A 71,177-nucleotide genomic window follows, 5' to 3' on the forward strand; every position below is an offset into this window, starting at 1 on the left:
GCTAGTAGCCTAATGGATAACTAGCTAGAGGAAGGCTAACTGTTATACACATTGCTTGCTAAAAGTAATGGCTAAACAAATAGTTAGCTAAAAGTAAATTGTTAGCTAAGTAGCTAACGGATAACTGGTTGAAATAATAAGCTAAAATGGATACATAAATAAATAATTAAAAGTAGCCTAACAGATAAACAAATAGCTAAATGTGGGCTCATTGAAAACACATTGCTAGCTAAAAGTAACGGATAAATAAAAGTAAAGGATAAAAAGTTAGCTTAAAGTCGGGGATAAATAGATAAATGGTTGAAATGTCCAGTTTAGTGTTATTAGAAGGCCTCAGAATGCAAACATGACCAAACTGATTTACTTGTTTAACAATATAATTGTATTAAAACGGGCTTAACGATAGCCCACTTTGACTTAATAGTGTTAAATAGGCCATTTTGGACCATGATCAGATGTCTGATGAACTGTTCTTCTTACTTAGGCTACATCTAATAATGTTGATTACGCCACATTAGACTGTTGCTCGGGAAACACGATCTTGACATCTATCATCCCTCCAAGGTGCACCAAAATCAAAACCACTGACATCTGAGACGTGACGTTTGAAACAAACATGTCAGATTTTAATTACATCTCCCCTACTGTGCCGACTAATGCAGTTTCTAAGGATTGTTCAAATGTATGCAGCAAGTTTCATGTCACTCAGACTAATGGTGTAGGAGTAGAGACCTTTCAGACTGTGAAAATGTAACCTTTAAATACAGAGTGGGAATAAAATGCATCATCCTTTCAAGTTTCATCTAAATAAGACACATTTTAGCAGCAGACACGGCCCCGTTAATCTTCCAGTCTGTTCACGCCTGATAATGCATGTCATTGTGATGGATGAATGAAAAAGAAAGTCCTTGTTGTTACACTTTTTATTTCGATTTCCATCACAGCTCCTTTCCTCTCCTCAGATCTTCACCGAAAAAAACAAGATCTCTCAAGTTGAATAACTCAACTTAGTGGGATGGTTTTTGTTTAACCTCCAGCCTGTTGCTCCTTCACTTCCTCCACTTGGTAGTCAAGTCAGAAGTCAGAGTGGTGACGGCTGCTGCAACATTTAAACCCATTATAGGAGCACATCCTGCAGCCGGGGGAAGCTTCAGAGGCCTCGGTGTTGGCTGCACGACCCCTCTCTGATCACAGCCTCTGCACAGTAGAGGGGATTTGATATATTACCTCACGATCAGTCACACAAAATCACACTGATGCCAAGAAGATCACAGAAATGCACCTGATGATATGTTGCTTTCACTTGTGTGTGCACATTATATGAACTACCAGCAGCTGTCCTTCACTTTGTTGATGTTGATTAGTTTAAAAAACATCTATTGTGATATATTTCTGTACAGGTGAGTGAGCTACAGTGCAGTCTACAGTATGAGTGTGAGGGTTGGGGATGTGGGGGGGTTGTTATATAAGAAGCCTACATGGGGAAATCAGTGTTCTTGCTGTTCAAACAGACCCCCTCAGCCTACAGGGAGTTACTGCGCAAAGGCACAGCTCATCAAGTCAATATCTCACACACATGTCCCTTTAATAGGCGCATTTTCCTCAAATGCTTCCCTTGGAGGTCCCGGGAGAGCTCCACTGCAGTCCTTTTCTCTCTATGAGGCTATTTACAAGCACGTCTCCATCATGGGAACCCTGAAACTGTCTGAATGGCTCAGAAATGGATAATTAACTTGATGTCGTTTGTCTGTTTTCATGGTCTTCAGCGTTCATGAGATGAAATATTCAGTGGCTTCAGCTGTGCTCTCAAAGCTCGTGTCCATGCTGGGGGTCTGGATCCCCGCTGCTCCCCTGGGATCCTTCAGTAAGGGGATGTATGTGTCGCTGTGACAGGAGCGCATGGCGCTGTCCCACACCCCTGCGCCGCAGACGTGTTTGTGTGCGCCGGGCGCAGCCTCCTGTACGCCGTCGGCGGAGCGCAGCGCCATCAGCTCGATCTCGTGCTTGGCCGCAGTCTCCAGCACCTGTTGCTTGTTGTAGAACAGCACGAAATTGTTGATGATGGGGTGAATGGGCAGCGCGATGGCGATCACCCCGCACAGGAAGCTGATGGCTGCGTTACAGCGACCTAAAGTGGTCTTGGGGTAGACGTCTCCATAGCCCACCGTGGTCATGGTGATCACAGCCCACCAGAACGACTGTGGGATGCTGGTGAACAGCGTGTCCGGGTGGTTCTGCTCCATGGTGTAGCCCAATGCGGAGAAAAGGAAGACCCCAACGCCCATGTACATGAGGAGCAGCCCGAGCTCCTTGAAGCTGCTCTTCAGGGCAGATGTGAGGGTCTGGAGTCCGGAGGAATGTCGTGCCAGCTTGAAAATGCGCGCAATGCGCATTATGCGTAAAGCCTGCACAGCCTGCTGCACGTTAGCCAGCTCCATCACTCCCGCGCCGAAGGAGGTCAGAATGAGCACCACGAAGAAGGGCATGATCGCCATGAAGTCGACGATGTTCATGAAAGCCAGGACGAATTTGATTTTGTTCGGGGAGGAGACGAGACGCAGCAGGTACTCGATCGTGAACCAGCCGATGCACACCGTCTCGATGACCTCCAGAGTCGGGTGCTCCGAGAGGTTACCCTCCGAGTCCTCCACCTGCAGGTCGGGGATGGTCCCCACGCACATCACCACGGAGGAGACGAGGATGAAGATGAAAGAAACTATAGCGATGATGTGCGCAGGCAGCGAGGACTCCGGCTTCTCCATCAGCCTCCAGAGGCACATCTGGAAGCGCTGCCAGCCTCCTGCAGACGGATCTCCCTCCCGGTCCACCAGGATAGTTCTCACTTTCTCTGCGATCTCCGCAAGTTCATCCTCCACCTCCTTCAGGTGGCATTTACAGCAGTCATCCAGGAAGTCAGAGCCGATTTTCCAGAACTCCATCTCCTTCATGAAACAAATTGGGCAGATGCCTCTCTTCATGTGAATCTCTCCATAATAATACAGCTCGATTATACATTTAAAGGCCTCAGGGTCCCTGTCAAAATAAAACTCTCCTGTGTCAGGGTCGTAGTCGTCACATAGTGAAGATATTTCTTCAGAGGATTTGAGTGAGCAGTCCACCAGCTCTGCCAGCCGGGTGTCCGGGAAGCGATTCAACACGTCCCCGTATAACACCTGTTTCACTCCGCCGATGTTGACAACGACCTCCGGCTCCTCGCTGGCCTCGGAGCCGTTGCAGTCTGCGTACCGCGTCCTCTGGATCCCCCACATCGTGCTGACAGCAGGACCGCCGCGAAATCACTCCGAGCCGTCGAGATTTTCTCCAAAGTGTGCGCCGGATCAAAGTAATCGCAAGTCACCAGAAGCTCTGGCGCTGTGCGTAAAACCTCCAAAATCTCCTGATCTGTGTTTTACTGCAAAGAAAACAAACAAACAAACAAAAAACAAACAAACAAATAGATAAATGTTTGCTCAGAGGCAGCTGCAGCTCCAAGTCTGCTCAACACAACCGTGTTTGGCAGTGAACAGTGCGCCTGTGCGCTCCGAGAAAGTTGGCATTGAAGTGCGCGTAATGTCAAGCGAAACACGATGAAACCACGAGGCTTCCGGTGGGAACGTTCAAAATAAAATGTCTTTGCTTGAGTAAGCGTTGTAAAAAGTAGAAGTAGTAGTAACAGGACAATACACTAAAGTCTTTGTGTCATAAACAGTGATGTGAAAAATATCCAAAAGTCAAACTTGAGTAAAAGTTAAGATTTCTTGTTAGAATATGACTTTGTTAGCAGTGAAAGTCTGAAAGTATCTGATATTAAACATACTCAAGTATCTAAAACAACTTCCTGGCAATAAATGTACGACTCAAAAGTACAAATAAAAGTAAATTATACATATATTTACATGTATGTACTGTGTATGTTATATACTATAGGTTGTAATTAATCACTGGGTAAAAGTAGTTGGCTAAAAAGTACAATATTTGCGGATTGCAAGGATAAAGTAGCATATAATGGAAATACTCATCTTAAGTACAAGTACCTCAAGATCGTACTTAAGTGCAGTACTTGAATACATGTACTTCATCACAAAACTACCATAAAATAAAAAAAATATTTATCACTCAAACCAAAAATGGGGCAAAATATTTTCATCATACTGACTAAAGAACAAGACATGTCACTCAGAACACAGAGAGAAATATGAAAAAAAAATAATAATAATAAATATCGCCGCTGATGCTTTTATTTTTTAGGCCAGCCGCCGCGTCTTCCGGTCCTGCTCCTCCTGTCTGCGGCCGTCTTGACGCAGCGCAGTGCAGCCAGGCGCAGCGCAGCGCATCATAAATCTCAGCGGCATGTAATGAATTGTGAAGTAGCAAACAGGGAAATCAGCTGAGACAGACTCAGCTCGATTTCTGTTGCGGCCCCGAAGAAGCAACAATTAGTGGACAGGTCATCGACTGACCGGAAACATCGCACATGCGCCCTAAATCAGCCTTTTTAACAACAACAGCCTATAAAATGTTTTCCTTCAGCACCTCAGACGCATCATCATCATCCATTTTGAATGTATTAAAGGCTCAATAACACAGATGGAGAGACTCGAGCTGAGTAATAATCAATTATATATAATTATATTACGAATAATGGCTTAATGTGAGAGAGAGTAGAGTCAACAAGCATGAAGCTGTTATAATAACTTGTAAAATGAGGCTCTTTAGTGATGTCAGTGCGCGTGCCATCAGTAGTAATGTGTTGTTTCTGTTGTTTGTTTGTTTTTTGGGACGACCGAGCAACTTTCATCTACAGATCTGCAGATATGTTCTGCAGTGGTCACCTCTGAATTATTGATTGGCAGACAGAAGTGACCACACAGCTTCTCCAACAGCAACTTTACCTTGTTATTTGTCTCCACCTAGTGGCCAAACCTCCACGCGACAATAACCTGCAGGCTTTTTATGTTTCAGCTTGTGAACACTGGTGCAAACCACTGAGGATAGGAATCCATTAATGTGTGATTAAGAGATCATTTACAGCAACAATAAAGTTCAGTGTTTGTGTTTGTAAACAACAGCCGGAGTAATAACCTGCAATGCAGTGGAGTCAAGTTTGTTTAAAAGTTTATAGTGTCTTTACTTTGTTCATATGTGGCAGACCCTGCCACCTTTCTAGCTTCAAACAGTGTTCTGGGACCTTATTTTCCTCTGAGAACAGCTCGTTTGTTCAGTTATAGAAGAAATAAATACTTCTGAGTTTGTATTATTACCTCATTTATATTGAAAATAAAAAAGATTTTGAATTTCTTTCTCGAAAACTACAGTTTCCCCTTTAACACCAGAACCGTGTGATAAAAAGTGTTGGGGACAAAACCAGCCATTTGAAAGATTGTTTTTTTTTAATGCTTTATTGAACGACATCATTCTTTCTTATTAATGGTATAAGAAAGAACACAATGAGGCAGAAACACAACAAAGAAGATAAAAATAAAACAAACAAAACCATATAATTAAACTATTATTTTAAACATTGTCGGGGTCACGTCCCCGTCATCACTGCTTAAGTTACTTTGCAGAGTTATGACTAAAAGTATGTAGTTAACTAGCTCCTCTTCAAGTGGATACAACATTACGATAGTAGTTACACATGATTGCATCAGTTATAATGATCAAAGAGCCAGTCTCCGGACACTTTACATATATTTGACTGACCAGACTTCCTGCTTCTTGTTTCTATTTCCTGCACCTGGTCTCTATTCTTAGGTTTCATTTTAGTCTATTTTTACTGAAGTTACAGTCTACTGTTTCACTTTTTTAAAGGTGCACTATGCAACTTTTTTAAAAACCAGCCTTTGAACAAACACACAGGAGTTTAAGGCGATTTTGATTGGAGGAGAAATCTGGTCTGGGACACCAGCTGGTGCCTTACAGATCAGGTCTTACACCTCCCGAACATGAGTCGCTAGATTTATGTTTACATTTGCGCTCGTAAACACTGGAAAGAAACAGGTGTGCGTGTTGAAATTGGTGGGGTGACATCATAAAGAGCCAATTGCATGCGTATTGGCCCTTTAATCTATATATTTATCAATCTATAGTCTAAAAATCTGTCTGCTTTTTATCTTTAATGGAGTGTTTTTTCAGGCTTCTTCCACATCAAAGTAATGCTAACGTAACAGTAGCTTTTAGTAGCCTACTTTGTGTTTCGGGTGTCTTCAGTCAGCCCGGTCTCCCCCCGCTGGACGTAACATGTTGCCTCTCTCTCTCCTCCTCCTCTCTTCCGTGTACCGGCGCCATAAAATACACGGCGCGCTCCGATTGGCTGAGGCGCGGCGTCGCTAGCAGCGGACCAATCAGCGCGGGCCACGGTGAGATTTTTCGATCTACTTTTGAGGGAGACGCAGCGGTTTGTGTGTGTTTGTAACGGGAGCCGAGCGGAGAGCAGCTAGAAACCATGAGACCGCTTGTACTAGGTGAGTGACAACAGCTTTCACACGTCTATTAACGTGAATTTGTGATAATGTGTGTGAATTTGTTCATATTCGGCGTGTTCGAGTGTGTTTTCGCGAGTGTGGTTAGCTTGAACAGCTAAGTTGAGGAGCACTGAACAGCCGCCAGGCCTCCCTAATCGTCAGTTAATGAATTAATAACCGTCACTTTCACTTGTTATTACACACATGTGCGCTAATTCTGCTTTTAAACTATATTTACGTACGCTAACACGGTCGCTCCAGTGCTCACATTAGCTGGTGTGACTGTGAGCACACACACTGAGAGTAAACCTTTTGTGTTTCTCTCCTCCTCCTCCTCCTCCTCCTCCTCCAGGAGTGCTGGGCTGCTCCCTGCTCCTGTCTGCCCAAGCTTTTTACTCACCCAGCGACGATGTTGTTGAGCTCAACCCATCCAACTTCAACAGGGAGGTGATCCAGAGCGACAGCCTGTGGCTCATTGAGTTTTACGCTCCCTGGTGAGTTCGTATAACTTTGGTGGCGATAACAAGTTGTGCTCAGATCGACCAGGATGAGCAGTAGCTTCAATACAAGCATCTGTTGTGACTCTGTTTGTGAGTCTTCATAGGAACATTAGGATCTGAAGAGGCTTGTATGCAAAGCTAGTTAGCTCCTCCTTGGGTTGGATTGCCCTTACAAAGTTCAAGTTTAAATGTAGAGGCACAACAAACACAAAAACAAGTCAAAGTCAGAATATTACATATAAATAAACAGGAAATGACCTGAGCTCTTGATTAAAGATCCAGTGTGAAGGATGTTCAAGGATCTATTGGCAAGAAATTGAATATTATATTCAGAATTATTATGTTTTAATTGGTGTATAATCACCTGAATATAAGATCTGTTTGTTTTTTATCTATAGAGAGAGGAGGTCTTCTTCTACAGAGTATGCCATGTTTCTACAGTATCCCAGAATCGGTGTTGTCAAGAGTACCCAGAAAGTCATACTTGAGTAAAAGTAAAGATATTGTGTTAAAATATTAGTTTGGAAAAATACAACTAGTACTTGAGTAAAAGTCTTAAAAGTATCTGATATTAAATATAAAAGTACATTTCTGGCAGTTTTTCTGACTAATGCAATCAGTGTTTTTCATCTGATTGCTGCTAAAATGAATTAATTGAAGTTATCAGATAAATGTAGTTAGTAAAAAGTACAATATTTGCCTCCATATTGTAGTGGAGCAGCAGGAAATGGAAATAAGTAAGTAAAGTACAAATATCTTAAAAACTGAACTAAGCACAGTGCTTGAGTAAATATACTTAGTTACATTCAATTACACTTGATCTAGAGAGGGCCGCTTATTCTTATAATGAATTATTCAGTTTGAGTGATTTTTCAAGAAAAAAGGTCAAAACTGTCTGATTCCAGCTTCTTGAATGTAAATATGTTCTGTTTTTTTACTCCTCTAAGATAGTAAGATGAATATCTTTGAGTTGTAGACATTAAAGACAGTTAAGGATGTCATCTTTGGCTTCAAGAATATTGATCGACAGAGTTTTATAAACCAAACAGCGAATTGATGAATTGAGGAAAAAGATCAACAGATTAATCGACAATTGAAATAATGGTTAGTTGCAGCCCGACCAAAGGCATTTCTGTTCTGAACAAGTAGCCGGTGATGAAAATGGAGCAGATAGTCTACGTAAATGATAAGTGTTAATTATTCACCAGATATGTCGACATTGGATTTTTTTCTGTAATTAATAGAAGTGTGACAGATACTTGTGATATATTTGTTAACACATTCAGCAGCCCTGTCCTCACTCACTCACTCCCTCTCTGCTGTTTATCACCACAGGTGTGGCCACTGTCAAAGCCTGACTCCTGATTGGAAGAAGGCTGCCACTGCCCTCAAGGTACACAAACCTCTCTGGCCATCTCCAGTTTATTGCCAGTTGTGCTGCAGACTGACTGACAGGCTGTGTTGTCTCAGCTGAAGACTTTCTCAGTGAAAAGTACAAAATATTTTTTGTGAATGCTGCTATTGGCAAGATGATTATGATGACATGCTTGCAGCTGATATTTGCAGACATGAGAAACAATTATGAGTATTAGTTAAAATGACCCCTAAAGGAATTAACCTTTATTAAGCTAATATAATTTCACAGAATATGTCCTGGCACACATGAAACTTGATATACACGTGAAATATTTTTATTTTTTAATAACACTAATTCAGCAGAATGCAAAACCAAGATAAGCAAGCGCACATGGTAAGATAATGGCTGATTTTCATACCACAGTATACGTTAAACGGTATACCGCTGCAACTCTAATCACGATTGCTGAGCTGTAGCTCACAGCTTCGTCCCACCTACAAGTGTTTAGAAGTTTCTAAGTCAGCAGTGAGAATAACTGCAGACAGAGGCGTGAGACGTGGGCAGATATTAATGAATAATATTAACTTTGTTCCAGACTAAAACAAGACTCGCTGTTTATTTCACAGAATGTGTTTTTCCGCACATATTTATCACCTCTAGTGTTTATCAAATCCTGCACACATAAGTAGCTGTTGCACTTGCTGACCTCTAGAGTCGACACACAGATGTTACGTGGAGAAAATGATTAATGGGCCGCCTATATTTTCCTGTTATTAAAGGCTGAGACTGCACACTCACAACATGTCTGTTGTTAAATCCCTCAGGGTATTGTCAAGATAGGTGCCGTAGATGCAGACCAGCACAAGTCACTGGGCGGTCAGTATGGCGTCAGAGGTTTCCCCACCATCAAGGTCTTTGGAGCCAATAAAAACAAGCCAGAGGAGTACCAAGGTACGTTTACTTTCTCAGTAAATCCCTAATTTGCTTTCAAGGCCTTTTTGTGAACTTCCTTTAAGTTATTTTGAGACAGACTTTGAGCTTCGATAATAAAGTATTGTTTTTGGCTGAACTAACTGACCCCTGCATGTTTTCACCCTCCAGGTGGACGCAGTAGCCAGGCCATCGTGGACGGAGCCATGAACGCTTTGCGCTCTCTGGTGAAAGACAGGCTCAGCGGCAAGTCTGGCGGCTCTGGTTACAGCAAACAGGTAGATCCAGCAGCTAACCAATGGAGGAGCTTTTAGTTGCAGTTATATTAAAATCAGAAAGATCGAACACTTCACTGAGCGTGGTTATGTAACACTGAATTGTCCTCCCGCAGCAGGGTGGTGGCGGCAGTAAGCAGGATGTCGTCGAGCTCACTGACGACAACTTTAACAAGATGGTGCTGGAGAGCGATGAGGTGTGGCTGGTGGAGTTCTTCGCCCCCTGGTGTGGACACTGCAAAAAGTGAGTTTGTTACCTGACCTGACCATGAAAGCCCTCGGCCTCACTACGATACGGGAGACGATATAGACAAGTCTAACTGGTTACTGAACAATAATACAATAACTGCTCCTAACTGTTGTTGCCTTTCGCTAGTTAGCTTGGTTAGCTGTGCAGCTACATGAAAAATCCCATAAAAGGAAATTTTGAATCATGAATTCTCTACTTTGGATTTACTCCTTTATCAAGTTTATCATCCTCAGTTTTTTTTCAACATCACTCTCTTCTGTTGTTAACAGCCTGGAGCCTGAGTGGGCAGCTGCAGCCTCAGCTGTCAAGGAGCAGACCAAGGGCAAAGTTCGCCTCGGAGCTGTGGATGCGACTGTGCACCAGGCTGTGTCCGGCCGCTACGGGGTGAGCAAGAATCGATAAGTTCATGACGTGCACTGGTGTACGATCCTAATACGAACTGCTGTACGAGTGGATACAAAACAAAAGAATGAACTAGGGCTGTTTAGTTTTTAGACTATTTTTTCTGACATTTTGAAATGTATACACAACAAATAGGAGGTTCTAACTCACATTTGATTTCTGTTTTTCTGGTTCGTGTCTCAGACGGTTTATACCCAAATCAGGTCCATGCGTCACAAGTAGCTGCTCTTTTAACTACGAGCTCCTCATCTTGTCTTGACTCATTTTGCTCCTTTTCAGATCGACCCAGTTTTGTTTCACACTCACTCTTCTCCATGTTTGTTGAAGTTGCCTTCATGCATATTTCCTGTCTGCATCTGCGCCATTCTGAACAAAGCAAAGCGTCGTCCATGTAGTGAATAGTGCTTAAATATTGACGGGTAATCGGGGGCAATGAATTCACAGAACTGAAGCAGTGTATGTGTTTTGTGTGTTTAGATCCGAGGATTTCCCACCATCAAGATTTTCCGCAAAGGCGAGGAGCCCGAAGATTACCAAGGAGGCCGCTCCCGTGGAGACATCATTGAGAAGGCCTTGGATCTGTTTTCTGACAACGCTGCTGCTCCTGAGCTGCAGGAGGTTAGGACACTTCTGTTGCTTAAAATTGGCATCCCTAACACTTGATATAAAAATGTTATTAACCACAGAAGTAAGATGCTGGAAAAGCTAGAAAATGCACCCTGCAAATGTTTGAAAAGTGCTTGAATTTGACAGAATCATCACATTTACTGATGTTGTAAATGTTTGTCTGTCAGATCCTCGGTGAAGACATCATGAAGAAGACCTGTGAGGACAGTCAGTTGTGTATCATTGCAGTCCTGCCACACATCCTGGACTCAGGTGAGACCAAGCACACACACCTCTCACTCTGGACATGTTAAATAATTAATGGTAATTATTTTTATGTTTTGAGAAGCTTAAAAATATTTGTGTGTGGACATGTATCACACCAAGAATAGATTAATTCTTGAATCAGCATCCGCTGTCATTGTGTCTCAACAGGTGCTTCAGGTAGAAACGACTACCTGGAGGTGATGATGAATCTGGCTGAGAAGTACAAGAAGAAGATGTGGGGGTAAGGATGAGAAACCGGTCTTGGATTATTCTTGGAATCACTAATTATGTCAGTGACTAACAGCCTGCTCTGCCTTTGTCAGCTGGCTGTGGACTGAAGCTGGAGCTCAGATGGAGCTGGAGGCCTCTTTGGGTATTGGTGGTTTTGGATACCCGGCCATGGCGGCCATCAACTCGCGCAAGATGAAGTTTTCCCTGCTCAGAGGCTCCTTCAGTGAGAAGGGCATCCATGAGTTCCTCAGGTGAGGGGTTAACTGTTTTTTTTGGTTTGGATTGATTTGGTTTTGATTTTAAGCTGCATGATGGTGCTAACGTGCTTCATCCTCTCTTCAGGGAGCTCTCTGTGGGCCGCGGCTCAACTGCCACATTTGGAGGAGGTGCCATGCCCAAGATACACACTGTCGAGGCCTGGGACGGCAAAGATGGACAGGTGAGAGGGAGCATCACAGTGGTCAGACAATAAGAGTTATTCTAACTTCAATATGGTACCTTTTTAAAAATGTATATTTTTGGTACCACAGGGAATAATTGACACAACATTGAGGGCATTCAATTTTAGATTGATACTAAAAACAAATAAATATAAGAAGGCTTGTGTACTGTGTGTTAAGAACAACAGCGTCTCCCTGACTATCAGATCATTGATTGTTGGTGCAATTTAATCAGCGGTCTCGATCCCAGTTTGAGGGTAAAATGGGGCTTAGTGCAGGCGGTGTCTACCCTGCTTAAACCAAAAAAAAAAAACCTCTACCTGTTCCTGTTTGTGGCACTGTATTGCTATCATGCACAGAGGAATATGTCAAGTAACAATATTATGTAATCTAGCAGTTGGATTGGCTCCCAATGATCCAGATAATGTAATAATAATAAGATAATAAAGGCAAACAGTCCAACAAGAACACCATTTTATGATCTACTGATAATAATTTGGCTTCTTTGCTGACACTCTTTATTTGACACTGTCGCCCGCAGCTTCCAGTGGAGGAGGACTACGACCTCAGTGATGTAGACCTGGATGACGACTTCGAGAAGGACGAGTTATGAGCCCAAATGGGGCAGGATCTGATCCAGACTGCCTCAGTTGGATCTGGTCAGGTCTGGTCCTGCGTGACCCGCCTCCCCTCTCCTGTGGACGAATGGGAGGCCCGGTCGCCCAGTTACTGAAATACTCCAGAAAAGACACATGAGAGACACCTGCAGTTTCTCACATCATCTTTGTCAGTCACGAGGGGAGGGGAGGGGAGGGGGGAGGTGTGCGTCGTGTCCCTGGAGTGAACTCTGCCTCACATACCTGCTGAACGTTAGAAGTTGCATATTTATACGACCTCCGCCAGCTGAGTGGCAGAGGGAGGAGGCTATGAATGTGTCTCAGTTGTTCATTCACGTCTTTTTCAAACATCGTTCCCCTCCTTCCTCTTCAGCTTCCCCTCAATCACCTATTTTAAGATGTGGACTTGTCAAAGTAACACTTCAATGTTCAACCTGATGTGACTTTATATTTTTTTTTTTTCTCTCTCTCTTCTTAAACCAGTGAGTGTGAATCTCGGTGGTTTTGCATCATGTCTGTCCAGGACAAGGGGGGATACTGTGGGACTTCTTGTGTAGATTTTTCTTACACGACTTTATTTCAATTGTGTGAAAACAAAATGACGTTTTTGTTACAAAAATAAAAAGGAATAAAAACAATCACGGCCTCCTTATTCACATGAACTGTTACAATATCAGAAAAAACAGTTATCACTGAGCGCATGCAATACCAAAGGCATATAGAGCTTGTTGACATCCTGAACAACAAAAAGCCACTATTCAACACAGGTAAAGGACAGTTCCAGTATTTTTAAACCTGGGCTATATGTTAACATGTTTGGGTGTGTAATTGAGTAATTCCTGACAGTGTCTGACATTATGATAGCCCTTTTCATTAAGTAATAAGATCCTTTTTGTGTCCAGAAAGACAAGTCTCACTCTGAAATCTCTGAACAGGTCAGTTGTTGCAAGATATAAGAGCAAGACTTCTTGAACAAGACTTGTTTCTGGTTAAAAAAAGAGATGTATCTTACTTTTTAACAAAAAGGTTAATCTCTGTAGGAGTCGATTCTGTAATGTTGTCAGACACTTGGTGGCGCCAAGCACACACTGCAATCCCAGCTCTGTCGGCAGCTTAGGAAAATGGATATTAATGACCTGATACTGCTGTCTGTTGTGTAGAGAAACAAAGAAAACCTATAGAAGATTATGGTTTTATGAAATTCTTCATAAAGATGGAGTCAAGAGAATTCGACACTCTGTTACAAGAGCTGTTGTCTGTTGAAGCTAAATTTTGTTATCGTGGCGTTGATTTAAAGGACATCAAAACCACCCTGTCAGCACCAAAGATTGTTTGGCAGTATGTCTCAGGTAAAAGGTCGTTTTTTATATGTACAGTTTAATATACGTTATGTCAGCCTTAAATAAGTTGTGTTAATAACCAAGACTGAGTTATTACAGTAGACCATTTAAAAAGTGTCTTCTAAATTCATCAATTAGCTTACATAAAAGAGACTGGCTGCTGTTAGAAACCAATATTACAAGCACTCCTGTGACATTATTTTATAGGAAAATGTCCCAGAAATCAAGCTAAATGATGGCCCTATAAATTAAGAGTTTGCATCCCGTGTTGAAAATGTAGTTTTGTTTCATGGATTTGGTCAGTTTTAGAAAAAAAAACTACGTGGTAAGGTTTGGTCATTGTCTGGATTGAAATAATAACTCAGCATTCACTTTTTGGTTTGAGAGGGACAGGAGCAGAGACGATGACCAACAATAAAAAAAATCATCTCTGAAGTTACAAGAGATGTAGATACCTGTCTCCGGGGGAAATACCAAGTTTTAAGCGAGTCCCTAGGATTACATAACAGCCATGTCACAGCTGATGAGGCGATCTGCTGGACCAATTCTAAAACTTTTTAAAAAATCTAGGGCCCAGGTTTAAAAATACCGCAATTCCCCTTTAAGTCCAATCAAATTATATGAAGTGATATAATTAGTTTCCTCTTAATGTAACATAACAGGAGTCATAATACTTGCAAGCACATAATCCAGTCAGTACAAATAGATGATATGGCACTTCACTTATGGAGAAAACAAGGTAAAACCATTTTAAGGCTGGAGAGCTTTGGAAAATACACAGAAGACCTCAACTGAAAGCACGTCATAGTCCACAGAACAGGAGCCACATTGATAAAAAGAGAAGTATCCATTAATGTAAACATGAAGACATGGAGTGAAATGAAAGGATTGTCTGTTGTTGTGATGACGGGATCAGGTGAGCAGCATAAAGCCAGACGGGTGTGTGTTTGTGATTGTATTTCAGAGTGCGTGTCCGTCATTGTCTCTGTCCTCAGAACTGACGAGAGGCTCCCTGATCCGACTGCAGCAGTCTGACAATAGACGGGTCGCTCTTGGCACCTTTAATGAACTCCTCCAAAGACAATCTCCCTGTGACGCACAGACCAAAAAAAGATTCACAGTCAGAGACAGCAGCAGCACTCGAACATGTGATGATGGGCTGAATCACGCAGCAACCATCTACAAAAATTTATCAGAGAAGCTGCTGATATTCCTTCTCATTACAATGAACCTGCACCAACATTTTTAATACTGAATAATGAAGTCAGTCACAGCTGTGAAGTCACAGTGATCAGCAGGTGGTGCTGTTGAGCTATTTTCATTTTCAGGAATACTGAAATGATTAACACTGATAAGAAGAAAGAATGGGCAACACTGAAATGATTGAACTGGATGCAAAAACAATTATATTCATGTGTCAATATTAATGATGCCAACACTGAACACTTTTTATAAGTTTGTGGAAATAACACAACCTCCTTTAATTCAGAGACTCCTTAAAAATCCTTTGCATTAATTAACAGCAGCTTGTGCCCTAACAATAACTCAATAAATATTCATGAAATTATATTAAAAAAAATTTACAAAATAGAATTATAATTTTAAAATTAAACTTAAAGAAAATATTTAAAATGTAATTATTACTTAATATTTCTATTAGGTGGGTTTTTAGGATTCTCCAACTGTTTCCTAAAACTCATACAAAATACTAGAGCTAGGCTCCAAAATACCCGACTATGCCCGTGTCATTCAGAATTGATTTTTAAATACTTTAAGTTCATTTTAAGGTCCTGTCTGGATCCTTATATCATCGAGCTGCTCTCCCCTTACGGCCAAGCACAAACTCTGATATCTGTTCCAAAATCATGTCGAAAAAACTAAAAAGTGATAATGCATTCGCTCGTAGCGCCCACAGACTTTGGTATGCCCTGCCTGAAGAGATCAGGCTCGCTGAATCGATGCCCCATGTTATATCACTGCTCAAAACACACATGTGTAAAGCTACTTTCAACCCTGATTTCAATGCTTTCATTTTTGTTTTATTCAGGTTTTACTCATTTTTGTCTCCCTGTGTTATACTTTCTGTTGTCTTTATTTTCTTAACAGAAGACAACCCCTTATAGTTTGGCAACACGTTAAAATACAGAATCAGTGGAAGTTAATTTTATATCAGTATTTTATATAAGACTTAAAAATGATTAAATGTTTCATAGTTATTAAAGCCAAATAAGCTGCACTACAGTAATGACATATTTATGATTTTAAATATCTTTAAGCCTTCACACCAATGATGCATCCCTGCACTATTTTAATATTTCAATATTTCAATATTTTAACAGACTGTCTAAGCAACCAACTTTAAATAATTGCTAAATAAAACTGATAACACCAGAGGCAGATGTTGCAAATATTTGCTCGGTTTTGGCTGATGGAGCACAAAGATAAAATGCAACAGCACAGAGTAATTTGCTTAAAATAACTACGACTTTCTATCACACAGCATCTGTGTAAATTTCATTAGATAGGAAGGTTAACTGAGTTTTAGTGGATTTACCCCTGCTGCAGCTGTAGCCGTAGGCCCGGTCTGTGTTCTAAAACTTGAGCCTGAGACACACGGTTTGACCTTCTGCTTCAGAACAAGCTAAGCTTCCCGCTGCCAGATGAACAGCTCTAAATATCTTACCGAGATGTGACAAAAGCATTCAGAACAGTAAGACTTTGGAGTTGGACTGAGCCACGTATCACATGGGTGTCGCGTCACCTTTTCACACTAAATGTCAAACCACTGGCATCGAGGTGGCTCAGCAGGCTCGGATGCAAAAGACTGTTAATGATGTTGTGAGTCGTGTTATGTCATGTTGTTATGCGACATCCTACTTCTCCCTCTGACTCTGCTGGTCCCCCATCTTCCTCATTTCCTGTTACTCTCCAAACAGCTCAGTGGTGGTACATGTATAATGTCAAAGAACATTACATAACTAATCTTTCATGACATGTCGACTATATTTTTAGCTATCTTACCCACACATGTGTAACTGAGCGGCTAAACCAGTTCACTTTTGTTTTTCAAAGAGTTTCAGTCTTTGTGAATGCGGTCATGGATCCCTCAAATGTGGTTATCAAACACTTGTGACAAAAGATATGTAACAGTAAACTTTGTTATCCAAAAGGCCATCAGTGCACTGAAATAATAAACTTGCTGGGAATTTAATAATTACAAATTACCTGTAAAATAGGGCAACATACACGCTGATACTCATATATTAAGGCCTTAATAATATTGGCCAACCAACATTTATGTTGGGCTTCTCAGCAATTATAATCTCTCCTGCGAAGATATTTTATATTATTACAAACTGTAATTTGCTGTATTGTTCTTCACAATGTGTTTACAGCAGCTTCCACATCAGTCTCACCATCATTGTCGATGTCCATCTGTCTGAAAATCTTATCTGTCCTTTTCTCAGGTGTCGATTCGTCCTCAGGCATCTTCATCACGGATGACACCATCTTGTAAATTGCCTACAGAGGAGTAACATTGATTGTTATATTCATGTCAATTTGGTGAATCTTTCAGGCAGTAAAGACAGAAAAAAACTGCTCCCACCTAACATATTTGTGACAGGTTTCGTCTGAATGCTTTGACCTGTTTCCTGTTGCAGCCTGGTAGTGATAATGTTCAGCTCATCCTGCTGTTACTCACAGTGAGTCCCTCTGAAAAGGCTTCAATGTGTGTGTGTTTGTATCCTTTAAAACTATACACTGTTCATGTGAAGGTCTGTGGCTTTGATGAGGGAAAGAGGTTTTTTTTTTTTTTTTAACATTCATTTGTATCCACAAACACAACGGACTGAGCCAATATTGATATGGCTCTGTGGGCTGCTCAGCTCACCATATTGGAAGAGTAAATATAGCCACAGTGATAAGGAAAAAACAGAAAGGGCAGCCTGCATGCATGATGTGAGGTGAAATGATCCTGACTACTGCGCCTAAAAACAGTCACAGACAGTGGGATAAAATACATACAACACAAGGGAATAGTGCGAAAATGATGAGTGGATTAATCAATAATTGACAACTATTTTCATTAGTAATTGCTTCATCAAGTCATCAAGTAAAAATAGCAGTCCGTTCCAGCTGCTGAGATCTGAGGATTTTCTTTGTCGTTTGTTATATCAAACTGGATATCTTTACGTTTTTGACTGTTAGTGGACTAAACAAGACAATTGAAGATTTTGCCTTGGAATAAAGGAAATTATGACAGCTTTTTTTTTTTTCTTCTATTTTCTGACATTTTATAGACACACAAATAATCAGTGAATCATTACCAGGGGGGGCCATCTTTTTCCATTAGGAGGCCAAAAACTGAAACTTAATGGTGAGCTACGTGCCAAAAGCTAAATTACCCAAATGCAGACACAGGGGCAGCCCCAAGGCTTTATGAAGCTGATGAAGTCAGAGGACAAAAAATACAAAATACAAAAATCATAAATTCTGAATCCAAACAACAAAGGCAGGCAGAGAGAAAAGAAAAAAGCAAGGGCAGGCAGTCAAAACTCAAGCAACAAAACAGAAATCAACAAGTGTAAAACTAAACAAATCAGGGAGACACAAGTAGAACACAGGACTGGGGGACAGGTGAGACCAACAGAGAATGAGGAGGAAACACAGGTGAGGAGCATTTGCTAGACACATCCGGCCAAACTGAGGTTATGTTTTCCCCCATGTTTGTTTGTTGGTGGGTTGGTTTCTCAGCAGGATTACACTAACTACTGAATCTACTGACGGATTTCCCCAAAACCCGAATGGAAGACGTGTCTTGGGGGAGGTAAAAACAAGTCAAAACTTTTAAAATTACGGTACTCATACTTGATTAATACTAATACTCGATACTTGTATATTATCAGCTACATTTTGAGGTCACACTTATATCTCAGATGACTCAGAGGAAGACCGAAGAGATTGGTATATACAGCACTCACATCCTTGATGAAACCCTCTTCTGTAGTATGAGTCATACAGTGTGTCCTCACCTGAACTATCTCCAGCATCTCTGCCCGGCTGATGTACCCATTCCCATCCAGGTCGTACATGCTGAAAGCCCAGCGCAGCTTCTGCTCCAGTCCACCGCGAGATGTCACGCTCAGGGCGATGATGAACTCCCTGAAGTCGATGGTGGCGTCACCGTTGGTGTCAAATGTGCGGAAGACATGCTCGGCGAACTTTGAGGCGTCTCCGTAGGGGAAGAAGTTGGCGTAGATCTTCTTGAACTCCTCCACAGTCAGGTGTCCGGTGGGACAGTCCTTGAGGAAGCCGCGGTACCACTCCTGCAGCTCATTGTCGGTGAACTCCGTGTTTTCTCTGAGGTCGTTCAGCACCTCCGGCCGCAGCTTGCTGTTCTGTTTCCCCATGACGCGGCACTCTCAGGCAGGCAGATAGCTGGGCTGGTGTTTCTACCTCCTTCTCCTTTCACTTCTCCACTCTCTCCGTGATTTTACTCCCCACGTCACGTCTTTATCTGCTCCTGCAGGAAACCAACAACCCTCATTAATTTCCCTGTATGGATAAAATAAATGATTCATTGGTTCAATAATTCCTCTCAGCTTGCGGCAGTGTTTCATCATAATAAGTGTGCTGAAGATGCACCTCAGACAGACAAGCAGAGGGATAAATACAGATCATTGAGTCCACACACAGGAGAAAAATAGAATTAGTCCGATGTCATGAGGTTACAAAAGGTGTGTGGTGGGGTGGGGGTGGTCTGGTCTCCGTGGATACAGTATGAATCCTCTGGCACGGTGATAATTTATCGACCCTTCACAGCATGGCGGAAGGACAATTTTCCTAGGGCATTGTAATTCCCAACAAAGCCACTTTTCTAAAAGGTCAGGCTGATACCGATTGTTGTTACTGAGACGCCCAGACGTTCACCTCAACAATAGTCTCATCCTTTATGTGAAAATGAATATTCTCATTGATTTTAAGCAGGTGCTGTTCATACACTGATTAAAGACAAACACAAATGATGGCTAGAAAATACCAATGCAAACAAAGACACTGAAACATTTAACCACCTGGACCTATTCACCTTTAAATTCTGGGGTTTGTCTCTTTGTTTCTATGGTTATATTCAGTGAAATCTGTTTATTCATGTATGCAGGGGTATTCATGATTGGGGATATGAGGATGCATAAAAACAGCATATCCAGAATAAAAGATCATAAAAGGTATTAAATGGGACGCTTTGTGCATGCAACCCACTGATAATGCAGACGCGAACATGGGTGTGTTAGTAAGTTTGTCACCTGACAGTTTGCATACTGATGGGGCATATTTTTTTTGGTACTCGAGGGGGAAAATATAAGGGGTGAGAACCAGAGTGTAGGTGACATTTGACCAACTATAGCTTACTCTGTCATGACTTTGTTTATGATACTCAATCTTTAATACTAAAGATTGTTTCTACAAAATGTTTCTGGAGCTTCACAGCAAAGTAGATGTAGTAGATGGGGACTTGTTTTAAAATGTGAAAAAAAAAAACATAACCAAGAACAAACATAAAATAGCTCATTACAGTTCGTCCAGCATTATCAAAGTCTCAGAAAGCGCAGAGTGATTTTACACAAACGTGTTAGCGCACACCCTGTCTTAAGTGGGTACACAAGCTCGACCGGGCAACAAGGGTGAAAATAATGTCTTTTTAAATCAATTTGGGATCTTGGGACTTCCGATAACTTGGATTAAGCCACGCCATCTGTTAGGAGCCATTCTCTGCTTGTTTTTTGTTTCTTTCTTCCTCGTCTACTTCAGTTGTTGCAACACAGTTTTGCTGTGAAGCTCCAGAAATGTTTTGTGGACTATGAAACTTCATCATACCTTCCACCTGCAGAGGGGGCAGTAGATAATGACTGAATTTCAATTTTTGGTTAAACTAATCCTTTAAAACGTCACAAATGTGGATGGCAATATTCTGGTGTCATTTTTCTGTCGTCATTACATTGTGCACTCAACATTCACTTTATAATGATGCATTAAATCAAAAACGTTTCATTGAAATAAAATTGACATTTTGCCAGTTAAATGAACAACATTTTGACATTTATTGATTTTGTTTCTTTTACATGAGTACACTTTTGTCTTTTGGCTCTTGATTAATAACTCTGGAGTGGTTTAGGTAACCAATAACTATTTATTATTGAATTTTTAAAGGTAATTTTGAATGTCCAATTGTTAATGTATCTATAGCCATGGAAATAACTTTGAATTGCCTTGTGTCTGAATGGTCTTATATAAATAAACTTGCCTTGTCTTGCCTAGAATTCACATATGCCTTTTTGACAGAAGAAGGAGCTAATCAAACTTTCGATAAGCTCTTTCTTTTGTCAAAAGGACATAGGTAAATTTGATACACAGTGCATAAATCATTTAAATAAAAATGTCACTTTTGCCCCTCTGGTTCCCCCATTTCAAGTAACTCATAAGCAAGGGGAAATTGACAGAAAGACACACATGTATTTGCAATTTACATCAGGGCAAGTTAAATTACCTTCCTAAGTAACATTAAACATTTCCAGTATAAACCATCGTAAATTTGTATTTCATAAAAGATTCGAGTCCAGGAAAGAGAAGGTAAGAAAGAAGGAAAAAGAAAGATCAACATGGTGAGAATGTAAAATGAATAAACACATGATGGCTGAGCTAATCTTTTACAACATGTATCTGGTGAAGTGTGTGTGGGAGGGACAGAAACAGAGATGTGCGGGGGCAGGGAGGAGGAAAAGAATGGAAAAAGTATGACACATAGAAAGAAAAACTATTTCCAGCCATACTATGTGAGCGGCTTTGCTAATACCTGCGGTTCAATTGCATAATGATCCCTCTGAATAACACCTCCACTGCTCTGAGCTACCTATAATGAATTTATCTGAGAGAGAGAAAGATGTATTATCTCCATGTTCTTTCAATTATTGAAATCCCATCGCTCGTGTGTTATTGGCAGCAGATCCGCTCTATCTGGCGTAGCACAAATGAGAGCGTTGTGAATTTGGATGAGGTTTTTTCCTCACACGGACGCCCTCTTTTCTCATAATTGTCACAGGGGTGCAATTTCCTGCACTTTTATGAAAAGTCGCAGAGAAACATGAGAGGCAGGCAGGTTCGAGAAGCAGCCAGTGACACATACTCTTAACAATGTCACTCAGGCTTACGGATGGAAAATAAATCAGTGAAACCAGATGCACCATACGGTAATACAGCTTATTTCTTACCCCGGATTTTTTATTCTGCATAATTGTGAAATCAGCAATTCAGCAAACGGCGCACTGCTCAAACAATCCCAGCATAACCTCCGTAAATGAGGCTGAAAATGTTTTCAACCAATGTGCTTGGTGAGATTTTGAAAACTGAAGAAAAATTTTTTAAAGATACAAAAAGCTTTTTGAGAATAAAATTCAAGCACTAGGTGCCTAAAAAAGCTGTACTTGTCACATCTAAAATGTTAATATAAATGCAAATGCTATCGATTAATTTTACAGAGTTAAATTATACCCACAGCAATTAACATCCACCCACAGGAGACTTGAAATGCTCTGGACACAATTAAATTTTATGAAATTTCATAAAAATCCACCATCGCCATCACTGGAGCTGCTGGCACAGCTGAAAAAACCAACACATCACCACATCATAGGATTCTGTGGTGCCTTATCCAAGTTTGTAGCAAGCTTATGAACATTGTGGCGCAGTAGTCATCCACAAGAATGAAAGTGATGCTCACTTTGGGAATATGAAATCACTGTGTTGTGTGACTCCGTTTTAACAGGGCTATGGTCTAAATGACACATGGCTGGCCCGCAGGCCTGTTCGTAGTCCTTCCGCTCTGACATACAACAGGATGAGGAAGCGGCAGCACCTCCTCAGCTCTGGGTCACATGGACTTTTCCAGGACAGCTCAGTGTGCAGGCTGAGCTGGAGCAGACATAAATATGGGCGTTTCTATTTATTCCCTCAAACACACAAAGCCACATGAAACCCAGAAGATTCCAAGACTGAAAAGTGCTGCCATGAGGTTTCAACAATCTCAGAGGACAAATTAAGAGTGCTTGCATGATTTATAACATGAGGCGAAAACAGGAAAACACTGTGTACTCTGGTAAAGTAACACAAACAGTTATCAGAGATTGTGGGTTGCATAACAGTTTTACGGATTCCACTGACTACTGAATTTTGGTAATTAAAGCCTAAAACCAAACTAGAATCCCGCAGATACAGTAGAGTTTGCAATTAAGGCTTACTCCATATTATTTGAGTTCCTGCAGAGACTGTAGTTTGCCTAAATTAGGGCTTAGACGAACAATTATTTTCATTATCGATTAATCTGACAGTTATTTCCACTATTAATAAATTTCCTAAGTGAAGTCTTCAAATTGTTTTGGTTTTTTTTGTCTAACAAACAGTCCAAAATCTAAAGACTCTTCATTTTCTATCATAAATGACAAAGAAACGCAGCAAATCCTTACACTTTAGAAGTAATTCATTAATCGATTAATTGTTGTGGCTCCAGCCTTAAAATACTGAGCAATTAGCTGTGTGGTATTCCATCTGTGATTCCCATATATGCACGCAGGTCCCTTATTGAGACGTCACAGGATGCTTTCAACGTTTTTACAGCTGGGAACTATTCTGGTTTCATTTCTTAAAGTTGCTTCACAGTGCAGTGGAAAATGTTTGGAAATGTGGTCAGAAATAACTTGTGGATATTGCTCTGACATCTACCGTACATGACCCCCTTTGCACAGAGTATCACGATCTCACTGCCTTGACTGCTAGAGTTCAAGAAAGAGTTTGTGAGCCACAGTCCACAAGGGTTGTTTGATACACAACAGCCACATGAGAATGCCATTCCACATTCGGTGTTTGCAATTCCCCTCAATTACACAGCAACAGTCTCTCCCCTTGTCCCCAACCCCCACAGCCATCCCTGTTCTGTGTAGTCCACTTTTTCCAGTTGGTTCCCTGCCTAATGAGACTGTTTCACACAGGCTCCAGTGCAGCAAGTATCCCCCTCCCCAAGCCTGCAGTAGGGGATCCTGTAAACCTCTGACCCGGCCAGGTTCACCGCTGTTTGCCATTCTTAGGCCCGCCTCATTTCCTGTGTAATGACTTGTCACAACAAAGAAAGTCTTTTCTTTTCTTTCCAGATGCTCGTTACTTCTTGTATAGCAAAGAAGTCATTCGGGAGGGATGAAGGTGTGTGTGTGTGTGTTTGTGTGTAAAGAAGTAGATGCTTAAAGCATGACATACAGCTGACAGAGTTTATTATGCCCCCGAGTGTAGGAAACAAAAACAACTCATAAAATAAATGTAAAAAATAATTAAGTTGGCAAAGAAAAACTAGGTCTAGTAAATGGCAAACAATGGCAAAGTAAATAGGCAACAGTTATTCTTAAAAGTAAACTATTTTGTGGGGATAAAATCCCTGGTTACAGCTTCTAAACTGTCAACCAAATCACCAGAATAAATGTTGGCACTGATGTGTTGAAACTTTCCATTTCTTTATGTTGCAACTTTAGGTTCAATTTAGGTGTAGGCACAAAAACCACTTGGTCAGGGTTAGGAAAAGATTATGTTTTGGCTTAAAATACTTGCTTTGGTCATCACAAACATAGCTGTGAATTGTCCCGAGGTCTCCTTTAAAATATGCCGTGGTTTCACTCTTACAGATGTCGAAACACAGCCTATAAACATGTAATGTGAGCATGATATGAAGCAGTGTAGAAATGTCAATATGGTTTGTTTGACAATTAAAGACGTCACCTTGTACTCACTTTGAATTTTATGACGGACATCTTATAGACTAAACACTAATCAATAAGTATTAACATAAGTAAAAAATTATCTGCAGATTAAAGGATAAAAAACAACAATAATCACAACTCCCAAAAAAGTTTCATTTCATTTAATGTTAATATATATATTTCAAGTTTATATCAAGTTTCAGGTCAGTTGGGACATCATTTTTGTTCAACAAAAAAAATACCCTTCTTTTTTCATTCCTTAAAGGGTTACTGTAACTTGTAATAGTACTTATATTTCTGTAATACCATTTACTGCGATATTTTCTGAGATGGCAGCAGACCTAGATATGGCGTTTGTATCCCTTCAGACTAACCAGACTGTTTAACTTGCTCTAATACTTGCCTCTACCCACTTAGACATTATATCCACGTTACTGATGATTATTTATCAAAAATGTCATTGTGTTAATATTCTGTGAATGTACCATAATATTGTTGCAATATCTATATTGAGGTATCTTGTCAAACATATTGTGATATGTGATATGAGCATTTATGAAGTGTTTTTGAGGAGATTTCAAAAGATCAAAATATACATTCTGCAATATTATTTTTTGCCATATCGCCCAGCTCTAGCAGTCTGTATCACGCCTCTTTACAATGGGATGTCGAAGTCGAACAAAGTGACATGGTTAGTTGCAAAACCAGAAAGCAAACTTCACATATTTGTGGTGCGCGATGGATGAGCAGAGCAGCACCGCAGCTTGAAGTACAGTGAACTACTGTTAACTCAGGTGGGTGAGGAGCTGACCCATTGTAAGGGGAAGAAAACGACTAAATGAGCTCTCCAGTTATTCTCGTTTTCAGCGCTGCTTCGTGGCAGTCTCTCTGAACTAGTGTCAGAGAAAATCATGCAGTGGATCAGGATGAAGTCCCCTGACACACCAGTAGTCAAGGCAACAGGATAGTAGTGCTAAGGCTTATGAGAGGGAGGCGGTGTAACTATCAATCTGGGGCACACGCAGGGCAGGAGATAAATCGAGACTCAAGAGAAACAAGAACAGTTTTTCTGTGAGCGTATATTTAAAATGTTTGCTGGTGGTTTCAAGAAACAGTTTAAACGAACGCAGCCATTTTATTTTTCCATCCACAATGATTTGTGCATCATACTCATTGCTTGATAAACCTTTAACCTTAAACTTTTTTATTGCATATTCTAAATGTTTTGTGAGGAAAAGTTAACAACTGCAAAATCATTATGCGTAGTTTATTTTAGCAGTGTGTTTATAAGAATGTCAGTTTTTTAGGATTATCTAATGTTGGATACACACTCTACTTTTTGGCTTTGATCTTTTTGTTATTGAAAGGTGTGAAAACAGCAACAACAGTGTAGAAAAGTAGACAAAAAATTGTGTCACAAGAGAGCTAGTGGGCTAGCAAACATAATTACGACAAGACACAAAGCTTTAAGTGATGAACAGTCTCAGAGGAGTCTTCACACAATATATTTTTGTTAGGGCTGAGCAATAACTCACCATTATCAATTATAGACTCTCAGCAGAATCATATAGTGTTTATAGGAACACTATTTCATACTACAAATTTAATTTATCCATATTAGAACCCAATTTATACTGGACTTTGGAGCCGATACCACACAGAATTAATACATAAACACACATTTTTAATCCCATAATCCCTTAAACTTGGCTGTCAAACCCAAAGAATATATGCTGTCTTAATGGAGGCAGGATGTATTAACAATTAACCTATCCAAAATGACTTCGGTGTACTGAAACAGCTAAATAAATTGACTGGAAATCTAATCATGCAATTTTCCCCTAGAATCTTTTTCTGAATTAGTTTCTGTGACATCAGACAACAAATGTACCTGATACCAATTTATCGACAAAGCCTTCATCAGCTGGTAAAATCAGCCAACCAATGTATCATCAGGAAAAAGTCATTTTTTCAAGCTGTAATTAAAAATTAAATTAGCTAATTAGATAAATGATTTAGTTAGTTGTTTAATCTTCCTTTATTAAGGAAATATCATGGAACTCAATATCTATTTTTCAAGAGAGACCTAAAACCTATTTATCAGTTGGCTTATAATAGATATATCAGTATAAGCGTACATGTTAACCGATAAGTGCCATTATTAAAGCTTTTCACTATTTTATGATAAACTGTGAAATGTCCTGCCTTAATTGTTAAAGCAAATGTATATATTCCATCTATATTCTGTACATGTACAGTTCATTTAAAGAATATAAACATTTTCAGTATAGCAAGTTTTTTCTCACTCAAATCAAGGGTCGTTCACTGAACTTGTAAAGCCCACTGACGCAATGAGATTGTGATTTTGGGCTGTATAAATAAAATGTATTTGTTTTGGTTTGATTTAGGCTCACATAAAGAAAACAGCATTTTTTTACTCCCTAAAATCAGTGTCGGTGTGCGCCTGGAAAAATGTCAGGCTCTATTAAAAACAAATGACAAACACATGATCATATTGACTCACACAAAGAAAATCATCCCACACAACTACACTACGAGTTAAGAGGCATTTGATTTACACATCTAAATGTTTGCCCCAACAGTGGAGCACAAATCAATGATCTGAACAGTTTTATTTATTTATTTTATGTAGTCGTGCTGTACAATGCAAGATGAATAGTCCTCATAAATATAGTCACATTACCCAGAACTACTTTAGCTTCGAGTAAATAATTACATGAATAGCAATGTCATGTACCCAGTATTGTTAACAGTATATTAAAACATTTATCTGTGGGTCAGTGTAAAACTTTAAACCAGCTTTAACGTGTGAGAAGTGGGCGAGGTGTGGGCTCGTCTCGTCTGGGTGTAGCCCTTTAACACCCTTCTCTGCTTCTGGTGAAACTGCCACAGCAGACTAAACCACTGGACATTACATTAGTAAGTAGCAGTAAGTAGTTTTAACCACTCTTGAGTATGTTGTTTTTCATGAAGTGATGAAGACTTACCTCCTTGAGGACTTGTTTATGAGTCTTCCGGTTGATAAAGTCCACTTCGGTTAAGCCCACTTTCCCACTTTCTGACGTCGCCGACAGCCCAACTCAACCGTTAACTTACAGCACCTACCACCTCCTCTTATTGATGTAACTTTGTACAAATACAAGCACGAGAAGAATTCAAGATGCTCGAGTGAGTTTCACGACACTTTCTCAGACAAAAAACACGACATGAACTTCCACCACACTAGCTTAAACGTGTGTTTTTTTTAAAGCTAGGTTTCTATTTAGTCGCTCCTACCTTCAGTTCCAGGGTAGCGGCTTTATCATTTAGTGGAAGATGTGGCACACAGCTCGGTTTTCATCCGACTCGCCCAAGTCACTACAACAGGGTTTTCTTTCCTCTTTGATGGCGCTGAAACACACCCTTTTTGTCTGTTAGAGACGTGAGCGCACGTCGTACTGATACATCAAGAGATTAAGTGTCGAAACTAGACGTAGTCGCTATTTAAAGAGGTATTATATGATGATTTTCCGCCTTCTATTTTTTGTGTGGTACTTTGAACACCCCCGCGTACGGAATGGAACCGTCCGCACTCACCGCTTCCATCGTAGAAACAGTCGCAGCAGCGTCCTGTGGAAAATTATCACTGGAGACTATTATTAGCACAATATCTAAAATAAACGGTGTACATTGGAGGGAAAATCTTGATACTAGAAGACGTACTTAGCAACTACAACGAACATACATAATCGGGTAGAAGTCCATTTTAAAAAACTGTAATTCTTTAATAAGATGAAGCTAAAGCAGCTCCAGAATAAGCCTTAGTATTGTATGACATCCTTATTGGTATACTATACCTAATTAATTACTGGTATACTAATACTGGCATACTACTACTACTAGAAGAGAGATGATACCTCCTTAGTGGACAGTCTTTTTTAATTACAGCATCATTATGTGCTCTGATAAATAAAAGCAAATGTGTTTATCCATTCAGAAGTTCCTCTGGTAATGATGTGCTACAGCTGGAATGACATAATTAACTTATAACCTAATTTCATCCCAGTGTGATGTCCTCTCTCAGCCCATCTGAAGATGTACACACACACGTCCATCAGTGCACATGACAGTAACCTCTCTTGCTAAAGTGACACTGTAGGCAGGGTGGTGGTGTGTATGTCAGCATTTCACTGAGTGGATAAATAATTAACTGTGTGCGTATGCGTGTGTGTGTGTGCGTCTTCCTGAAGCCTGACACCTGTTTCTATAAGCACATGGAGTGTCTATCTCTACCCAAGAGTGAGTACAATACAGACTAGGGGGGGGTTCGAGGCAGTGATAAAGTAGTCTGAGGTGAGCTTTTGTTGTTATTGCCAATGTGCAACTTAACACTGTCACAGGCCTGTTGTTGCTGGAGTAAAGCGGATGTGAGACACTGTTGTGGCTCTCTTAAAGACAAGGGGTCACTTTAATATATTTTTTGAGGGGCAATTTACCACAAAAATTTAAATAAATGAAACACAGCTTATGTAGTCACATTCTATTTGAATGTTATAAAACATGTTTAGGCCACTAGCAGGTTAGTACATGTATGCTGTCATTAGGGTATTGCGAAGAAACCTTGGCAAGATTAAACAGAGACGAGAGAACATACATTTTGAGATTGTTAACAATAGTTTGACCTCTAAAAAACCCTTACATGCAGGTGAAATCTATGGAAGCTAGTCAGGGGGCCTTAATGATCTAAAATATTGATTGCTTACCATTATCACAATCACTGGTATGATGTTAAATGTTCATTATTGAGTTCTTGTAGTAATAAATATGGCTACACTGAAGATATGCAATACTGACACAAAACCACACCAAACAAACTCTTCATATCTGCCAATAAATATGTTGCTGCCAGCTAGTAAGACTGTTTTTCCCCAAAAAATCTTAACATGTTTTTGGACAGTTACTTTTTCCGCCAACAGAGGCACTGTTGTATAATCTACAATCTTGTCCTTTCCTAAAAGATCATCCAAAGAGAGCAGTAATAATAATAATATATTATATATTTAATAATAATAATAATAATAATAATAATAATAATAATAATTAATCAAACTACAAATATTACCCAATGCTGAAAAAATAACATTTAGCTGAATCTGTTGTTACATCTTCCATCTTATACACTTGTAGTTTAGGCATTAAGTTGATGCTCTAATCCTGGACAGAACTAAGTGAGCAAAGATTACATTTAGTAAACTGCTGCTGGTGTTGATGTAGTTGCACTTACTCAAACACTTGACAGATTTAGGAAGTAGCCTAGTTACTTTAAAAAATAAGAATTTTGTTATGAATTAAACTAGTCAACATTATATACAAGTACAGCTGAAACTATTGGTTGATTAATCAGACAGTAAAATAATTGGCAGGATAGATGATTCTCAAATGTGAGAATTCTTGTTGTTACTTCCAGCCTTGAGGCCACTTTCCTTAAATGATACATTACATTTTTTGTGTTGTCAGTGATGAACGATGAATTTAAAACAGGGGAAATTATAAAATATGGCTCCGTGTTCTTCATATCCCGACTGTTTTAATCAAATCGGCTTTTAATGAATCAAATCCATTGATCAAATCATCACATCTATTTTTTATCACTTAATTTTTGCTACTTCTACCACCTAATAATTGTACAGGTGTCCCTTTGGTCTCTGCATAGGTGCTTGTGATGGCATTTCTCACATTTTTCTGAATTTCTACAAACAAAACAATCAACTAATGGAGAAAATGGAGAATTAATGGAGAAAATAGCAGTCAGCAGATTAATCCATATAATTAAAATATTATTTATTTATATAATTATATTATTCTTTCATTGTCCTATACAAAATAATCAAAAAACGAGCTGCACCTCCATCACCAAAATCCTGCATTTATATTACTGCACTAATCTAATGATATAATACATAATAGTTAAACAGTGGCCATATTTCTACTAGGAGTTAGTTATTTTGAGACTCTGAATTTTAATATTTTAAGTACATTTTCCTGCACCACTAAAAGCGCTTTGCAACACAAGTCAACATTCACCCATTCACACACACATTAACTACCATGCAGGACTCACACACCGATGCAACAGCCACCGAGAGTAATTGGAGGTTCAGTATCTCGACCGAGGACAATTTGACATGTTGACTCCAGAAGCAATCTGACCATCTGATGACTACTCTGAGCCAAAGTTGCCCCAGTGTTGTATTAGCACGTTTACCTAAATAAACACTCTGAATAGTTCCCACCGGTGTAGTAATGTGGGGATACATGGAGAGGGACCATTTCTGTGTTGTTCTTAGAAACATAATGATCCACTAGAGGGCGCCGACAGCCCTCCACTCAGCTGGTGCTGAGGAGGTGCTCAGCTCATGGGTGGCCTTTTATAGCATCAGACAGGCGTGTTTATCTGTGCTCGGGGTGTTTAGGGGCACAGTCCCCATCTGGCCAATTACTAGAGAGTATTCTGTATTTGGATGTAGTGGTGCCATGTTGTGTCATTCCTCTTTGCTGCTTTTCATTTCAGTTATGTTGTTTCCACAAAAACACATATTTTATCCACACAGATATATTCATGCATGCACAAACATACAATAACAAACACGTCTCATATTAAAAAGAAATGCACGTGACCTTGTGAAGTATAAGTCATAAACACAAAATATATCAGTTTGTTAATGTTTAGTTATTTGCCAACAAGAGCGTATAAAATATAGCTGTCAAACAAAATGCTCATGTTGAAATAAACATTAAAAATAAACTCAGAACAAGTCACCTTTGACCTTTGTGTGTTATGATAAAAAACCTCCACCATTCACCTTCAAAACATAATTTGAAAAGTACCTTAAAATTGATTAATGGTGTAAGAAAATCTTTTTTTTTTTTTTACCCATTATTATTAATATTATCAACACGTGAAACTTCAGATACATTTTAGAAGTTTATCCTTCAGTCTGAGTTTATCAAGTTAATCTTATTTCTCCGTGCATTAGCAGGCCGAGCTGCACAGTGTGTTTTTGCAAGAAAATGACAATAACTTCAAAAATAATTTTAACTGCCTATATTATTTTCTGGTTACCTGACTACAGTGTATCGGACCTTATTGTAATTAGGATTAGATAGGCTCAAATCAAATAATGTTGCACAATAGTGTTAAATTTCTTCGTAAAGACTTGTTGACCCTTTGCTCTTTTCTCCGTGGCACACATGTACATTTAATCTTCTGCATGATTAGTGACAAGCAATCACTGTGGCTGTAAAAGCAGCACTCCTCAAATATTGATCTGTCTGTCTTTACATTACAGAGAGTGGGGGGCAATGCTCCCCTCTAAAGTCTTCTGTCAATATTAAGGGAACACATGGCACTGAAATCAAAGTTTAAGTTGATTGAGGTATTTTCAATATGTGGCATGTGCATTTGCAGTGAGTTTAATTTAGTTGCTCAGTCTCTATACTGCTCTCCGCCGTGTATAAACATATCAGTACACAGTCACAATCTACACAGCCATGTTAAGTCACGTGTGATGTTTTCAACACCTAATCGCCTAGTAGTGTTGTTCAGCTGATTCCAGATGGCACCACACTACTAGAGACCAAACTTTAGCATTAATGGTGCTGTAAAATAAAGTTATTTAAATATATTTATATTATTGAGCCTTAAAATAGAACCAGGGATAAAAAGTTTTACAGGGACTGTCGAGGGATTTCCCATAAACAACGTGGCTTCCTGTTTTCTTTCTAAGTTGAATAACCGTTTTAGATCAAAACAAGGACCTAGAGTGAACTCCTGTTTGTCACGAGTGTGAATGGGTCAACATGAGCTATTCGACTTGATAGCTGATACTGCTCCTGTTTTGAATGAGTGTTTATTAGAGTTAGGCACATATTAGGAGTGACTGCTGTTCCACCCAGCACTTAATAAAGCTGCCGGTCAATCAAATGTGAAAGGCATCAGCCACAGAACCCGCAAAGAGTCATCACCTGTTGCTGCAGTTCCCTTAATCGCTAAGGAGCCTTCCAGCGTCTTTACATTTTTTTGGTTTGATTGCCCAGAACTTTCCTGTTTTGGTTCACTTTCAACGCTCTCCCCAACCTTGTTTCTAACAGCAGCAGGAGGCATTTTAGTCAAAAACTCTCATAAACCCTCTGTACACTACCTGTCAAGCACCACAGACAAGGTTAGTAACTAGCTGGTGAACACAGTGGAACATTCAGCAGCTAAAGAGTCAGATATATTTCTGCCAGTAAAGACCAAAACAAAGCTGAGAGAAGAGTGAATATTGGACTTCGTAGTGTTCAGAAACAGAACTACAAATAAATGCTAATGTTATATTTGATGGATAGGTAAATACAGAGTTAAAGTTAACTATATCTATTTAAAAAGTGATAATATGTCAATAACATGTTTACAGCTTGTTTCTGCAGCCCCCTATTGGCAAATAAAACAAAAAACAAGACAAGTCATTCTCTGAATACATAAATACATGTTAATTGTAATTAGCAGTGATGCTGTTGTGTTTATGGCCATTAGCAAATTTATTTTAAGCTGTGGCCAACAGTCTGACATAAATGGATCCAACTTTAATTTGATGCGTGTTCTGATTACAGCACATCATTAACAGGGTATGTTAATCAAAGTTACATCTATGCTTCTACTTCCTCTTCAATTTTGACCATGTCTTCTCTTTTTATGGAAAAACCAACCCGGTATCACTCCAAACCTCGTCACTGTCACGTTGGGCCTTTCCTATCTTTGAAAACAACACGGTCTGTTCTTCGGTCAAGTTACCAGACAAACATGCTACGTCTGGTTACATTTCCAAAATAAAGGCACCGAAACTACTTGGTTAGGTTAATAAAAAAAAAAAAAAAGGTTTCACTTAAAATCACTTCCACAAAACAGGCATCACAGGCTGTTTGCCTCAAACGGGACTCGCACCATAGTTGCTTGAGCGAAAGTCGTAAAATAAACTTCCTGACCATTCCCTAACACGTTGACCTCTAGTGGATAAGTAGGTCTATTACACACTCTGGTGTGAGACTAAGCTGGGAAATACTATGCCATTTTCCCTTTCTGTGATGTCAGGCAATCCAGCAGATTCCCCTTCAGGTTCAGCCTCTTCTGCGCAATGTATGTCAGATGAAAACCAATAATCCACAGTGATCTTGTTTGCTTATGAAACCATCGATTTTAAACTTCTATACATATGCGAGTTTGTTGGACTTGCTGCAATCAAAAAGATCTGATTAGACAGCAGACGGTAGTATTATGTGGACATGCTGATATGCTGATAAGCTACATGTGTTGCAGCTTGCTTATCATATTTGCACTACTTTGCTTTTTATTGTGCTGTGCTGATAGGGGCAATGCCAAGCAGACTTTCCTAGAAGTTTCTAATCGTAAGTGAATGACTTGAATAGAGTTTTTTTTATAGTGAAGTAGTTCTTCGTGTCAGTGGATTAACTAAAAATGCTTACATGTAAGTCTGTGTCATTTCATATTACAGGTTTTGTTTTAGGCGCTGGTCAGAAAGTGGCATTGACTCGTTATAAACATGCAGGATTCGAACAGTATATGAAGCTCTGAGTTGACACTATTGAACATGGTGACACTTTATAGCTTCATTATGGCTTTCATTAAACATTCATAATATATTACAGACAAAATCCTGAGGACAATGTTAATCATGTATATTACATGTCATATAAAACCACTTAAAAACTGGGAAATTTTGATTTTTTTTTGCTTTTAATCTGTGAAATATGATAATATCTGTGTCATAATGCCATGCTTCATGTTTGCCTAAAAGTCACATCATGATAACCTCGAGTCCTCTGGGCAGCCCGAGTGCTGCTGACTTGTTATCTCGAGCTCCGTTGTCACCCTTGGCCATTATGAAAGTCTGAACATACTGATTACATGTACAGTGAATGAATCAGTTTAAGAATCTTCTGCCTTATGTTCTTCTCTAGTGACCTCAAGGTACATGTGTGACACACATACTGTAAATGTGATATAATACATGAATTATTACCACATGGTATTATTATATATATAAAAGTGTTATTCATTTTATAATTTGTGCTAAATGTAACTTTAAAAGTAATCAAATAATTATTTCTAAGTGTTTAACTTTGAAAGAATTAAATTTTAAAAAAAACCCTGCACTCTACACTTTCACACAACTTCAATTTTCATTGTGCTGTGTTGATAGTGTTGAAAGGTAATTGTTCATTGGAGGCATATAATGATATTTTTACAGAGTATAGGTTTAGACCATTGAGGAAACTGGTTAATTATCATTCAATGACTTATGGAGAAGGGTTGGATTAAATAAGTTTATACTTTTTCTCTTTCCTTTTAGAATATTTAAACAAAGTCTGGCAATTTATTTTGCTTTATGCTTTTCATTGTCTGCAAATATTTTTTTTTCCTGTCTGTTTTTTCTGTTTTTTTAAAATTTGTTTTTGAACTATAATTCTTGTCTGTCGTGTCTGTTCTTTATATATATACAAAATGCATTTATGCATAAATGTCATATTGTTCTAATGCAACTGTAGGGAGGCAGGAGGAGAGGTTACAAAGTCAGAGGTGGAGTTATTGTATAGTTTGACACAGAGGCTGCATGTGTTTATGTATGTGTGTGTTAAGTGGTCTTTGCAGCCATTATAGAAGAATACTTGAACAATATATGTATGTGCTGGTTCTGTGGTTGTTGGAGCATTAAATGACGTGCTAAATGAGGCATGTCAATTATCAATCGCTTTCAATGCATTTGAGCCTAAAGATGTCAAATGTAGACTTCCGGCGCTCACTGTCACTCTTCCTGCCATTCTTAGATTATGAAAAATAATGTTTGATAAGGGAACAAAAACAAAACAGCATAAACAGCCATTACAACAAATATATATTCAACTCACTGACTCATGTGTCAGCAGTGATCTTGTGTTTTCACACCTACAGAGTGACTGTGGCAGCTTACAGAGAGTCAGGTCTCCTGAAGTGGAGCAAAGGTTGAATCCAATACAGTTTTGCCAAAGTCCAATCACAATGTGTGTGTTTCTAGGACTGCATGTGCATGTATATCTTGGGAGGAAGCCAAATGTACAGTGTATATGATGTTCTGCGCAGGTGGTATACTGTATGTTCTGTACAGGTGGAGTCTGGGTGCAGTCAACCTACAGACTCGATAGAGGCGATATGGAAGGGACTTTCAACTAGGAAGGTGTGCGTGTGTTCTGCAATTGCAAGCAACTTTTCTACTCTTCTATCTTTTCTGTAATACACAAAAAAACGTAATTATTATACGTAATATAAAGTTTGTTAGCATCAAGTTAAACATCCCAGAGAAGATATCAACACATCAAGCAGAATTTCTAACCAGTCTTAAAATAGTAGTAGTTTTTTTGGCTGATGTTTTCCAAGCAAAAGCACATTTGAGACTTAACAATAACAAAAGACCAGAACATTTCATGCAATGCAATATTCCTGTCACACTTTATGTTTGGACATTTTAATATATTGACCTTTTGGTAGATTTGTCAATGCTCAACTCTGTTTTCTTAGCCAAGGAATCTGCTTCAATGACGCTGTTTCTTTGTCTGCATGTGACCAACTCAGAACAAATCGGCAGATTAGAATAAACACTGCTGCGCACAAACTTCTAAAATAAAGACATTGTAGCTTCAGTTTGGTGACCGTAAAGTTTTTCTCTAGACTCTTCAGCTATAATTTATATACAAAATCAGCTGTACACATCATGCACAGTGTGCACTATACTCCGTACTTTGTGGGATTTTATGTCGCCATCTTTACATTCAATATTTTGGGTACAAAGGGGAAACAATGACATAATTACCTGTGCATCATCAGGTATTGTAAATGCATTACTCTCTAAATAATGCTACCCTGCGTCAAGAATTAAATGTATCTATATTTTTAACAAAAATGCGGCAACCTGGTTGGTTGAATTACCATGATGTAATATAGAAATTATGCATACATTTAAGGATTCCTGCACATGAATGCTTTATGTACGCATGCATGTATTCGGTACATAAAAAACGTTGACCATTTGGTCTTCTTAGACTGCTTTTATCAATGAGGTTTTTATCTGATTAGTGCTATCTGTCAGCTCCAGATAGCGCTGAAGAACAATATGACTTGGAGCGAACATGATGGTTTATGACACAGCGATACCCTGTGCATGACTTCATTGTGTCTGGACTTTCAGCCAGTGTTTGCTCAATCAGACTGACTGGTCGGTCAGTAAACTGTAAGAGACTGTATTGCAAGCTGTATTGTGCAGTTAACAGTGCTGCAGGCATTTTTTTGTGCTAAAAAGATGCAATCTTTATTTCATGAGTTTAAAATACGGGACTGCATTTTAAGGTGCAGAATGTTAGAGGTAGAGTTCAAAACATTTGAAACAAACAGTTTTTAACGTGTCAAAGACGTCCATGCATTGTGTTGCAGTGATATCTGCTGATGTTAGCATGCTACCCAGCTAGCCCAAGCTCTACAAGACTATGGCGACCATTTAAAGCAACATTATGTAACTTTTTTCTGCACTGTGTAACTTTAGTAAGAGGTTTTCAAGACATGACATCGTTATGACGTAATGGGTTTTGTTTGTAGTTAGCACCTAAATACATCTGACTAATTGTTACAGGCCTTGGATTTTTATTTACCACAGTGGAGTTGCACTCAGAAACTGTGGGGGGCGCCAAATCGCACAAAATGCCAATTTCTACATGATGTGACTTTAAAGGAAAACAGTGCAGGATACCATCCAGCACATTAAAATATTAGATATTATGGGGATTATTTCAAGTATATTCCATAACAAGTTTGGTTATGTTTGAAAGAAATTATGAAATGTGCAAGCAGAGTGGTGAAAAATGCAGCGGGTCAGGAGACAATTTACATTTTTGTCATTAAAAGTATTTAACATCCTCAGGCAACACTCAGTAAAGTATTGTATCATTTGAGGAACATGTTATGTTTCAGGAAAAATAGAGTCCCAATTATTGAATGTATTAAGAATTGTCTCTGTATAAGAGAAACTAATCATAGCATGACTACTGTCCAAGGTTTGATGGACATAAATATATTTCATGTTATTATTTCATATGATTGTTATTTACTTAATTTATTTTCATAAATATAGATTGTTTTGTATTAACACTACACAGTGAAGTACATTTCCAACTTTGTGCAGGGACACATTTAGTTATGGCCATCTCCTCCAAGACAACACGAGAATCAGGAGAGGTTTATAGTAAAGAGCTCAAAAGGTGATGTAACATTGCCTGCTTTGAAGATTTATGTGGCTCAAGTGGACTCAATGTTTCCTGGTTGTGTTTATTCGCATGTTTTATATATCATATGCATATTTATAGTTCGGTTTCTACAGTCCATGAGAGTTAAGAGTTAACAGCAGAACCATGGTGTTGTGTGTTTCCAGCAGGGAAGTGACACAAGGGAATAAAGTGATCAGCTGTGTCAAGGTTGAGAGGTCTAACAGAATTAAAACTGCATAATAAATTACTAGCCTACATGAATGCAATTAGTTAGATATTAATTTATGCTTTTGTTTATATTTGGATCATGCATTGTGCCTTTAATTTATTATTTTTTGTTTATAGCTACTGATGACAAACTTACAAACTTATGAGTAGTTTTGTTTTTGTTTCTCTGTTTTTTGCATACTTATTTTTGGCATGTTGTTCTTTATTGATGGTGATAATACAGACATACATGGGCTTTCATGGGGTTATTAGAGGAGATGTATCCGAGCACCCTTTCCAGTGTGCCAGGAGCATGTGGGTGGGTGGACATGACAAACCTAGGGGAAATACATAACCTCACAGCCAATCATATCCATTTTAAAAGCAATGCCCTGCCCACAGATGCATGCTGACAGTTTGGTTTTAGCAGCAAAATGTACAGCAGTTCAAATAAGATCCGACAATTTATCTTTAACTTTTAAAAGTTCAAAGAAGTTTCATGAACATATCGAAAGTTACTCTGATTTCTGTGTATAAGTCATCTCTTTTCCCTTGGTTTGTGGAAGACCCAGGTGCATGGATTGGCAGGGATTTGGGGGTCCTTCCCTAAAAAGGACATTTTACATTTTTTAATTAAAAGAAAAAGCAATTTGAAATAATTTTGGACCAGTCTTGTTACTTTATCTGTGTATGAAAAGTTGGAAAAGCAGATAATTAATAAACATCCAGAAGGCTTAATGCACCTAACTCTTATAATGGTGGGAAAATCCTGTAATTCTTAAGTTTTAATTGATAAAAAATGTAACCCCAACCGTCTTAATGAAATGAAATAGAATAAAATAATATTTTTTATTCTATTTCTGATTTGAATGGCTACAGTTTTTTTTTTTCAGTTTGCAAAAATAAGCTGTCATGTGTGACCTTCGTTTGATTAAATAATTTTGACAACCTTGTTTAAATTGGCAGCCCTCAAAGCTTATGTGACCACAAAGCTGATGTTAGCAGATTTGGCAAACTACTCAGTGTAACAATCCATACTGAAGGGGTTGGGAAATGCGATTAAGAAGTCGACAGATAACCACTGATTACACAGAGCAGAGCATAAAGTCGATGATCTGCAGAGCTGTACCTCTTTCTAATCATCAGGTGTTAATGTTATCTTGCAGCTTGAACCTGCACTGTCAGGAAGCTATATGCACTTCTCAGGCTACATTTCTAACAGCGGGAAATAAATAAATAGTAAAGGGGAACAGTACTTAGAAAATATAATCAGTGTTCTCAGGGGATCATACGGTTGACCTTTATGCCCAATGAGTGATTAGGCAAGAGTGCCTACAGCCGCCCAGAGGGGGACTGCACATGTTTGTCTCCTGTGATGTGGGTCAGAGAGTTCATGATCACTTTCATGGGCCTCAACATCAGCAGGATGATGTGCCATTCTTTTATTTCTTTTGACTGAAAATTGATGTAATCAGCCTCATCATTACCATCCTCTCCTACGCTGCCTCCTCCTTACCCTTCTTCTTCTCTGACTTCTCATTCTTCTTCTTCTTCTTCTTCTTCTTTTTATCACTTTTCCATCTGAGTCCATAAATTGACAGAACAAGAAAGCTGATTATAAGATCACCAGTGGAAAAAAACAAGAGCCAGGTTAGCTGCAGCCAATAACATCACACTGGATTTGTGCAATTATGGCGACCATAAAACTTAACATTACACACATGTATTATTTCCCTCTAAACATCGACGGCAGGTCAAAATAACTTTGACAAATTTAAACTAAAGGAAGACAAAAGTAACTTGTGACAGTAACGTTGACTGTATCACAGTAAACTGCACTTATAAACAAACCTATCCTACTGTAACTTTGAACATTAAATGACTGACAGCACTACAGGCTTTTCGAGTACACTCATTTGATACTAGTGACTGTCAAACAAAATATTTCAGATATAAAAAGACATTTTTCTCAATAAGTGCGTGTGCTAGCAACTATTTTTAGACCTGTTCCTTCAAAGTATTCTCTCTCATTAGACACTCTGACCCGACTTACACATGGTATTAAAATTAGCTCTTTTACGGGATAAGTTATCCAGAGAAATGATCCAATCTGGCCTTTGTGTGTACGCCTGATAGTTTTAATGCATCGTTGTTATCCTCATTGAGATCGGGTCTCTTTCCTCCGAAGCAAAAGCCTGCGTGGGTGTAATTTGAAGTGGCACAAATCAGCCCCCGACTGCCTTCGAAAATCATAGAGTTGTGTGAGTTGTTGAGTTTTTTCCCCTCTAGTAAATTCTACAAATGAAATATGTTATTTCTTTCTTTGATTAAAAATACAGTGTCAGTTTGTCCCGGTGTGTTGCGGTACCGGCATGTAACAACATAAATTATAGGCTTAACAACAGATCATCACACACAGTTAGTTTTTACTGTATATAATTAATCTCCCACCAATTTGCTTTCATTTTTTATGCAATTCTGTTCAATAACGCATCTTTTGGCACTTTCATAGCACAAAATAGAGGTTTTATCAGTAATTAGCAGTATTCTCAGTTACTCAAGCAACAACTTATATTTTATGTTAGCTAAATACAAATACATGTGTCATGTTATGTTGTGTACAGATACCAGCACATTGGACGGATTGCATTTACACCTAACTAAGATAAAAACACGATTCGAGTCAGACTTCTTCCAGATGTGGTCAGGCAGATTCAATCATGATGCATTTACACATCACATAAACATGTTTTTTATTTATCAGGGTAACGTGTCTAATTTTTACTTCAGGCTGCTGAGAGCACTCACTTGCCAGTGAGGCTTGGTGGGATACACCTCAGATTTTAGAGTATAAAAGTCTTTCAGCACAGACAATTGAAAATAACTACATTTATATAAATATATGAAAATCTGACATGATCAGCTGGAGCGTCTAAAATGCAAATGAAGCACAAAGTGTGTTCAGAGGCTGAAGCTCCCTTTGGACTCTATCTGTGTACATGTCGGTCAGTGCAAACACTGTCAGTATCAGGCAAACTTTTTAAAAAGGTGCTGTTGAGGATATATTGCAAAAGGCCATTACACAATGTTCAAATATAGTTATGTGATGATTTATTAAAAAAATACAAATTATATTTACGTTTTAAAAACTGCATGTTCTCTTAAACTTAGTGTGGAAAACACTGAACAATATCTGACAAAAGAAATCAGTCAAACCAAGGTGATCACTCTTTATTTATTTATTGCGTGACCTCTGCCTTCCAAAAAAACTTGACTGTTGAGCCATTTTAAAGAGCAAATCAAACTGGCTGAACCTTTGAATATTTGTAGATCAAAGTACATCATTTAACACACATTCAAGGTGGGCAAATGTTTTTAACAGTTTTCATTTGGGCCTCATGGCAGTGGAAGCTGAACAACTAGCATCTACAGAAAGTCTTTACGAGGTACAATACTGTAAGTACAATAACTACATTTATTCTAGCTGTAAAGATTAGCCTCATTCCCATTTAAAACAGCGAGGATAGTCCTAATGCGTGTATTACTGTGTTTCATTACTTTAATTAAATACTTACTTAATCATAAAATAATAAAAAGCTGATAACACCTCTAAGTACAGATTAAAAAAATAGCCCAACTCTGATGCATTTATAGCAGAGTTTGTTGATGTGAACTGTCCCTGTTGAACAAACCAGTAAATAAAATGACCAAGCCAACACCAAAGGAAGAAATGTTGCTTTGAAGTATTCTTTTCTTTTTGTTCAGTATCATCAGCAGCTGATAAGTTTACCATTGTGTCATCTAGAGAGACTTTGTGTCCAGAGCACGTCCTGATCACTCAGTGATCAGGACGGCTGTTAGCTGGTGAACTCCACTGATTGACTTAGCATTTTTACAGCAGTTCAAGAGTATTAAGCTCACTTGATTACAGTATGGACTTTTAAAGCCCTGGGTCCTAAATTTTACTCCATAAAATACCCCACTAGTTCTAACTATGGATCCAGTGAGATGTTAAATAACACACTACTGTAGTATGATCATTGTCATATGAATCATCACTACGAATCATAGAAAATCACAGGGAATATAATAGTTCTTCAATAAATGGCTTATATAGCTGACAGCAGAGAAACAGGCCTCGACATGACTGAAAACAGTAAAATCCCTTTGACCATGCTACTGCTCTTCATCTCAGTTATACTAGATGTGGTATAGTATTTTATCCAGTCTGATGTGCATTTAAATATTGTTAACGTGCATCTTTAATGCAGCTAAAAGAAAACCATTTTGAAGATTTATCAGAATTGATCAGTTTTGTAAGCCATGACTATCCTTTAAACCTTTTGCCTTTGTCCCTCCACACAGGAGGGTGGGGTGGACTTTGAGCGTTCAAAGCCCTGTCTGTGCCTCCCCTGTTCTCTGACAGAGCCCAGCTGATGGTATAAAAGTCCTGAGTAGAAGCTGAGAAAGCAGTCTCGTCTGAGTACTCGCTAACAACGAGGGAGAGAGCTTCAACGAACCCATCATGGGGGACTCAAAGCTCTGCCTTTTGCTGCTCCTTAGCACATCTGCCTTGGCTTGTAAGTAGTTCTTTTAATACATTTCTTTGAGCATTGTACATACTTAAAAGAGTATGATAGCTTTTTTGAAGTTCTTCTTTTTAAAGTTAGTATATGATCTCCCACTGTTTTGTTGTCTGCAAATTATTCAAAAATGTCCTTAATAGTATTGTATTCTTTTTGACGAACCTCTAAAAGTATCTCAGACTAAACTCAACTAATAATGATGACACTTAAGCCTTAGAATGAAATTAGATTAGCATGTTTTATGCATTTACAAAAAAGTGGTTGAAACATTTTTTTTTAAATGTAATTGTGTTGTTCAAGTCAGTGGAGTGTAGGACATTAGAGAAAGATGCACTTAAAACCAAAATATAAATAAATCTTTTAGTCTTTAAAATGTCAAGAAATTGTCAAGAGTAATCTTCACAATATCCAAGAGCCCAACGTGACATCTTCAAATTGGATCTGTTGTCTAACAAACAATCCAAAACCCAAAGACTTTTCATTTACTATCAAAAATAACAAAGAAGAGCAGCAAATTCTTAGATTTCAGAAGCTGGAACTGGTAAGTGTTTGACATTTTTGCTTGGAAAAGACTGAATTGACTGATCATTGCAACAACAACCTAATGTGTTAATGAGCTAATGTTCTACCCACTATGTTGCAAATGTGTCAGAATACAAAAAAAAAATTCAAATCAGAAAGCCTGAGCAAATTTATGGTCCTGAGTTAAACCTTTATGTAAGGGGAATACACCTAATTTTGTTGCATATTAATTTGTTTAATTTATGATGTAACTGTGAATTAACATTCCTTATGTGAACTGATCACATAAAGTTATTTGTTGAATGTGAGCAACAGGATTTCATGATACATTCCACATTAATACATGCATTTAATTACCATGAGTCACGCATTAGTTAAGCGTAACTTACCCTTATAAAGTTACAAAATAACATGTAAGTGAATGTTACCCACCTACATGTGGAGACATGCTACTATAATAATTATATCCCAGGACCTATGGATAAATGTAGTGAAGCTATATTCTATTTTATTCAACAGTCAATCTGATTCTTTTCACCTGAATTATAATAACTAAAAAATTCTGACTTCATTCTTCACAGTTGCCCAAGATAACGATCAACCAACCTGCCCACGTAAGTTACTCCAGACTACTTAATGTGATCATGATCGTATTTCATTTTTGTGTTCACGTCCAGTCTACCTATTTACAATATTTTTATGGAGGTAAATATATTGCTTTTGCATACAAAATATCTTCTAAACATTAATTTTCTCTTCCAGTGGCCAAAAGGTACAAGCCCCTGCACAAGTATGAATATCTGTATGAAGCTGAATCTCTGAATGCCATTAACGGAGCCTCATCGCTCAAGAACGGACCCAAGGGCTCTTGCAAGGTACGAGAAAGATCTCTCACAATCCTATTAAGTTAACTGTTTTGTTAAATTTTTTTGTTTTGTTCTTAAAACTTAAAACACACACGTACCTTCTCTCACAGGTTGAAATGGAAGTTCCACAGACTTGTAGTTTCATCATCCGCACCACTGGCTGTAGCCTGAGTGAGGTGGTCGACATGGACGCAGATGGCAACGCTGTGTTCGGTCCTTCACCCAGCTCTGATGCCTTTGCCATGGAAATGGAGAAGTACGTAACTCAATAAGAATCACTGATGTTTTCTATGAAACTTGAATCACTAATCTGAAATTTTGCACTGATAACTAAATTTAAATATCATACATTTTCTTACAGATATCCTCTGAAGGTTGAGGTTGATGATGTGTACAATGTGAAACTGTACCCTGAGGAGGGTGAGACAACAACCATCTTGAACATCAAGAGAGGTATCGTGTCCGCCCTGGCTGTGCCTCTGATGGAAGAAGACAAGATCAAGAACATGGTACATTTATAAACCAAGAAATTAAAAACATCTGCATGTGTTAGTACCAACTTCAAAGCAAACCATGCTGACATTTGCAGCATATATGCAAAACAACTTCCTGTTGTACATTCTAAATATAAATATATTTCTCTGATCATTCATTTCAGCCCACCATCCACGGCAAGTGCAAGACTTATTACACTGTCAACGCTAGAGAGGACATCGCAACTGACATCAGCCTCAACAGGGATCTGTCCAGATGTGACAAATTCAACCCCATCAGAGATAACACCAGCCCCCTGGCACTCATCTCTGGCATGGTAAGACGCCCAAACCTCATTGTTTGTGTTAGAAGCATTGACTTTTCATCAAATCTTCAAGAGAGATATTAAGTCCAAACTGTTGCCACTTAACAGACTCTAGAAGAAAGATATTAATGCTTCCTCAGATATCGACTGGCACTCAATATGGTTAAATATCTCCATTCATCCAGAAATCCGAGCCAGTAAATGATACGCTTTAAAATAATTCCCAGGTTTTAACTCACACCTTCAATGTTACAACAATGGAAACTCAACTATTTCTACATTTGTCAAGACAATACCAATATCTCTTACATTTGACTGAAAAGTGGTATCTAGCAAGTGCAGTTCAAACTCTGTAGCTCCTTCATTCAATGTATCTGCTAAACATGAATATTTCTCTATCCTCAGCACTACCCTCTTGCCCAGCTGGTCAGAAGCTCACAGGAATGTAACTACAAGTTTGACAATGCGAACAAACACATGACCTCCGGATCCTGTACTGAGAAACACATCCTCATTCCCTTCTCTCACAAGTAAGTCAAACCTTGTACTAAACTCTATAAAATGTTCAGTTATTTAATTGTACATACAGGTATGTCTTGTGCAAGACATCTATAGTATTTTGAACCATGTGTTTTCTTACAGGGGAGAATACGGAGTCACCAATGTTGGAAAGCAAGAACTGACCCTGGTTCAGGTTTCTCCTCACAATGACCGAGTCTTTGACCACAGTAAGCCTTGTGTTTAATTTGTATTGTTTTGATTTACAGCTGATTGGTCACTCGAGGTAACAGACTCATTATAATATGTTTCTTGTGTACCATAGGTGAGACTGTCAAGGGTCTTCACATGGAGGCTGTTGAGGACAAGAGTGTTGTCCAGGATAAAGATGCAGCTCTGAACCTCCTGAGAGAACTGGCCACTCTGCCCGAGACTGAGGGTGAGAGGAGGGCCCACCTTTTCCACAAGCTTGTCACCATGGTCCGTGGAATGAAGGTTGAGACCCTGAGTCCCGCCATTCCCGAGGCTCTTGCCGTGTCCCCTGTCCTGACCTACCAGGTTCTGGCCCAGTGTGGAACCCCTGAGTGCAGCAGTGCCATCATGCAGATCCTCAGGACTTTTGACAGCTCTGCACTTGAGGTTGATGCTGGTGTTTTTGCTATGGGACTGGTGTCCAATCCCTCTGCCCTCCTGATCAATGACATGCTTGAGATGGCCAAATACAAGCCCAGCAAGGCCATCATGTTTGCCCTGAGCAACGTTGTCAAGAGGTGAGTCAAGTTAACTACACTTCACTCCAGGTTAAATTCTGAATAATTATATATAATTTTTGTGTCAAAGAAGAAACACAAGCCTGAACTGTATGTATTTTTTTTCTTGAACAGGTTCTACAAAGCTGAAGGAAAACTGATCCCTGAGATTTACTCTGTTGCTGAGTTCATGGGTAGCCAGTTGGGTGACTGTTCTGGTGACAAGGACAACACTTTCATGACACTGAGGGTAGGCATCGCACCCAAAAGCTGAAAATAAAAAAATGAATGACAGGATTTATAAGCAGAACCTTATTTTAAATTATGCCAATTAAACAAACAAACATCAAAACCTGACCTCCACTGGATGACCTCCTAAAGCATGTCTGAATTTAGCTCTCCCCAATAAGGAAAATCCCTATTTTTGTTTTCATTCTAGGTTATTGGAAACATGGCTCCAGCTCTGGGAGCTGCTAGTCCTGCACTCAGAACCGCTGTGATCCAGTGTGTGAACCAACCAGCAGCTTCCCCAGCTGTGCAACAGGCTGCCATTCAAGTGTACAGGCTGACTCCCGTCCCTGAGGAGGCAAGTTAAATTACTTAAAGTTTTGACACATTTTTGGAATAAATTCACTGTATACTTATTTTATCTATCTTTTTGGTCACAGGGCAGAGAAGTTCTCATGCAGGTGCTCTTGGACAGTGCCAACCCCATGCAGAAGCGTATTGCTGCATACCTGGTGCTTATGAAGGACCCCCAGCCCACTGAACTGTCCCAGCTGGCTGATGCCTTGCCCAATGAGCAGGACACACAAGTCAAGAGCTTTGTGATCTCCCACATTACCAACATTCTGTCGTCCTCTGAGCCAGAGACCCAAGAGTAAGTGAAAAGCACATGCAGCTGTATATTTGCTGTTTCACAACATTTTGAGGAGGTTTTCTGATTTGATTTGAACTGTAACATTTTATTTATTTCCTACAGACTGAGACAGAAGATTCGTGATGCCCTGCAGGGTAATGAGGTCGGATCCATCATGGACCCCACCAAGTTCTCTCGTAACTACAAGATCGGATCTGTTGAGGGCAACATGATCTTTGAGGGTACCAGCTACCTGCCCAAGGAGGTCATGCTTGAAATGACTCTGAAGGCATTTGGCTATGACATTGACATGATGGAGGTAAATATTTTGAGCTGTTTTAATCAAACACATGCTTTGAGAGGATTTTTCAGTCAGCTAAATTGTGTCAACGAAAATGTTGTCACCATTACAGATTGGTATGGAGGGCAAAGGATTTGAGCCAACCGTTGAAGCCCTGTTCGGAAAGAATGGATTCTTCCCCGACACCGCCCTGAAGACAATGTACTTTGTCTCTGACAACATGCCACTGAGACTCAATGAGATCCTGCAGAACATGCTCCCTGCTCTGAAGAGAGACAGAATGAAGAGACAGGTACTCAAACCAATCTGTGAATTAATTAGACTAAAAACCGCTGTGATCAATGAATGATCAACTTCTCCAGAAGAGAAAAATCTTGTAATACAGCATGCACATCTTTCTTTAGGCCTCCCAGAACCTGATGAGGGACATTGGACGCAACCTCAACAAACTTGTGAGGGAACTGAAGACAGCACAGTCTCCCGAGGCAATGGTTTATCTGAGACTTTTGGGAAATGAACTCGGATATCTGAGGACCAACGAAATGGAGGAGATGGCCTACTCTGCTGCCATGATGATTGACAGCATGTTCAAGATGTTCCCAGCTGATGTAAGGAAGTTATCAGTAATTTTTAAAGAAAAAAACACATTGAATACATAACATTCATTTAGAAAATTCCTTGTTTATGATGTCATTTGTCTATATTTATTTACCTCAGATAATGAAGGCCCTGATGACCAAAGCTGACAACACAATTTTTGCCCACTACATCTTCATGGATAATGAATTCTTCCTGCCAACTGTCACTGGTGTGCCTCTGAGGATTGCACTGTCTGGTACTTTCACCCCTGGCATCAAGGGAGGACTTAAGATTGCTCCTGACATGGTGATTATCTTCAACATTCTCTTCAAAAACATATTTTACAACCAACTGTATGGTTCTCTATTATTCAGAAAAAACACAAGTCACTTATGTCTGTCATGTTTCCACAGAGCCAAGTTACCTTCATGCCCTCTGCTGGCATTGAGTTTGTAACTCAGGTTGGCTCCCACATGCCTGAATATGTCAGCTCTGGATTAGAGATGCACACCAACATTTTCCACGAAAGTGGGCTCAGTGCCAAGATCGCCTTTGAACGTGACAATGTCAAGTTGACCATCCCTGCTCCAATGAGTCCTACAAAGCTCATCAAAATGACGTAGGTCAAAGCAGAACTTTCAGATATTATGCAATATTCTCCAATCCACAATGTCAACTTCTCTATGTTCAATTGAAAATAGCCAAAGTCACATTTTAACTTTTCTGCACTTAAAATTCAGAAACACCTTGGTGGCAGTGACTGGATCAGAGGTGAAAACCATCCCCCCTATGGTGACAGACAAGGTTGATGTTAGTGAGTGCACTCCCGTCTTCGCTGGAATGAAATACTGCACTGCTCTGCAGTACATTGATGCTTTCTCTCAGGAGACAGCCCCCTACTTCCCCTTCACCGGAGACAGCAAGTGAGCAAAACTTTATAAACCAACAGCACTTTCTTGTTAATTACTTACCTATGACTAACTGCTGATAAATTGTTTTTTTCTAAACAGATTTGCCGTGGAACTCCACCCCACTGGTGAAGTCACTGAGTACACAGCCACTGTTGCCTACGAGCTCCTTAGGGAAGGAGAAGAGGGCCGGCAGAAGGTTGACTCTGTGAAGTTTATTCTGAGGGCTGAAGGTAATGTATAACATTGAAAATTAAGTGTGATTTATTATTTATTTATTTATTACTCAATCTGTAAAAGCTCTGGAGTTTAAAGGATTTACAAAATATGACTCTATTGGTTGGCCAACAACAGGTGCAGACCCTACTGAAGCTAGAGCCATCATGAAATACAATAGAAGGAGGAATGTCATCACCGCCGACATTCAGATCCCTGACTACGATGTGGAGGCTGGACTCAGGCTGGGTGTTGTTGATGGAAACACCAAGGGCAGGGGAACTCACTCCATCTCTCTTGACTTTATTAACAAGAACATCCCTCAGCTCTCACTGGTTGGCCGTGCCAAGTAAGAAATCAACCATTAATCCTCATGGTATAAAATTAATATCACCCTCATAACTGAGAGTATGCTAACTCTTTGTTGCATTTTTCAGTCTGAAGGCCATGAAGGAAGGTATGCTGCAGGTCCAACTTCTTGTCCCCTCAATCAACGCTGATGCCACTATCACAGCTAACATGAAGCGTGATGAAGAGCTGGAACTGGAGCTTACGAGTGACATCAAGGTCATGGCTGCCACCTCCGAGCAGAAAATCTCAATGAAATATGGTAATGCAATTTTTACTCTTTTTGTCAGAATATTGCATGGCAAGACATTGTTGTCATAATTGTTTCTTAAACAGGTGCATATAAACCCCATGCACATCCCAAACACTGCTACTTCTGGAATTGTCGACCCAAATCTATCTTCTCCTGTCTCATGACTCACTTTATTGCTCTCTATTGTTGCAGATGCCAGCAAGTTTGAGGTTGAGTTCAAGTCTGATGTGAACACTGAGACCACCAGCTTGCCATATTTCGATATGGTTGATAAGTATGGCAACGACCTTCTTGACATGCAGGTGGGGCAGACCGACATGAAGGTCCGTCACATCTTCCAGAAGTTTGTGGAGGTACGAATCTTTGATTTGACAATGATTCAGATTGTCTTTGGTGAAAATGTGAAGCATGCACAAACAACTAACTGATTGTCTTTTGTTCTTAGGCAGGAAACAACTACATGGAAAAATATGGTGCTGATGTCCCTTACATTCAGAACTTCAGAGTACCTGAAATGCCTGAGATTTCCCTGCCAGAGAAACTGTTCCTGAATACGTAAGTGTGAACGTCTCCATGATACATGTTTAAATTATATGAATATTTGCCCACAATATTTAAGCATATAACTTTTGTCTTTTTAACAGTGAAGCAAAGGCTATCTACTACTTCAACAATGAGCGCCTCACCATTGCTATCCCTTTCCCTCTTGGAGGAAAGTCAACAGAAGAGCTTAACTTCCCACCAGCTTTGACCACACCCAGCCTGTCTCTACCCCGCTTTGGACTGGAGATTGTCTCCATGGAGATTCCCATCCCAGAGCTTGTTGTACCTGAGAGCCTTTCCCTGTCTATTCCTCTTTTTGGCAAAGCTGAAGTTTCAACTCTCATGAGGAGTAACTTATACGACATGGAGGCCTCAATGGCTGCCGGCAAAGATGTTGTGGAGACACCAAGCTACTCAGCTAAGTTTGACGTGAAAGGAACCTCCCCAATTGACATCCTCTCAGTAAAGATTGAAGGTATTTCATAATTAATGTCATTCAGAAATTTGAATGTCCATATTTAACATAGTGATTTGTTGTTCACCCTTGGTAGGACGGTTTTCAGTTAGAGTTTTCAATATCCATTGATATGAAACAATGCAACTTAATTTCAGATATAGTTTTCTCTGAAGAAAACTACACTGTAGTGGTGTAATGTGCATTTCTGCTCTGTGTATGATATACAAGCAAACACATTTTAAAAGTTTGTCAAAAAACTAAGCACACTATGCAATTATCAGTTATCAATCATCTTTTCTTCTGTTGTGTTTTTTTTTAGGCTCTGGTATGTTGGCCACCACTGATTCCATCATGGCCAATTTGAAAAGCTCTTTGGCCCATAAATTCATTGAAGCCAGTTTTAACATTGTTGAAGAGGCAACGATGACAGACAAAATCAACTTGAAATCAAGCAGCAAGATTGAAGCCACCAGTCCATTCGGTCTCAACATTGCACTAGAGCACACTGCTATGACTGGAATCAACACTGAAGAAATCTCTGCTGACAGCAACTTTGAGGGTATGTTCAAGGCTGGACCCATGTATGGCAAGACCATTTCAACCCAATCATTCGCCATCTTCCCCTTCAGGCCAGAGGCAAAGATTGATTCATCTGTTCAGATTGACTCCACCATTGTTCAGGCCCAGAACACAATTGCAGCAAGCCTTGCCAATGGTGAATTCTCAGTTGTGTCTAACACCAATGCCTTTGAAGACACCTTTACCAATGTTGCTGAGCTTTCCTTCAAAGACAGCAAGCTGTCACTGAAGTCTGATGCAAATGCTCTTGCTCTTGGTATCAAGATTCGCAACCAGGCCGAAGCCTCTGCTGGCGCTGGTGAAGTTGTCATGAGAATGGAGACAAATGCAGATTATTCTGATAATCGTGTTTACTCTCTGCTGACTGCCTCCCTTGATGCCAATGGTCTGACTGTAAACAGTGATGCCACCATGAAGCTCCTTGAAAATGAGGCTACTCACAAGGCTGCACTGAGAATGAACAAGGATGGTGTGACCACCACTGGAACAACCACCCTCCAGAGCCCCCTGGCCCTTGAAAACACCTTCAATGCTGAGCTTGATGCTTCAAGGGTGACTCTATCCATTACCAATAAGGCTGCAATGAGTGACATCAAAGTTGATAATGCCAACAGTCTGACCATTACTCTCTCTAGCCTTGACTTCAACTCAAAGGCTGAAGCCATCGCAAGCGAGTATGCCTCTTACATTCATGATATCTCCATTGACCTGAAACCCTACACTGTTTCTGCAAATGTTAATAACAACCTGAAACTTCTGGAGGCCAACTTCATTAATGAGGCTCAGTTGCAGGCAGAGCTGTACAAGATCGACTTGATTGGCAGCCTGAAAGCCATCTATGGTGAGGAAGAGATCAAGCACACCTATCAGGTAAATTATGCCGATATGACTGCTAACGCAAAGTGCAGCACCACTGGAAAAGTCTTTGGAACTCACATGAGCCACAACACCGAGCTTGAAGTTGTTGGTCTTGCTGCCAGGTTCACCAATGATGCCCGCTTCAACTCACAGCCAATGCGCTTTGACCACACCATCCGTTGCAGCATTGTGCCTTTTGATTTCAACCTTGATGCTATTTTCAATGCTGATGGAGACATGACCATGTATGGAAAACAAAGTGCTCAGCTCTATGGCAAGTTCCTCCTGAGAGCACAACCCCTGGCTTTTGCTAGCTCACACGAATGCAGGGCTTCAGTAACCCAGCAGCTAGATAACGGGTTTTCCCTTGAGACCACATTTGACACCAATATGGATAATGTTCTGTCACTCACAGAGCAGAAGACCAGTTTTAGAATGAAGTCTAAACTGAATGAGCACGGCTTCAATCAGGAGATGAGTGTTTACAATACTCCTGAGAGAATGGGAATGGAACTTTCTGGCACAATCCTCACAAACATCCTCAACACAGACTCCACAGAAAACCAGGACTTTGCTCTCTCTGGCTTCATTAAGTATGACAAGAGCACAGATAGTCAGATAATTAAGTTGCCTCTAATTGAAAGTCTGCCTGTCTTCGTGGAAAGCTTTAAGGGCTTTGTTGTGCGTATTGCTGAGACACTGCAAGACTACATCAACAATGAGCAGATGAGGGCCAGACTTGAGGCTCTTCCTCAGCATGTTAGTGACTTTGTTTCTCAACTGAATGTAGAAGACAAACTAATTCAGCTGAAGCAGTTTTTCAATGATTTTACTCAAGACTACGTCATCACCATGGAAGATGTGGAGGCTTCTTTGACAAACCTGAAGGTTACTGTAGAGAAATTGCTGGATGATCTTAGTGTCTACATTCAAAACTTTGCTGGTATGATAAAGGAGATGATTGTTAGTAACAACCTACTCGAAACCCTTATTCAGAAGATTCAGGAACAGCTGAATGCTATTAACGAGGAGTTTGACATCAAGGCTATGGTTGTGTCTGTGATTGATACCATGAGGGAGATGATCCAGCAGATTGACCTGGAAAGACTGGAGGGCAGCAGCATTGCATTCCTGCGTGATATTGATGCCAAGTATGAAATCATGGCTACACTACAGAGAATCATGATTGACGTGAAACGAAGGATTGAGACATTTGACATGCAGACATTTGTTGATGAGCTGAAGAGATTTGTTTCATCCATCCACCTTAGAGGTCCCATTGATGCACTAGTGAGTTGGATGCCCACAAAGATTTTCAGCGATATGACAGATTATATAAGGGAAATGATTCAGGAACTTGACATTGTAGGCAAGATCAACACATTCTATGCTAAGATGAGAGAGCTGATTGTAAAGTATGAGGCTGACACAAAGGTTCAAGCTATCTTGGAAGGTGCTGTGGAGCTCATCAAGCAGTTCAGAATTGAGGAAACCATCAGGAACGTAGCCAAGATGGTGATGGACGCAGACATTCCCACTAAATTCACGCAAGTCTTCCAGAGTGCTATCAATTACTTGAAAACAACTGAGGTTAAGGATATAATTGAAGGGCTGAATATGTATCTTGAAACTCTTGTGACTAAGCTGAAGTCATTGGAATACAATGACTTTGTGGATGTTGCTAATCAATATATTGCTGAGTACACAGCTTACTTGAATGAGTTGATCAGGACTCTTGAAATCCCCCAGAAGCTTGAGGCAACAAGAGATTTTGTCAACGCTGTTTTATCCTCTGGTAGAGGCTTTCTGGAACGCCTGAGAGAAATCAAGGTTGCAGAAATTATTAAATCTACAAAGGATATCATTGACACGCTTGTGTTTGATAACCTTAAGGCATTTGCTGACTATATAAAACAAGAAATTACAAATCTTGATGTCAATGCTAAGATTCAGCCCTTGCTGAGACTTGTCAATAATTTATACAGAACAGCCGCAGACATCACCAAACATTGGTTCCGCATAGGGTTTGACATTGTTCAAGACATGGTCACTGATCAGAAAATCATCAGCGAGATTCAGCAAATCATTAACAGCCTCATTACTGAACTTAGGAAAGCTGAGTTAAACATACCATCCTTCACCATTCCTCTCACTGATCTTGTTGTGCCCTCAATGGAGTTCAGCATGGCTAAGCTTCGTCAGTTTGAAATCCCACCACAGCTGGACATCCCGGAGTTCACCATCCTGGGCTCCTACACTGTGAAAGCCACCACAATTTCTGTTGATGACATCAAGCAGAGAATAATTGAACTAATTGATTTCATTGTAAACTTTGAGATCAACATGCCTGATGTGGATGCTTTCTTTGGAGACCTGACTTTGAGCTACCTTCCTCCCATGCCTGAGATTACCTTCCCAGAAATGGCTCTTCCTGAGGTCTCGTTCCCTACCATCCCCCAAGTTCCAGTCGAAAAGCTTTTAAAGTCTCTTCAACTTCCTGATATCAAGCTGCCAACCATTCCAAGTGAGCTCATGGTCCCATGCTTTGGTAAACTCTATGGTGAGATCAAATTCCAAACTCCCATCTACAATGTCAAGACATCTGCAGAGTTCCAGAACTCTACTGAGAGTGATGTGACACCCACATTCACTGGATTCCTTACTTCCCAGGCCACATCTCCAAGTTTTGAATTTTTCAATTACAAACTTGATGCCACTGCTCGTCTTGCCATCCCAAAAATGAGTCGTGTCGTCTTTGCAGAGACACTTAAGTTGAACCACCTTGTTCTTGGAGTTGAACATCAGGGATCTGTCACTCTTTACGGCCTATCAGGCCAGGCCCAAGCCAAAACTACAATTAAGGTTGCCACTACACCTTACACTGCCGACTTTATGAACACAGCCTTTATTGCCATGGAAGAAGGAATGTCTGCCTCTCTTGATACAACTTACAATCATCTCGTGGTCCTCCCAATGCCAATCAATTTCAGAAGTGAGGTCACTGTAACCCAGAAAGCAATTGTTCGTCAAGATGGCTACACCATCACTCTAACAGCTGACAATTCAGGAAATGGCAAATTTGATGATAAAGATGGCAACCACAAGAGCAATTTGCAGATGTCACTCACTCCCAGCATTTTCACTCTCACTTTCTCTGGTGACACAGACTCCTCTATCTTCAAGATGAAACAGCAAATTGCTGCTGAATGTGGCACCCTTACATACTTCAAGTTTACTGTCCGCAATGAGGCAGAGGCACCAGTTATTAAGAACAGTCTTTTTGTAGCATCTGGACAAGGCAGCCTTTATGATATGAAGATTGAGCTGAAAGCAAACCATGACACAGAACTGGTTGGTGCAATCAGTGGAGTCCTGTCCAACGGAATCAACTTTGTAGCCCGACCCGTTGAGTTGGTCTTTGATTTCCAAAACAAAGGAAATGTCAAGCTCAACATTTTTGATACACTGACTGGTAAGATTGACCTGCAGAATGATTACTCTGCTATGTTCAAACCTGACAGCCAACAGATAAACACCGTGGCTCTGGCTCGTCTTAATCAGTATAAAATGTTCTACAACTTCACTGTTGACAACAATGCAAATGAGGCTGGCGTCTTTGTTGCAATGGACGGTGAGGCCAATCTTGACTTCCTGACATCCCCCATCAGCATTCCTGAGATTGACCTGCCTTTTGTTGACTTCCGTACTCCAGCTATAAGTGATCTGAACTTGTATGAGCAGACTGTATTGAAGGACATTTTGACTACCACTGAGCAGACTTTTGATGTGGATGCCAAGGTTGTTTACAAGAAAAGCCAAGCTGCACCCCTTGTTGATATGATGGGTCTGGTCATGATTCCCTCTGTGGGTGACCTGATCACAGAACTGTCTTTCAAGTCTGCCATCATTAATCTGAATGCCAATGCTGGACTGTATACTGATGATGATCTTGTCTTCCGTCTGGGAGCTACCACTGCCTCTGTGTTTGAGAGTCTGAAAGCTAAACTTGACGGCACCACCAGTCTGACCACCAAGAGAGGAATCAAATTGGCCAACTCCCTGTCCCTCGAAAATCCTCACATTGAAGGCACTCATGATAGCACTATCTCTATGAGCACTGAAACTTTTGAAACTGCCGTCTCTGTGGCGACTGTTGCAAAGATTGCACTGCCCATACTCAACCTGGAAGCAAACCAACAACTGCTTGCAGACACCAAAACTAAACCAAATGCAGTCTCAACCTTGAGAATGAAAGGTGATTTTAACATCCCTGTGATCAAGGCTGTTGGGAAGGCTGAGGCAGAGCACAGTCTGAAGCTGGAGGGAACCTTTGAGTATGTTTCCATGGAGTCATCCACTAAGGCAAACATGGACGGCACAGTGCTCGATGACTATCTACTTTTGGGAGTTCTGGATAATGATGTCAATCTGTATCTGAATAGCGATGGCCTACGCTCCACCTCCAAGGTTATTGCAGATGCCAAACTTAACTATGGCACCACCAAAGTCATTGGCATGGATATCAATGAGAATCTTGCTGTTGAAGCCTCCCTGAGCCGCGTGTATGCATTGCTGAAGTATAATGGCAACAACGAGGCAAACTTGTTCAATTTCAACACCAATGGAAAACATTTTGCCCAGGCGACAATTGATCTTGCACCAATCTCTTCCTTGACTGCTGATATTGAGATTGATATTTCTCAGCCAAGCAACCTGGGTGACCTCTCCATCTTTGACAAGACTGTTGCTGAAATGACAGCTGCTAATCAGAAGATGTCTACCAGTTTCAAGTTTGTCAGCCCACTGTACACCACAGGCCTGACAGCTGAAGTAGAAGGCAGTGCTCCTGTCTTCAAAGTCACCTTTAAGTCCTCTGCCACCTCTGTCATTGTCTTCTTGGAATATGACCTGGATGGTGAGTTGATAAACTTCCCTGAACATCTTTACCTGTTTTATGTTGAAAGCATTGGTGAGCACTAAATCTTGCAAAAAATAATTTCTTTCAATAGGTTCAACTACTACAAACTTTGAGAATGAAGCTCTGAACATTATTAGCAAGATTGTCCTGACACACGCTGACCTGACCATGGATGTCAACCATGTCATTATGCAAGCCTTGAGGTAACAATCTATGTTTGTTTTACTATATATTAAACAATTACTTCTGCTATTCAATGTTTAAAGTAATTAACTCCCTTTTTGACATTTTAAAGGAAAGCGACATGATGATGGCAGATAAATATTCAATCTTAATTAGATTTCTTCCTTCACGTCAAGAATTTATTGTGATTTTTTATTTGAAATGCTTTCTTTCTTTTCCAGTGACTCTCGTTATACTCTGAATGTGGACATCACCAGCCCTACTTTCACTGATGCGAACCTTCGTTATGCTGCTCAAAGAGACGGTATCAGTGCCTCCGTATCTACCCCCTCCACTGGCTTCCTTGGCCTTCAGTTCAATGGCAGAGTCCCTCAGATGAGTGCAAGACTCTTTGGTCGTTATCCTGTGAGTATCATTAACATGACCTTTTTGATAGGATTGAAAACACTAAAATAAAAGAATATCGCAAAAATATTAATTTTTTCTTCTATTCAACAGTCTGCCCCAGAGGTTGATGTGGACATGCTCGTCATCAGATCATCTTCTAAGGATGCTGATAAGATGACCCTACAGATTGCCTACAACATGGAGGCACCCAAAGCAATGCTGTCTGAACTGAAGACAAGACTGCCTTCCATCATCTCTACATTTACAATGTTTGCTGACAAGTACCAGATTACAACAAAGATGGAGGAGTTGAAGAACCTTGTTGTTAACCGCATCAGCGAGGCCTATGATGCCGCAATCAACTACGATGTCCAAATGAGCCAGCTGTCAATCTTCTTTAGAAACATTATTGTCCAGTACCAGCAGACTGTCCAGGTCTTCTTGGATGCTCTCATCAATGTCTTAAGGGAGACCCAATTCAAACTGCCTGGGTCTGATGAGATGACCACTCTCCCCGAGGTTCTGAAGAAGCTGACCAGCAGCATTGCTGCTATGCTAGATATGGCCATCCAGACTATCTCTGAGAACATGGAGGTCTACTATAACTCCTTTGTTGAGAACATCAGCAGTATAAAATTGCGCATGCCAGTTGGTGATGCAATCACTATAAATGAGATTGTGGATCAGGTCAAAACAGTTTTCAAGAAAGTCTTTGATGAACTGGTGGACTTTGTGAAAAATATGGAGAGTCTTGACACAATGCTAGCAAAGATTGGTGAGACTCTGAAGGCTGTTGTGGATAAATCTCAAGAGTTTGTTGACTCTGTCAAGTCTGACTATTTAGATTCAGTGTTTGTTAACATCAATGTCCTCTATCGTAACCTTATCACAGCCTTAAAGAATGTTGTTGACAAGATCTCTGCCTTCAATATGGAGGATCTGAACAACATAGTTAATAACATTATGGATGTGTGCATTTATGTAGTACGCACGTTTAATGACACTGTTTCTGGTATCATGCAGCAAGCTTCAGAGGAGGCTCAAACCTACATTAAAATTAGCGAAGGAAGGCTTGAGATTGACCTTCCATTTCCCTTCCAACAGTGAGGTACCCTCACAGTCCATCAAGTCCATATGAAACACTGCCATCTGTTCAAAACACATGCTTGGAAGGAGTATGGACCATTAGCTCTATAACCATATTTATAACAATGAGATTAACAAAAACACCTGTTTAATTTAGATGGTTTACTGTGTACAAACATTGAAAATGTTAGTTTTGCTCAAACTCATGTTCCAACAAAGAGTGAAAAGCATCAATAAAAAACATCAATGCAATTTAAGTGTCTGATTTCCTTCTTCGTGGCCTTTTTGGAATTCCCTTTCACACTTTACATAAGAGAGAGCAACTCATCAAAATTGTATTAAATTCATTTGTAGAGATATAATTTATTGGTATTTTTAGTAAACTGCAAATCTGCAAAACTTACAAATTATTTGATTTAATCACGTAGTGAAGTCACTAATTATTACTGATGTATTTTAGTGTGTTTATGCTGTTGTTGTCACCCAAATATATGTCTACAAAATATACACATGCACTGTATACTTCTAAGCGGTTCCAGCACTAACAAGATAAAACAACACAAAAAAGAATTAATACAAATAATAGTCTGTTAGGTTGCCAGTAACTCAAGAGCAACAGACAGATATACAAAAAATATTCATCGCTCTGCAATATTTAGGACCATGACACACTAACCGGACCACAAAGAACTAGCACTCGCATATGCCAGCTGGGTATACTCTGCATCACCTGACAGCTGATCAACATGCACATGCTGTACGTTCTGAGCCTGTTTCAGAGTAGTCAGTAGTCTGTGTAATCGTAGTCTGGTAAAAAACTTGCAACTGCAACTGAAAAGCATATTTGCACTTGAGACAGCTTCTATGATAAAAATATCTTAAAGGTAAATGGCTGCAGACAGTAGAGGTCCTTAGTCTCCTCCAAATATTAAGTAACAGGGTGTTACTAAAGAGCTACAGAATAAATTGTGCAGGGATTGTGTTTATAGGTGATCTTGGAGGAAAAAAAAAACAGCAACAACAACAAAAGAAAATGGCTTCCGAGAGTACCCAGGTTTGCAATTTGGTAGGAATGAACAGATTCTGACTTGGTTTGACTCAGCACATCAGCCCAGCATGGCAGGGATTTGCATTTCCACAACAGCAGGACTACATGCTTCTTTACTTACTGATGTGCTTGTCTTGAGTAGTGGTCAAAGAAGCAGCTGTAAATACTCCCTGCGTCATTCAAAAGAATGAACAGAATGATCAGACCACAGGATTGAGAAAGGATAATTACACCTACATGGCACAAAATACTCACAGCTACAAATTAACACATTTGCACTGCTCTTTAAAGCAATTTGACACTATTAATCATGATATTTTGTTAGCCAAATTAAAACACTACAGTATCGCAGTGTGTGCCATGTCAGCCTTGTTTGTGTTTGTTTCCTGTTGTTTTTTCCCGACCTGTTTCCCCCTTCCTTTTCCCTCACCTGCTCCTTCCCAGTGCGTTTGCTCGTGACTATGGTTTGCCGCTGCAGCAGAAAGACACACCTGAGCTTCATCAACTCATCAACAGCCACTACAAAACCCTGGTCTCCACTTCACTTCGGTACCGGATTGTTCTGTCTCGACTGGTGATTCTCTGGTGTTCTTTCATTGTGACTTATCTTGTGTGTTTTTGGATGCCTTTGTTTGACACAGTTTAACCCAGTGAGACCACTCAAGCCTGCAACTTGTCTCCTGCTCACCTGTCTGCCTTTGTCTTCGTCATTCCCCTTTATTGTTAAAATAAACCCTTTTGACTTAAAATCCTCGTCTCTCTGCTTTTGGGTAGACCAATACCAAAACCTAACCCTACAGTTTCCAAGTTGATACACTGAAGTGGTTACATGAAAAGAGAAGCAACATGTATGAATAAATGGATCTGCTTCAACTATTTTTTAATGCATATAACATGGATCTATTCTAGGATCCTTGTTTCTTATTCACATCAAGAATTTTTCATTCATTTGTACATTTTCTTTTGCCATTTGGTTCACGGATGATATCAACATAATTTTATCACATACTCACTTATATACTCAGGTGCACTTTGGCCTCACTCCAGAGAGGGTCCATCTTGGGTATTTAAACTGGTAATGGAAAAGCAAATCAGTGCTGCATGGTTTGACTCGACGCATCCAAGAGTGCCAGTGGAAAAGCCATACTTTCGTTGATCCCGTCCATGTGAAGTACACCTGTATATTACCCACTACCAATGGTGTCGCACTATTCTACTGATCTACAGGTGGCAATAACACAGCAAGAATGCACCAGTGAAAGCAGACTACAAACTAATATACTTGGATGTAAATAATGCTGGATTCAAAATACTACTAAAACTCAAAAATATTTTATGAGGAAGGAAATGCACTTTTTTGGTTTCCAAGAAAACTTCACAGGACAGCTGATAGGTAGCCTGTTGCCCTTCCAGGGTGGAGCAGACCCAGACAGAAAACTGATCATTGTCTTCATTGCCATCTACTGGTGTACATGTGGAGTGGCTACTTGTCAAACCAAGTCACATTACACAGTATAAGGGCTAATATCAAAATATAGCAGCTCGACATGTGACGGCCCCTGCCTTTGTGATATTTGGTTGTTGTGGACAAGTTACTGTGTCGTACTGTTTCTCTATAAAGGTGGAGGAGGTAGCAGTAGCCAACCTGATGTGCCATCTGTGCCATCTGCATATATGCCTCATCAAGCCACCTGAGTTAAAGACAATATATTCCTGGATTTTTTGCAAACACTCAAAAATAATTACCAGGCTATGAAAGACAACTGATAAGATCCACTAACATACAATCAAAAGTCAAGGATGGCATTAACATTGTAACATCCTCTCTTCTGGCCTACCAGCGCAAACACACTCGTACTGATCAGCTTTTGAGTTTTTACTGCTTTACTTTTATCTTTGCATCTAGAAACAGAGGTGATCTTCTTATTTTCCTCATAATTTGTCCACCGTGGGCCCAAAAAGATTCCTATCACTGTCTATGATTCATGAGCTGTATCAGAGCTGTACCACAGTGGTTTTTAGGCATTTTTAAAAAAAAGTTTTTTTACTTTACATTATTCCAATATCACACTTATCACATATCACACATCACATGTAGAAAGTGCCCTGTCTTTACAAGTATCCAAGAAATGCATTAGTGTATTTTATAGCGCCCTAAATCCCAGTTCATCTCTAACCTCCCAAGCTATAAGCAGGCCTGGAAGAGATAGTTTGGCAATATAGACCGGCAGGAAAGGTGGATACAGGCTATGGAGAGTTTTATCTGTAATCGAACCAAATTTATTTAGTTTATAATTTTACATTGCACATACAGTACATAACACCTGCTCTTAAGATGCTAATGTGTCTCCACTTTGTTGTTAGTGTAAATTCTGGACATGTGTGAAGCTACAAAGATGCTGGTCTGGTATTATTATTATTAGATAGACCCAATGTGCCTCTTTCTTGGTGTTCCAGATGGACATGTAAATATCAAACACAAGAGACTGTTCAAGCTACTGACTTTTGCCACTAAAAAAGAATATTTAGCTTTTCTGGAACAAGGATGTTGCTCCTACAGAGAAGTCGTGGCACAATCTTATAATGGAGTATATTGCCAATGAATACATCACATGTATGCTTACCTTTACTGTGGCAAAACATCCCTCCTGTAACTGTGCTGTTGGTTTACATATTTGTCTTTTGTTCCCTTTCTCTGTTGTGGGGGACAAAGAAGCTTGGGGATGGATAAAATGCACACGTCTGAGCTGTTCTCTTCTGTATTCAGTGTTTATATGAAAAATGCAATAAACATATTCTACAGGGGAAAAAAATGTATCCCTATTTGATGTAAGGCATTGTTTGGGCAAATATATACCCTTCCAGTTTCATTAACTTTAGTTGCTGCAAAAACAAGATGTAAAATTGGCAATCTTTCAAACTCCAATGAGGCCTCGGCCCCACTGCTTGGAAAACTCAACATATATATCTGTCAATATATATGTGAATGAGTGAATCATTTTCAGATATTTGATTGCTTTTTTCTTTTCCATCATCTTTTAGCGACTTCTTAAAATGTAATTCCCAAAGTCATTCATATAATAATAGATAATAGATAATCTTCATGTCGTTTCTATAAAATGAAGCAGGACCAGTACTGTCTCAGATATCGTGGTGTATTTTTGTTGTGTTTTCCTAAATTATGTTAGCTGTGTTTAATTGTTTTATCCTTAAACACATTTTTTAAAGAATGCAATTAAAATAGCAAATATCCTTCAAAAAGTACCAAAACATGTCTCAATTCTGTCCTGCCTATACTTTTATAAGATTTGGGTTGTTTTACATATTATATGTACTAGAAAAGCTACTGTATGCCTCAAAAGGATTTCACTGGACCTTTGGTATGGTATCTATGATAAAGATTTTCTATCCAAAAGAGATAACCAGTTCAGAGAAAGTACAATCTAACTATGTGTGCAACATCATGTCTACACAGCGGCCAGAGACTGTAGTCCAATGCTCCTTTGGCAAGAGTTTGATAACAAACTGTTCAAGTTCAGTGTCAACTCTTATCAATGACAACTCCACAGTTTCTGGGGAGAAGTTTTAAAACAGTACACACTGTATGATTATGCAATGCGTGATTCTATGTTTTATAGACTAAGTATAATTAAAGAAATAAAAATTCAGTGAATATTTAATATTGGCTTTTGGCTACTAAGATGTAAGATGTAAGATGTAAGATGTAAATATGTTTAACAATGAAGTCAATAATAGAAGCCATAATATTATGAGACCATCTCATGCAAAAAAATGTAACTATTTGACTGAAATGTGTTGACGCAGATGCAGTTGTGAGATAAACCTATATTTATTTAACATTCACCATAATGAGAATTTTGGAAAAACATGGAAATAGCAAGGAACTCAAAATGATGAAAAAATTTAGGTGAAACTTGAGGAGCAAGAACTGGACATTACTGCTGTTATACTTAATATCAAAATAATCTATTAATGTATTATAATCTTCATAAAGTTACGTTATCTTATACAGAATTCTAATGGAATTTGTTCCCACATTTCTACAAAAAACAAACAAACAAAAAAAACAGATTATGAAGCTTGACAATCAAAATAAAGGAAAGCTTTATGAAACTTTGTCCTTCCACACGTACGTATAGACTGGACTTTGGAGCTGAGACAGTACTGTATGTTATACCCACTGACCCTCCTTTGGGAAAACCTTTGGTATAAAAGGCCCATGAGGAGGTGTACACCTCAGTCTCGTCTGAGTACTCGCCAAAGGAGCCCCAAGGAGAGTGTTGCACAGAGCCCACAATGGGGGACTCAAAGCTCTGTCTTTCCCTACTCCTAACCACACTTACCTTGACTTGTAAGTATTTTACATTACGTTGCTTTTGACTTGGGATACCATTGATCTATCTTTTAAAAATAGTTTTCTTGTTGGAGAATGAACAGCTAATGTTTTTTTTTATGATTATCTTAACAGATGCCCAAGACAATCATGCAAACTGCCTGAGTAAGTTACAGTATTTTGATATGTTCATTACACAACCTGAACATGATGTAAATGTTAAACTAAAGCATCAAGAAATTTACAAATAACACTATATTTCAGGACATCCGAGGTAAGATGAACTTTGATGCTAGTATATGCATATAGTATTTTTTTTTTTTCACTTTTCTATATCAACACAATAATATATCAAATATCTTATCTTAGGTCTGTAAGAATTTGTCAGACATAATGTAGGTGTTAACTACAAACAAAACTCATTACATCATAGCAATGTTATGTGTTGAAAACTTGTATGTTGAAGTAAACATGTATGTAACACTTTGACCCTACCCTCTGACTGAAGTTACATACAGTAGTGCAGAAACAAGTGATGGGGGGCAGAGTGGCTGAGACAGAGACACCATTCACCCTATTACAAGACACTGTACCATCAACACGATCCTGAAGTTGTTATTTTAAGGTCAAAAAGTGACATAATGTTGTTTTAAACCTTGGCTGACTTGCTGAGGGAAACTTTGAACTTTCTCACATAACTTTGGCATACTTGAGATCTAACATGAAATTGTTATCCTCTCTACCAGTAAACCAAAGGTACAAAGCCAACCACAAGTATGAATACTTGTACGAAGCGGAGTCCTTGAATGCTATCAATGGTGCCTCACATCTCAGGAATGGACCTAAGGCCACTTGCAAGGTACATGTCACTGTGCTTGAACTTCTGTTAGATATATGTGATGTATATCCTTTTTCTGTGCTACATCTATCAGAGAAAAGCTAAAACAATATTTTAATACAGGTTGAAATTGAAGTACCTCAGGCTTGTAGTTTCATCGTCCGCACCACTGGCTGTAGCCTGAGTGAGGTGGTTGACATCGACGCAGAGGGCAACCCTATGTTCGGTCCTTCACCCAGCTCTGATGCCTTTGCAGCTGAAATGGAGAGGTACTTTTCCATCAAGTTAGACATCCAGTGGCATGAACATACAAGTGCTACAGGACTTAATGGTAAAAGTCTCATATTTTCTGTAGATATCCTCTGATGGTTGCAGTTGAGGGTGTGTATGATATGAAACTGTACCCTGAGGACGGTGAGACAACAACGATCCTTAACATCAAGAGGGGCATCATCTCTGCCTTGGCTGTGCCTCTGCTGGAAGAAGACAAGAATAGGAATATGGTAAGTCTCCAAGTGTTTACTTGAACACAATAAAAAAGAGTAAAAAAGCAATTCAAAGATATCTCTCTTCACACCCATTTCCAGCCCACTATCCATGGCAAGTGCAAGACAGATTACTCCATTAATGCTAGAGAGGACATTGCAACTGACATCAGCCTCACGAGGGATCTGTCCAGATGTGACGAATTTAACCCGATGAGAGATCCCACCAGCCCTTTGGCGCTTATCTCTGGCATGGTAAGATATCCAAGCTACACATGGGTGGGTCTGGTGAACTGATCTTCCTAACTTTACTGCCTCAGGATCTGATAAAGGTAACATCACTGTACTAATTCTGTTTGTCAGACATGTAATTGTGTTGTTAAAATCATTGGACAAGAATCTTGCATTGAAATTCTTTCTCTATCTTCAGCACTACCCTCTTGCCCAGCTGGTCAGAAGCTCACAGAACTGCAACTACAAGTTTGACAATGAGAACAAACACATGACCTCCGGATCCTGTACTGAGAAACACATCCTCATTCCCTTCTCTCACAAGTAAGTCCAACCTTACAATGCTTCCTATATGGTTCTTTATTATGTAAGCGTCTCTGCTGATGTGTCTTGCCAGAGGTTTCTACTGTACCTTTCTGTCTACTTTTCTTTTACTGTACTTTAATGTTTTGTTGTGTCTCCACAGCGGAGAATACGGAGTCAATAATGTCGGCAAGCAAAAACTGACTCTGGTTCAGGTTTCTCCTCACAATGAAGGAGTCTTTTACCACAGTAAGATGACCCCTCATCTCTGTTCTTGTTATTTATTACTAAATGGAGCTAATGATATCCATAAGTAATTCCAATCTTTTATTTGTGTATCATAGGTGAGACTGTCAAGGGTCTTCACATGGAGGCTGTTGAGGACAAGAGTGTTGTCCAGGATAAAGATGCAGCTCTGAACCTCCTGAGAGAACTGGCCACTCTGCCCGAGACTGAGGGTGAGAGGAGGGCCCACCTTTTCCACAAGCTTGTCACCATGGTCCGTGGAATGAAGGTTGAGACCCTGAGTCCTGCCATTCCCGAGGCTCTTGCCGTGTCCCCTGTCCTGACCTACCAGGTTCTGGCCCAGTGTGGAACCCCTGAGTGCAGCAGTGCCATCATGCAGATCCTCAGGACTTTTGACAGCTCTGCACTTGAGGTTGATGCTGGTGTTTTTGCTATGGGACTGGTGTCCAATCCCTCTGCCCTCCTGATCAATGACATGCTTGAGATGGCCAAATACAAGCCCAGCAAGGCCATCATGTTTGCCCTGAGCAACGTTGTCAAGAGGTGAGTGAAGTTAACCACACTTCACTCCAGGTCAAATATCTGAATAAAAAAACGATTTTTCTTGTTATGTAAAAGAAGATACACAGGCCTTAATTTCTAAATGGCTTTTTCTCCAACAGGTTTTACAAAGCTGAAGGAAAACTGATCCCTGAAATTTACTCTGTTGCTGAGTTCATGGCTGCCCAGTTGGGTGACTGTTCTGGTGACAAGGACAACACTTTCATGACCTTGAGAGTGAGTAACCTACCCTGCAGATTAAAAGGTAAATAACTGCCTACATGAATAAAGGGAATAATGTGTCCTTTCATTCTAGGTTATTGGAAACATGGCTCCAGCTCTGGGAGCTGCTAGTCCTGCACTCAGAACCGCTGTGATCCAGTGTGTGAACCAACCAGCAGCTTCCCCAGCTGTGCAACAGGCTGCCATTCAAGTGTACAGGCTGACTCCCGTCCCTGAGGAGGCAAGTTAAATTACTTAAAGTTTTGACACATTTTTGGAATAAATTCACTGTATACTTATTTTATCTATCTTTTTGGTCACAGGGCAGAGAAGTTTTCATGCAGGTGCTCTTGGACAGTGCCAGCCCCATGCAAAAGCGTATTGCTGCATACCTGGTACTTATGAAGGACCCCCAGCCCACTGAACTGTCCCAGCTGGCTGATGCCTTGCCCAATGAGCAGGACACACAAGTTAAGAGCTTTGTGATCTCCCACATTACCAACATTCTGTCGTCCTCCGAGCCAGAGACCCAAGAGTAAGTGAAAAGCACATGCAGCTGTATATTTGCTGTTTCACAACATTTTGAGGAGGTTTTCTGATTTGATTTGAACTGTAACATTTTATTTATTTCCTACAGACTGAGACAGAAGATTCGTGATGCCCTGCAGGGTAATGAGGTCGGATCCATCATGGACCCCACCAAGTTCTCTCGTAACTACAAGATCGGATCTGTTGAGGGCAACATGATCTTTGAGGGTACCAGCTACCTGCCCAAGGAGGTCATGCTTGAAATGACTCTGAAGGCATTTGGCTATGACATTGACATGATGGAGGTAAATATTTTGAGCTGTTTTAATCAAACACATGCTTTGAGAGGAGTTTTCAGTCAGCTAAATTGTGTCAACGAAAATGTTGTCACCATTACAGATTGGTATGGAGGGCAAAGGATTTGAGCCAACCGTTGAAGCCCTGTTCGGAAAGAATGGATTCTTCCCCGACACCGCCCTGAAGACAATGTACTTTGTCTCTGACAACATGCCACTGAGACTCAATGAGATCCTGCAGAACATGCTCCCTGCTCTGAAGAGAGACAGAATGAAGAGACAGGTACTCAAACCAATCTGTTTTGTACATATTAATCAAACTAAAAACCGCTGTGATCAATGAATGATCGACTTCTCCAGAAGAGAAAAATCTTGTAATACAGCATGCACATCTTTCTTTAGGCTTCCCAGAACCTGATGAGGGACATTGGACGCAACCTCAACAAACTTGTGAGGGAACTGAAGACAGCACAGTCTCCTGAGGCAATGGTTTATCTGAGGCTTTTGGGAAATGAACTCGGATATCTGAGGACCAACGAAATGGAGGAGATGGCCTACTCTGCTGCCATGATGATTGACAGCATGTTCAAGATGTTCCCAACTGATGTAAGGAAGTTATCAGTTATGTTTAAACAAAAAAAAGACATTAAAACAATACATGTATTTATACATTTCCTTGTTTATGATGTCATATGTCTATATTTATTTACCACAGATAATGAAGGCCCTGATGACCAAGGCTGACAACACAATCTTTGCTCACTACATCTTCATGGATAATGAATTCTTCCTGCCAACTGCCACTGGTGTGCCTCTGAGGATTGCACTGTCTGGTACTTTCACCCCTGGCATCAAGGGAGGACTTAAGATTGCTCCCGACATGGTGATTATCTTCAAATTTCTCTTCAAAAACATATTTTACACCCAACTGTATCGTTCTCTTTCATACAGAAACAACACAAGTTACCTATGTCTGTTATGTTTCCACAGAGCGAAGTTACCTTAATGCCCTCTGCTGGCATTGAGTTTGTAACTCAGGTTGGCTCCCACATGCCTGAATATGTCAACTCTGGGTTAGAGATGCACACCAACATTTTCCACGAAAGTGGGCTCAGTGCCAAGATCGCCTTTGAACGTGACAATGTCAAGTTGACCATCCCTGCTCCAATGAGTCCTACAAAGCTCATCAAAATGACGTAAGCAGAGTTCTTGGTCATTATCACACAGAACAAGATTCTCTCCTACCACAGTATATTGACAGTACCTAAACTATAGCAAAAGTGGGACAATGACATTATTTGAAAATAAACATGGTGTACAGTAAACAGCTACACATGCTTGTCATTAAATAGTATGTGGAGTTGCTCCCAATAGAATATCTGGTAATTAATATTGTTATTTACCAAGAAAGCAAATAAGATGTTCCAGGTGCAGCTACATGTACTCTGGCCTTATACAAAAATGTTAACAAAATCTGAAATTGGGGTCTTATACTGGTATCTTTATGACTTCCCTACATAGAAACACCTTGGTGGCAGTGACTGGATCAGAGGTGAAAACCATCCCCCCTATGGTGACAGACAAGGTTGATGTTAGTGAGTGCACTCCCGTCTTCGCTGGAATGAAATACTGCACTGCTCTGCAGTACATTGATGCTTTCTCTCAGGAGACAGCCCCCTACTTCCCCTTCACTGGAGACAGCAAGTGAGAAAAACTTTTTTGACCAACAGCAAATAGTTGTCTTTTAAAAATGAATTACCTATTAATGTTGGGTAATAATTATATTATGTGAACAGATTTGCCGTGGAACTCCACCCCACTGGTGAAGTCACTGAGTACACAGCCACTGTTGCCTACGAGCTCCTTAGGGAAGGAGAAGAGGGCCGGCAGAAGGTTGACTCTGTGAAGTTCATTCTGACGGCTGAAGGTAATGTATAATATCGACAATATCATACAATATTCCCATTTTCGCAGTTGCTTAAGTGGCCCAAAAAGTTTAAAGGAGTTATGTAATACTAATTGATTGATTGATCAAAAACAGGTGTAGAGCCCACTGAGGCCAGAGCCATCATGAAATATAACAGGAGGAAGAATGTCATCACCGCCGACATCCAGATCCCTGACTACGATGTGGAGGCTGGACTCAGGCTGGGTGTTGTTGATGGAAACACCAAGGGCAAGGGAACTCACTCCATCTCTCTTGACTTTATAAATAAGAACATCCCTCAGCTCTCACTGGTTGGCCGTGCCAAGTAAGGAATCAACCATAAACCCTTATTATATAAGATTAATATCACGTAAAAGGTTTGCTAACTTGTTGCTGCATTTTTCAGTCTGAAGGCCATGAAGGAAGGTATGCTGCAGGTCCAACTTCTTGTCCCCTCAATCAGTGCTGATGCCACTGTCACAGCTAACATCAAGCGTGATGAAGAGCTGGAATTGGAGATCAAGAGTGAGATCAAGGTCATGGAAACCACATCTGAGCAGAAGGTTGCAATTAAATATGGTACGTCTCTTTTCTTAATTCTTAGATACCAGCACATTTGTACTTCAGATTTGGTCATATTTGATTGCTTCAGATTGTTTACATTGTAGTGTAGATGGAAAGGCTTTGTTAAAATAAAAATCTTTATTCAAACCTAAACTAGCCTGAGCGTAAGGGAAATGTTTTCTGATCCTTCAGGAATTTTTTCAACTTTTACTTTACAGATGCCAGCAAGGTTGAGGTTGAGTTGAAGTCAGATGTGAACTCTGAGATTTTGGAAATCCTTCCATACACTGAAAAGATTACAAAGTATGGTAAAGATGTTCTTGACACGCGGATAGGGGAGACTGACATGACAGTCAGTCAAATCTTCAAGTCATTTGTGGAGGTACAAATTTTTTATTTTACAATTATTTTAGCTGACAGATCTTTGATTTTTTTTTTTTTTTATTGGAAAAAGCATAAAACATACATTACTCATTCTTTAGGCAACAAACAATCACATGGAAATGTACGCTGCTGACATCCCTTACATTCAGAGCATCAGGATGCCTGATATTCCTGAGATTTCACTGCCAGAGAAACTGTTCTTGAATGCGTAAGTCTGAAATAACTCAGTAATCAATATCATAACTGTCAAAAAGGCTATTGTTTAAATGTAATTGATTTTTATCTTTTTTGCTGATTACAGTGAAGCAAAGGCTATCTACCACTTTGTCAATGAGCGCCTCACCATTGCTATCCCTCTCCCTCTTGGAGGAAAGTCAACAGAAGAGCTTAACTTCCCACCAGCTTTGACCACACCCAGCGTGTCTCTAACCCGCTTTGGACTGGAGATTGTCTCCATGGAGATTCCCATCCCAGAGCTTGTTGTACCTGAGAGCCTTTCTCTGTCTATTCCTCTTTTCGGCAAAGTTGAAGTTTCGACTCTCATGAGGAGTAACTTATACAACATGGAGGCCTCAATGGCTGCTGGCAAAGATATTGTGGAGACACCAAGCTACTCAGCTAAGTTTGACGTGAAAGGAACCTCCCCAATTGACATCCTCTCAGTAAAGATTGAAGGTATTTTATTAT

General features: G+C 39.8%; 5 protein-coding genes across 7 annotated transcripts in view; 3 read left to right on the plus strand and 2 right to left on the minus strand.

Moving 5' to 3' along the window:
• Nucleotides 1–599: 599 nt before the first annotated feature.
• Nucleotides 600–3,828, minus strand: LOC311271129 (voltage-gated potassium channel regulatory subunit KCNF1-like). The gene has a single exon (XM_084376630.1). It carries the CDS (start codon nt 3,267–3,269, stop codon nt 1,770–1,772), a length of 1,500 nt encoding a protein of 499 aa, XP_084232756.1. The 5' UTR covers nt 3,270–3,828; the 3' UTR covers nt 600–1,769.
• Nucleotides 3,829–6,360: 2,532 nt separating this feature from the next.
• On the plus strand, nt 6,361–12,977 carry pdia6 (protein disulfide isomerase family A, member 6). The gene is made up of 13 exons (XM_084376631.1): nt 6,361–6,464; nt 6,817–6,958; nt 8,300–8,357; nt 9,146–9,272; nt 9,423–9,529; nt 9,643–9,770; nt 10,046–10,160; nt 10,656–10,796; nt 10,973–11,057; nt 11,220–11,292; nt 11,375–11,533; nt 11,625–11,721; nt 12,264–12,977. Exons 1-13 carry the CDS (start codon nt 6,446–6,448, stop codon nt 12,333–12,335), a joined length of 1,323 nt encoding a protein of 440 aa, XP_084232757.1. The 5' UTR covers nt 6,361–6,445; the 3' UTR covers nt 12,336–12,977.
• Nucleotides 12,784–27,911, minus strand: hpcal1 (hippocalcin-like 1). 2 transcript variants are annotated; one of them, XM_084376633.1, is made up of 4 exons: nt 27,773–27,911; nt 18,713–19,203; nt 17,096–17,201; nt 12,784–14,768 (listed from the first exon to the last, which is right to left on the minus strand). In XM_084376633.1, the coding sequence occupies exons 2-4, from the start codon at nt 19,088–19,090 to the stop codon at nt 14,671–14,673; spliced, it is 582 nt and encodes a 193-aa protein (XP_084232759.1). In that variant the 5' UTR covers nt 19,091–19,203; nt 27,773–27,911; the 3' UTR covers nt 12,784–14,670. The 2 variants fall into 2 exon arrangements, with proteins under 2 accessions (XP_084232759.1, XP_084232758.1); XM_084376632.1 differs by having other exon boundaries at nt 27,484–27,911.
• A 14,591-nt stretch (nt 27,912–42,502) lies between these two features.
• apobb.1 (apolipoprotein Bb, tandem duplicate 1) lies at nt 42,503–58,776 on the plus strand. The gene is made up of 28 exons (XM_084377720.1): nt 42,503–42,609; nt 43,719–43,751; nt 43,900–44,012; nt 44,114–44,259; nt 44,365–44,512; nt 44,662–44,814; nt 45,208–45,332; nt 45,445–45,530; nt 45,626–46,070; nt 46,185–46,299; nt 46,489–46,635; nt 46,718–46,929; nt 47,032–47,227; nt 47,322–47,501; nt 47,614–47,817; nt 47,927–48,094; nt 48,202–48,407; nt 48,529–48,711; nt 48,799–48,929; nt 49,051–49,261; nt 49,350–49,522; nt 49,706–49,866; nt 49,959–50,068; nt 50,158–50,531; nt 50,833–56,865; nt 56,960–57,071; nt 57,273–57,456; nt 57,550–58,776. The coding sequence occupies exons 1-28, from the start codon at nt 42,555–42,557 to the stop codon at nt 58,543–58,545; spliced, it is 11,400 nt and encodes a 3,799-aa protein (XP_084233846.1). The 5' UTR covers nt 42,503–42,554; the 3' UTR covers nt 58,546–58,776.
• Nucleotides 58,777–63,866: 5,090 nt separating this feature from the next.
• Nucleotides 63,867–71,177, plus strand: part of LOC311271836 (apolipoprotein B-100-like) — a 15,528-nt gene continuing 8,217 nt past the window's right edge. Inside the window, exons 1-24 of one of the 2 annotated variants that reach the window (XM_084377721.1) lie at nt 63,867–63,944; nt 64,062–64,091; nt 64,673–64,785; nt 64,888–65,033; nt 65,120–65,267; nt 65,352–65,504; nt 65,680–65,804; nt 65,947–66,032; nt 66,128–66,572; nt 66,692–66,806; nt 66,886–67,032; nt 67,115–67,326; nt 67,429–67,624; nt 67,719–67,898; nt 68,018–68,221; nt 68,331–68,498; nt 68,606–68,811; nt 69,137–69,319; nt 69,412–69,542; nt 69,657–69,867; nt 69,949–70,121; nt 70,325–70,488; nt 70,589–70,698; nt 70,792–71,165. In XM_084377721.1, the coding sequence (XP_084233847.1) occupies nt 63,890–63,944; nt 64,062–64,091; nt 64,673–64,785; nt 64,888–65,033; nt 65,120–65,267; nt 65,352–65,504; nt 65,680–65,804; nt 65,947–66,032; nt 66,128–66,572; nt 66,692–66,806; nt 66,886–67,032; nt 67,115–67,326; nt 67,429–67,624; nt 67,719–67,898; nt 68,018–68,221; nt 68,331–68,498; nt 68,606–68,811; nt 69,137–69,319; nt 69,412–69,542; nt 69,657–69,867; nt 69,949–70,121; nt 70,325–70,488; nt 70,589–70,698; nt 70,792–71,165 (4,075 nt within the window). In that variant the 5' untranslated portion in view covers nt 63,867–63,889. The remainder of the gene's footprint in view (nt 63,945–64,061; nt 64,092–64,672; nt 64,786–64,887; nt 65,034–65,119; nt 65,268–65,351; nt 65,505–65,679; nt 65,805–65,946; nt 66,033–66,127; nt 66,573–66,691; nt 66,807–66,885; nt 67,033–67,114; nt 67,327–67,428; nt 67,625–67,718; nt 67,899–68,017; nt 68,222–68,330; nt 68,499–68,605; nt 68,812–69,136; nt 69,320–69,411; nt 69,543–69,656; nt 69,868–69,948; nt 70,122–70,324; nt 70,489–70,588; nt 70,699–70,791; nt 71,166–71,177) is intronic. The other variant, XM_084377722.1, reaches the window with a different exon arrangement.

This window comes from Pagrus pagrus (assembly GCF_965226575.1).
Source record: "Pagrus pagrus genome assembly, chromosome: 16".
Taxonomy (NCBI): Eukaryota; Metazoa; Chordata; class Actinopteri; order Spariformes; family Sparidae; genus Pagrus; species Pagrus pagrus.

Coding starts and splice junctions, on each gene's coding strand:
- LOC311271129 (XM_084376630.1), bottom strand. CDS start 3,269: ATGTGGGGGATCCAGAGGACGCGGTACGCAGACTGCAACGGCTCCGAG.
- pdia6 (XM_084376631.1), top strand. Junction 6,959..8,299: donor ATTGAGTTTTACGCTCCCTG/GTGAGTTCGTAT, acceptor TTATCACCACAG/GTGTGGCCACTGTCAAAGCC. Junction 11,722..12,263: donor GGGACGGCAAAGATGGACAG/GTGAGAGGGAGC, acceptor TGTCGCCCGCAG/CTTCCAGTGGAGGAGGACTA.
- hpcal1 (XM_084376633.1), bottom strand. CDS start 19,090: ATGGGGAAACAGAACAGCAAGCTGCGGCCGGAGGTGCTGAACGACCTC. Junction 17,202..18,712: donor AGATGCTGGAGATAGTTCAG/GTGAGGACACAC, acceptor ACTCCTCTGTAG/GCAATTTACAAGATGGTGTC. Junction 14,769..17,095: donor GATGGACATCGACAATGATG/GTGAGACTGATG, acceptor TGTGCGTCACAG/GGAGATTGTCTTTGGAGGAG.
- apobb.1 (XM_084377720.1), top strand. CDS start 42,555: ATGGGGGACTCAAAGCTCTGCCTTTTGCTGCTCCTTAGCACATCTGCC. Junction 45,531..45,625: donor TGACCGAGTCTTTGACCACA/GTAAGCCTTGTG, acceptor TGTGTACCATAG/GTGAGACTGTCAAGGGTCTT. Junction 57,072..57,272: donor GTCATTATGCAAGCCTTGAG/GTAACAATCTAT, acceptor TTTCTTTTCCAG/TGACTCTCGTTATACTCTGA.